The sequence below is a fragment of the Denticeps clupeoides genome, chromosome 1, assembly GCF_900700375.1.
Source record: "Denticeps clupeoides chromosome 1, fDenClu1.1, whole genome shotgun sequence".
Lineage (NCBI taxonomy): Eukaryota > Metazoa > Chordata > Actinopteri > Clupeiformes > Denticipitidae > Denticeps > Denticeps clupeoides.
In genome coordinates, this window is record NC_041707.1 from 40520 (window position 1) to 112608 (window position 72089).

Consider the following 72089-nt stretch of genomic DNA (forward strand, 5'->3'; position numbering starts at 1 on the left):
AAGCAGTGATTCCCGTCCAGTTTAATCAGCACCGACCTTGACGCCACGCTGGTCGTGTTCAGATCGACCCAACTCGAGTGCTGTAGGCTCGAACATGGACGCTGCTAATTAATCGACTAATAAGCCAATCACAAACGTCTATTTGCTTATTACGTATTATGAATAATAAAATATAAATGAATACGTGAATAGAATAGAACGTTAACAGAACACAACATTCTGTGGATTGTTCCGTCCTCACAGAACGTCAGAATCCAAACGAACATTCCAGTGGGAACGTTGTTAATCACAATCTAACTACACCCCACTGGCATCTAGTCAAAGATGAAAATCACAGCAGGAAATGTCCTTCAGACATCAGAGGAGGGGGAAACGTCAGATCAGATTTTTTTTCGTTTCCTAAATGGCCCCCATTCGAAACGGTTTTTAATAATGAATCCAAATCCATAATTCAGCGTCTGAAAACGCGGGCCTTCATGAAAAGTATCTTCTGAGCAGAAATAAAGAGGCAGGCCGTGTATTTGTGGATGCAGGAGTGAGAAGGCGTTCGCTAAGCAGCCCAGCATGGTGCCGGGGGAAATTAAGAGTGCATTAAATCCGTGAGTCAGAATGCCCAGACCGAATACGAGGGCGTGTAATATCTGTAATATCTGTGATGCGCGGCCGTATTTCCAGCCAAGGAGACGTCTGAATGTGGCTAATGGCGCCTTCAGACGTATTTTAATTAAACAAGCTTTATTATATTATAATGCTGTATTTAACATGCTTTTAGCCCCAAGTGCTGCAATAAATCTCCAGAAATTTTTGGGCAAAAAGATGCACACCACACATGGCCCTTGATCTGCAATCTTTAAATCCCACGGCCAAATAAAACTAAGTAGTGTTAAATAAAATAAAATCAGTTTAAAACCTCTCAATTGAGGCAATAAGAGCATGAGCGCACATTTACAAGATTCAAGTTCAATAAAAACATGTAAAATCTGGATTTATTGAAGTTACCAAAGTAACAGAATCAAACTATACAACAAAATATATTAAAATCGTATTTTCACAGCCTGTTAAAACTTTGAATGATGCATTTTTAGTTTGTTTCTGCAGCTGGAGAGCTCCCATGATGCACTGGGCTGCGCTTCACTGTAATGTATGCACTTGGGTTTGAGCTTTTCATTTTCTGTTTATTACGGGACACACCAGAGGCGCTCCAGACCTCTCAGGCTCTCATCTTCCACATTCTCTGACTATAAAAGGCAGTGAATGGTGGAGGCAGAAGACATTTAGAACATTTACAAACGGTCCAGTGAACTTCTTTTATTTCTCAAGCTCTATTCTAAGCTGCTGAATTGAATGGCTTTAACTGAGCTTTGCTATCTGATGCCTCTTTATAGAGTTCTGATGCCCAGCATGCAAACACAAGTCGTAACATCTCTCCTGACTGCACCACCTCAAAATGGAGCAAGTTCTCTGCCAGATTCTGCTTTCTGCTTGTTAGCTGCCAGTTTATACACTTTCCATTTTATCGAAGGTCAAGGTCAAGATTGGCTTGTGGAAATTCTTCCTTCCCCAACATCACCCTGTGCTGGAGGAACCCTCTGGGTAAGCAGCTTTGTGTAAAAGTGTCAGCCACATTTATTTCATCCCATCGGGTTCTGTCTCCAATAGCACCCCACGGGTCTCAACCAATGAAAACCAGAAGAATGTACTGTTTAAAAAAGCAACAGGCAACATTATAAATATGAATGTAAGAGAAATAAAGCTAAAAAGAGGAGAGAACAGGAGGCGCTGCAGGGCTTTAAAAGTCTTCCTGCATCCGACTTCAATTATCTGAAATGAGTTTACATTCAAGGGAAACCCTAAAGTCAGCAACGCAGTGTGAAGCCACGGGACTCTTGCTGGCTTCGCCACCATATTCACACCGCAGCCATCTGTTCTTAAAGGCGAGAAAAATGCTCCACAACATGGACATTAACGGGAAGGAAGGCAGAAAAATCTAGAGCCACTTGCATCGTTGGCAACAAACAGCAAGTATTGTCCTAAATACCAGATGCATCAAGTGGTGAACTAGACAGCAAATACAGCAGAGTTGCAAAATGGAGCGTTACTGTAACCAGATACTCTTATATTTGGGCCAATGTTCATAGTGATCATAGAGTTGAAAGTGACGTGATTGTCATTGTGAAACACTGCAGCACTGCACACGGTGAAACGTGTCCTCTGTATTTAACCGTCACCGTTGGTGAGCAGTGGGCACAATGACAGGCGCCCGGGGAGCAGTGTGTGGGGACGGTACCTTCATCAAGGGGACCTCAGTGGCACCTTGGTGGTTCGGGATTCGAACCCACAACCTTCTGATTTCGGGGCCACTTCCTTAACCGTTAGGCCACCACAGTTGTAAATAAACTAAACATTTAAACTAAATAATTACACATTTTGCAAAAGCACCAATCATGATTAATCCTGATTAATCAGACAAGTTTGCAAAAAAGTGTACTGGATTGACATCTCACCTTCATGATTGAATGAAGAAGATCTAAAAATGGGGTAATGGTGGCCCAGTGGGTAAGGAGGCAGACCCGTAATCAGAAGGTTTAAAAGCAGAGGACACGTTTCACTGTGTCACCGTGTGCTGTGCTGCTGTGTAATCCCATGTGCCACTGAAACATCACAGGTTAAAGTTTTAAAATTGTAAAATAAATTGTGTGTTTCTGGTGTGTTTAGGGTTCTGTTCTCACCTCAGCACCCTGAGTAAATGTAAATGCCTCGTTCTGGTTTACGGGTATATTTAGGTCGAAACGTAATCATTTCATGCTTTTGCTCTCAGTATTTTTCCCATTTTTAATTGTAAAATCTGGCACATGGAGTCTTGTCACACACTTCAGGCACGGCTTACCCTGTACAGAAACTAAGATGCTTGAAGTGGCAGATAAAATCTGGTGAGACGCGTGGTCACTGAGCCAGCGGACTTTCTTCTTTTATGAATGTTTCTTCCACATTACTATTCAAATATGTGTGCTCAGCAGAGGTACTGTCACTGATGTATGGACACACACGCACACACACACACACACACACACACACACACACACACAGCTCAGTAAGCCTGGTGATGTACCTCAGTAACGCAGATGTGAGCTGGCAGGCCAGTCCTGAGTAATCTAATTTAATAACAGAAATGAAAAATGTAGACGTTACAGTCTCGACAGTGTTGTTTGTGTGTGTGTGTGTGTTTGTGTGTTTGTGTGTGTGTGTATGCAGCCACCTCACATGTGTTTTGCCAAAAGAATTGTTAATGATAACTGTGTCATCATTTTATCTCTCTCTCTCTGACTGTCAGACTCTCCTTGACAGTGTCACTGTCACAGACAGACAGTCATTAGAATTGACTGATGTCGCCTAGCAACAATCTCATCAAACTCTTTTTTCCTCTGAAGGTATTTTTCACATGCAGATGAGCTGCTTCCACAAACAGAAAGTGACTGATACTGTGTGTGTGTTTGTGAGTGTCTGTGTATGTGCATGTGTGTGCATAGTCACTAGCAATCCCTCAATCAGGTTACATTTGCATATTTTTACATTATAATGATCCTTTATATGAAGAGTGTGAATATGCATATGGTTAACAAACATTATATTATATTATATTATATTATATTATATTATATTATATTATATTATATTATATTATATTATATATTGTGTGTGTGTATTGCAGCACAGCCCTTCCCCCAGCCTGGCCTGACACAAACAAGCAAAAATAAATGTCTAAATCAACAAATCTTGACTGTATGCTAATTTGATTGCATCAGAAATAATAACAAAATGTTGATCCAGTTCAACATACATAGAAATACCATAAATAAAATAATTAAATTTACATTTACAGCATTTATCAGACGCCCTTATCCGACTTACAATCAGTAGTAACAGGGACAGTCCCCCCCTGGAGACACTCAGGGTTAAGTGTCTTGCTCAGGGACACAATGTCTACTTTCTAACATGTATATAGCTGAAATGACAATAAAACTCAATTTACACACGCCCAACGAGGGGCACGAACCCACAACCCTGAGATTAAGAGTCTCATGCTCTACAGACTGAGCTAGCCAGACCCTGCATGACCCTGCATCTCCTCAGTGCTCCATTCCAGCATTATTACCTCTACCTGTCCTCCCTCAGGTCCTGGATAGAAGGACTTAGTTGAATTCATTAGAAGTTTTATAAAACCTTTGATTCCCGTGGAACATCTTGTCTTGCGAGAGAACCAGCTACCTGATGTACATGGAGACTCTGGACCAGCAGGATGCTGTTGGACTCCACAGCTTCTCCATGGAAACTCCAACTTCGGTGGATTGTACGTGGACAAAATGCCAGAAGCTGTTGTGTGTCGCAGTGCGTTGCGAATTTTAAAGACCCCCGGGAGACCGGAGTATTTAACCAATCGTTCTGATCCCCCGTGGGGAGTAAAATATGGAGAGAGAAAATCACAGATGATGATGATGGAGACTAAATAATACGTCAACACACACTGAAAGCTCATCTTCCTGCAGACAATTACATCTTCTTTACCCTCATTATAGCTGCGGCTGTGTGTGCGTATCACCACTCTCCTTGGCAGCGCTGCTAAAGCCGGACCCATCATTACGTTGATGAACTGCTTGTTTTGTAAAGTGCAGCCTGAATATCTTTCCTCCCCTCAACACACACACACACACACACACATCTCTTACAGACGGTGTGATGATGAGTGCTTGTGTGTGTGTGTGTATTGTGGGTTGTAACAGGCGCATGTTGGTGGGCTGTTCCGGGGTCAGTATGAACCTGGGGTGACGGAGACCCATGTGTCAGTCATCAGACCTTCGTGTCCCCTGCATCTGACTTTACTAATTATCCAATGTCACATTTTTTATAAGTTTATAATATCTGACATGCTTCTGCATGGCGGGTTCTCAACAACACTGAAACCTGTACAGTATTATAAGCAATATTTATTTTAATAATGAAATAAAGATCTCTACGATCAGAGGTGGGTAGAGCAGAGAAGAAACTTTTATTCAAGAATGAGTAGTGTTACTCCAAAATAATAATACTCAAGTACAAGTAAAAAGTGGTCATGCAAAAAATTACTCAAGTAAGAGTACAAAAGTATGACAAGTGACAAGACTACTCATGTACTGAGTCACTGTGTGGTTATTAATTACCTCATTAATTTATTCAGACATAAAAATTATAAATGTGCTAATTCTGGTTTTTCCTAATAATAATAATAATAATAATAATAACCTATTAAAGAAATGGACTAAATATGAATTCCTTCCTCTACAGAAAATATATAGAATTCTACTTGATTTATGGTGCCATTAAACACAATGTTTAAAACACTAAAAGCGTCAATATGAAAGACCGGGATTCTGGATTCTTTCTGTAGGTTTTAGCTCTGGTGACGGTCGCATCTGACGTTTTTAATTCCGTGTCTGTGTCGCTGTGCCGCCCCGGTTCTTGTGGTCATGTGACTGCATGGCTACGTCTGATTGGTGAAACGGTGTCATGTGATTATTGTATGAATACGTATGACTAGTGAAACGTGTTAGATCTACTGGTGGCATCAGTCTGGCAAAAGTAAAGCATATAAATGGTTTAAAAAAGTACCGAGTCGAGTGTTGCTGAACGTAGCGAAGTACCGAGAATATTATTTTAAAGGGCCAGTGGTGGCCTAACGGTTAAGGAAGCGGCCGGTTCGAATCCCGATCCACCAAGGTGCCACTGAGGTCCCCTTGATGAAGGTCCCGTCCCCACACACTGCTCCCCGGGTGCCCACTGCTCACCAAGGGTGATGGTTAAATACAGAGGATACGTTTCACCGTGTCACCGTGTGCTGTGGTGTTTCACAATCACTTTCACTTCATTTTGTAACAGTAGCCCACATTCAACTCTTTTTTTAATTAATTGACAGAACATGATATAAAATAATAATACGTGATTTTGGAAACTCGCCCCTCTAATACTAGCATGATATGGTGAAAGGCGCTGTCACCGTAATCCTCTCAGACAGCCACTGGTTACGGTGACCTTCAGTCATGTTTCATTTCTCCGAGCTGACGTGAGACTCGTCAGCCATGATTGGACCGTAATGAATGGCGGCAGAATCCACAACATGGACAAGAGAAGTGTACGAGGCGAGGAGCGCTCGAAAATATTCAAAAATGATTCCAACACTGAGCAGGAAGACGCTGTGATGAGGTTAAAAGCGTCTGGGACTGTCCCCGTCCCCTCCCCTCCCGAGCATTAGCAACACATTAAAGTTTTCATTAAGGCCTAAAGTGGGCCAGCGCGGCCATAATTTCTGAGAAGAATTTTATCCATAATGCATTGGTGAGATCTGGTAATGAATAAGGGCGCCTTGGTCATAATTGTGGATTTTTCTTGCTAAAGAGCTTCAATTTCTTTCGTTAGACCGACTCCCCAGTCACAATATATTCATTTCAAATTGGGGTGCGGGTAAAACCTTTAATAATGAGAGTCAGTTTCCGAGAACCCATGTATAGCAGGTGAGTTTTTTTTTGTACAGATTTGTAGGGTTTCTGTTCAGACGTGGGTGGTAGTAGCCTAGTGGGTAAGACACTCGCCTATGAACCAGAAGACCCGGGTTCAAATCCCACTTACTACCATTGTGTCCCTGAGCAAGACACTTAACCCTAAGTTGCTCCAGGGGGGAACTGTCCCTGTAACTACTGGTTGTAAGTTGCTCTGGATAAGGGCGTCTGGTAAATGCTGTAAATGTAAATGCAGACGTGCATTCGCTCCCTTGTTTCTGCTCCGATATATTACATCAACCTTGACCCTATTCATGTGTGTGTGTGTGTGTGTGTGTGTGTGAGAGAGAGAGAGAGAGAGAGAGAAAGGGGAATCAACCTTTCAGAAAACCCTGTTCAGACATCTTCAGGTGAGGAACCCCTGTTTCCATAGAAACCTCCCTTCCTTCATCTACCTCGCTGTCAATAATAAGAAGTTGCTCTCTGGTCAGCGGTCAGACGTCAGTAAAGCGTTTATTCAAATACACACAGACGTATATCTGACCAAGTTAATGTGTGTGTGAGTGTGTGTATGTATATATAAATATAAACAACATGTAAACAACAATGTAATATGTAATATTTATATATATTACAATCTATTTTGCACCCCACCCCCATCTCTGCTTTCATCATCACGACCCCTTCAGCTGCATCACCGTGGTAACCTGGATTATTAGGAAAAAGTCTCCGTGGCAACTGAAGAATCATTCTGTTTACCTTGATTATCCCACAAAGTCTTTGCCATCATACATCATCATGACGTGACATCCGTGTCCCTGGTTACCATCCGCCCTGTCATACTGGATATTTACACCAGTATCAATACAGTAAAATCAGATAAATACTGCTGATTAGTCATAAACAATTCATTTTTGCCTCTGGTCACCTACATAAGATGTATTAAACTGCATTGGATTCACATTCCGGTTGATCTTATCTTATCTAATCTTATATGAGAACAGAGATCATTCTGAGCAGAGAAGGATGGGTTCCTCACTGGTTCCTGTCCAGATGTTTTCCTGGCAACGCTCTCCTTCATCAGAATCAGAATCAGAATCGTATTTATTGGCCAAGTAAGTGCAAGCACATACAAGGAAATTGGTTCCGGTAGATGGTGTCTCTCAAGTACAATGTAGGAAAAAACAACAACAACAGCAACAACAACAATCAACAACGTCAACAACAAGGGTGTGGTGTTATTGTCCAAGTTGTGGATTGTTTGTGATTTATAAATAACTATATCTACTTTTTATGAATAAATAGGCAAAAAACAAACTAAATCTTATATACAAGTGAACATAAAGTGCAGTGTGCAATGATGGAGGTGATTTACAGTATCAGCTGTTTAGGAGGGAGATGGCGAGGGGGAAGAAGCTGGTCCTGGTCTGCAGGCTTCTATAACGTCTGCCAGAGGGCAGCAGGTCAAAGAGCCTGTGACCAGGGTTTGAGGGGTCTGAGAGGATTTTTCCTGCCCTTTTCCTGGATCTTGAGAGGTACAGGTCCTGGATGGAGGGCAGGGGGGCACCAGTGATCCTTTCTGCTGACCGTACAGTCCGCTGCAGTCTGATCCTGTCCTGTTTAGTGGCTGCTCCATACCAGGCGGTGATGGAGGAGCACAGGACAGACTCAATGACCGCAGTGTCAGAATGGTGCTTGTTTTATCCTCTGTTATTCAAGGCCCTGGTATCTACAGAATTATTTCATGATACTAAGCTGTATGTGAGTACACTTCTGGGGACCTGGTGGCAGTGACAGAGCCAGGCTCTCAGGCAGCCCTGGGTCGTCACCTGTCACTGTGCAGAGCGGAGCAGTGGCTCAATGTCACACCAATGCCACCGGCATGGGCTAAATTAATAACATATCGACAGCTGTAACCTGACTCCGAGCTGAGTGAGCGACCAGAGCTGATCTGGGTCCTGCTGTGGGGAGGGCATCTGACCGCATGTTCAACAAGTGATGCTGGAGAAAAGGAAGGCTGGACTGCAGATCCCCCTGGCAAGTGGGACACCTTGTGGTCACACGGGAGTAGTGCAGTTCTGAAAGAGTGCCCTCTGCTGCCATGCTGCGATGTGAAAACATCCTGATCTCATCCCACCTCAACATCTTAACCACCGTCATCACAAGGATGGACATCACGTGAGCCTGCTTTTGTGTTGCATAACAGCTGTCTGCAGGGGGAGGTGTGTCATTCCTGTGTGGATGGTTGTGCGTGAAGATTCGGCACCTCTGTTTTACATGCCTTTTGTCTGACGGCAACGTGTGAAGTGTCAGCCATCAGGACCGCCCACCCTCTTTGTCTTCCAAAAATGGGAGGCACCGGCGGCGTTACATCAGAAACAACAGGTTCTGATTGGTCAGTGACAACTTCCTGTAGGCCAGTGACAACTTCCTGTAGGCCAGGGGTATAAAGGTCTGCTCACATGTGGAAAAAGGGGCTCTGAGCTTTCTTGCTCAGGGGGTTTTCCATCGGAAGCTGGAAGGCTTCTGAGTCTTTCTCTCCCCCTCTTTTTCTCTTCTCCCTCTTTCTTTCTTCTCATTTTTATTTGATCTGTAACCTTGGTACCTTTTTACATTCAATATTCACATGTAACTACAATAATTATTTACCGGTGTTAATAAACTAGAAACTGTTCATTTTTAACCTCTATTGTGCCATGCCTCTTTCTGCCAGGTAACATCAAATTGGAGCGGTTGAATACAGTGCTTTGTGTGGAGGGAGAAAGAGTTTTTCTACACACTCTATTCTCTTCTCCCACACCACATGGTCTTTTTTACAAGTGAATGTCATTGTGAAACAGTGCAGCATAGCACAGGGTTACACGGTTAAACATGTCCTCTGTATTTAACCATCACCCTTGGTGAGTGGGCATGACAGGTGCCCGGGGAGCAGGGTATGAGGACGGTACCTTCATCAAGGGGACCTCAGTGGCACCACTGGCCTTTTGGGATTCAAACCGGTAACCTTCCCATTACGGGACCACTTCCTTACCTGCTTGGCCACCACTGGAGGACATTCTGGGGGAAATTCTACACAGTAACATTAAAAGATGCCGTGTTTATGGCAGTATTGCGATTCTTCAATGATAAAATGGAGTATGTGACCTCTAAACAAACACACGCCTTGAACAGCAGAGATTAGAATCAAATTCCAAGCGACAAGGGAGCCCTGGCCGGGCCCAACTAACACTTGCGTGTCACCAAGACTCCTGAATGACACTCCTATGCTGGAGACCAATGTCACAGCACAATGTACAGTTACAGTGTTTAGAACTCATACCTGCTGATTCCTCCCCACAACAGGACCTTAAAATCTACCTGGACAAAATATCCCAATCTCTCCCTCTGCCACCCTCTTACCAAAATGGATTGGGGTAACCATGGACAATTCTCTCTCCAACTCATCTTACATTTCCAATCTCTCTTGTTCATATTGATTCCTTCTCTACAACATTTGAGGATTCGTCCATTTCTACCAACTCTTCTCAGGTCCATGTTCAATCTCTGGTCATCTCCAAACTGGACTCACTCCTGGCTTGTCTTCCTCTTAGTGCTACTCTACCTCTCCAGCTGATCCAGTACACTGCAGCAAAACCTTCCCAAATTCTTCCACACCACCCACTGCTACGTTCCCTCCACTGACTTCCTGTAGCTGCCCTCGTATCAAATTCAAATTTACTGATGATGGCCTACAAAGCCAAGGAAGATACTTCATATCTCTCATCGGTCCTCGCTCCACACCTCCATCTCTCAGATCCTCCAGCACAGCTCCACTGGTACCACCATCTCTCAAGGTACGAATGTAAGCATGTAACTAGACTCTTCTCTATCTTGGAGATGAGGTGGTGGTATCAATTTCTATTAGAACAGCGGAGTCACTAAAGAACTTAAAACGTAAGATGGTGGCAGTAGCCTAGTGGGTAACACTCTCGCCTATGAACCAGAAGACCCAGGTTCAAATCCCAGGGGGGACTGTCCCTGTAACTACTGATTGTAAGTCACTCTGGAAAAGAATGCTCTAAATGTAAGATAAAAACCTTAATGTTTAGTCAATACTTAAAGGCATCTTACATAAATTTACTTAGAAAATTGGTACTGTGCTATTAAAAAAGTGTACCAGTGCATTTATTTAAATAAACAATATGAAATAGCATAATCAGAATTTATGTGAAGTGACTGTCACTTGTGATACACAGCAGTACAGCACACAGTGCACACAGTGAAATTTGTCCTCTACATTTAACCCATCACCCTGATTACGGGGCCGCATCCTTAGCCGCTGCGCCACCACTGCACCTGTGTAAATTATGTATTAATTGAAACAAATGAGATTTTTACTAAAGTTGCCACAACTTCAAGAGTTTTATATCTCAATGATCACAAAAGTTAACTACAAAATCCTAGAGTGACGGGTATATGTAAGTGTAACTGTATCTGTATTATAAGTACATGTAAATGTACCTGTATTATATGTACACGTAACTGTAACTATATCTGTATCATATGTACGTGTAACTGTATCTGTATTATATGTAAATGTAACTGTACCTGTATTATATGTACGTGTAACTGTATCTGTACCTGTATTATATGTACGTGTGAATGTGTGTGTGTGCATGTGTGTGTGTATATATACAAATAGCATCTGCCCAATGCTTTAAATATAAATATAAAATTTCACAACTTACACTCGCTGAGCTGTAGTATCAGGTTATAGGTCAGAGAACTGCTGGGTTTGGAAGCCTAGCCTGCCCCTCCGCCGCTGTTCACACAGCGAGCTCTGATGGATGCCAGCTGTGCTTCACCACGAGAACAAGGACAGACCTCGCCGGAGGCCGCGCCCAGCTGCCAATAAGGCCTGAGTCAGTAATGAACATCGGAGCCAAGCGAGGGCCTGCAGCAGCTCGGACGCGACCCCGGACATCTGTGTGAAGATAAACACTGTGCCAGCGTCTCAGCTTCATAAGGAAGCTGGGAGACATGGCTCAACTAGACAAGCTAACAAAACCATATTTATTGATAAAAGTTTTTAGATCAACATTTGGGACACAAAAATGAATATAAGTGCAAGAACAAGGTAAAGTGCAATGGTTTGCTTAAGTAGAACACGTGAAAGTCTTGTAGGGAGTGATGACTGGAGGTGGAATGTATAACTCCAGCAAACCCCAGGGGCTGGGAGAAGCGCTGGAGTATAAATTACTGAAGCCTGGCCCGAGTGTGACACCAAGTGAGGCCTGCAGGGGCGTCCATGGGATGAGGTGGATCGATGCTTTAACAATGGATGTTCACAACAGTCTCGGGTTTTAGAAAGGGTTTCCACACAGTGGCCTAGCAGGTAAGGAATCGGACTACAAATCCTGAATTGCCAACGGTCCCCACACACTTCTCCCAGAGCACCGTGTGTCACCATGTGTTGTGCTGCAGTGTATCACAATGACATCTTCTAAAATATGGACCCCATCCGAACAAACTGCTGGTTGAATAGAACAATTAGTCTAACCAACTATTTAGACTAATAGTTGGTTAGACTAATTTATTTATTGTATTTCTTAAATAGCTTTATATTTCTTGAATTTCCCTGAGGAATTTCCTGGAGGGATTAATTAAGTTCTACCGACCTACCTTAAAAGTGACCATGACATAAAATGATTAGGAATATATATCGCCAAAATAAATAGTTTTAACAATAAATCATTGGCCATAACTTAATAATAATAAAAATATATATACAGTATATTGGTGTGATATAAAGTGTGTAATGGTTATCTGCCCCCCCCTTGTGGTCTCTGGAAGTTCTTACATGAGGGATGAACAACATTGATCTGTCTTCATCTTTACTTCTCTGTAATGATTTAGTTTTTTTTAAACTGTATTATTGTTGCTTTATTGCAGTTTTTAAAATCATTCTTACAACTCAAAATGAACCAGTCTGACAGCACAGTTTTACTTGCTACAACATTCATACAAAATGTAAAAACAGGAAACAACAAAAATAGTAGTTTAGCTGTAGAAACATATGAACCTTTTAAAAAAGCCTAAACACATATTTTGCTAATGCATCAGTGTTCATAAAAACAAGCCATTAAAATGCAGTTTAAAAGAATAAAAATTTCATGTACCCATCGCGTTCAAGGTAAAGGGAATCAACTGTAAAACAGCAAACGTACATGCCGCTAGTAGCGCAAGTCAAGAAGTAAACCAAGCCAGAACCTGCCGCCGAAGCAAACTGTCCAGATACCACAGAACAAAAAAACCTTCATCCTACGCAGACGCTGCAGGGCCATCGAAATTAAAACGTCCTTTACACTCAAAAACATGCATCACACTGCTTACCAGATGCTCTATTCTTAACTCTGTACACTGCGGTGGGTGTGTGTGTGTGTGCCATGTGGGGACATCTTCTCACGCCACCACGACCCCCGCTGCCAGTAACATTCGCCGCTCGCCAGCTGCTGTGTGCCCGGGATGGTTGGTTAGAGGATGGTGCAGAAGAACTTCTTCTCCCTGAAGGGGTTCTCCGAGGCGGGTACTGGGGAGAGGAGGGGATCCTCCTTGGCATGGGCTTCGCAGTACAACATCAGGTCCGCTGCGGCTTTCGACACCTGGACATGACAGACGTGTTGGGCAAGAGTCACCCGTCATTACGTCTCAGAAGTGAAACCAACCAGAACACCAGCTTGGTGTTCACACACCTACAGGTATCTAATGAGACCGTCCTCTTGAGTCGGACGTATTTCATTTCTGACCAGGCTGATGCCAGGTTTAAATACTTACATTTACATTTAAGGCATTTATCAGACGGCCTAATCCAGAGCGACTTACAGTCAGTAGTTACAGGGACCGTCCCCCCCTGGAGACACTCAGGGTTAAGTGTCTTGCTCAGGGACACAATGGTAGTAAGTGGGGTTTGAACCTGGGTCTTCTGGTTCATAGGCGAGTGTGTTACCCATTATGCTACTACCACCCTACCACCATCCATGTAACTAACCATCTTTTGCTAATGTATCAGTGTTAATGAATTTTGAAAGAATAAAAATCTCTGTATCTGATGTACATTTTTATTTTACATCTCAAACCACCAATTTCTGACCAGCTTGGTGCCTCTTGCAACGTTTAACATCAAATGGTACAAAATGGTGTTGGTTTCGGCCTGATAACCTGCATTTGGAAGAAGTGTTCTCTTTGGCCAACGACATTCCAATCAGAACAACAAACCCCATGTACTACCATTGTGTCCCTGAGAGAGACAATGAGTCCCTGAGTAGGTCCCTCTGATGAGGGCGTCTGGTAAATACTGTCATTGTAAACAGTGTTGGAGAACCATCAACACTGTCTAACTGGAGGTGGTTGAGTGTGAAATGCTGCCATCATCATACTTGCTGCTTTTGCCTTTTTGCTACATGGCCTCACATGCGTTATTTCATATTCTTGAGTTTTGTTATTCATATAAAGAAACAGAGTGACCAGGCCTCACTTTTATCCTGTCGATGTTGGCCTCCATCTTCAGCTGCTCCACCAGCTTGCGGGCCTGGGCGATGCTGGCTGTGTTGTTGGTCGCCATGGAGCTTCACTGACTTCCCGCACAGTTCGTCAATGGAAGTTCTGTGGGGAAAAGGACAGGACGTTGCTTACATGGCCTCCCAGCATGCACCTGAAACGTGATGGCCCAACATCATGCCATTGGTCAAAATAAACTTACATTTACATTTGTCATTTATCAAAATCAGTAGTTACAGGGACAGTCCCCCTGGAGCGGAGGAAACAAAAGCACAAAGTCAAAAGGTTTTCACTTTCATTACACCACCCAAAAAAGAATGGAGAGCATGGAATGCAGAACCATGCTGGTTCCTTCATCTCTGGACGTCTTCTGATCTCAGATGTCAAATATCATGCTCTCTTATCATTACCAGAAAACACAACTGTCTGTCTCCGTCTCTTAGTGTGTTATAGATCAAGAGTACATATTAGGAGTGTATTCGTCATTAAAGTGTTTTATTCAGGAGAATTAATTGACTCCCGGCAACCATCAGGGAGCATCAGGTGGAATAGACACACACACAAACACACACGCTGCGCTGATGACTGATGTGTGTGTGACACCACAGCAGGAGTTCAGATCTCACACTGACACGCACCTGTCACTGTCGCGCTAACCCAACCGCTGTTTTATCCCAGCTGGACGGGGCGCAGCTACTGGAGGCGAGCAGTATACCAGGTGCAGTGCGAGGTGTAATAAGGGCTGTGAGGTAGGATGCTGCTACTCCATGTTTGGCGTTGTAGGCCAGCATCAGTATTTTAAATGCGGGAAGGAAGGGGGTTTAGATACTGGGAGCCAGTGGAGGGAACGTAGCAGTGTGGTGGTGTGGGAGAATTGGAGAAGGTGCTGTTGTAGAGGTCGGATGACCTTCTGACCAGCTAGAAGGGAGTTACAGTAATCCGGTGTAAAAAACCCGACCCGACCAACCTCAGTCCATCGTCTCGTGGCGCAGAAATGCAGTACCGGTGTTGAAATTCATTTTATTTTTACAGATGTAACATCAGACATGATGTGACCCTACTGATCGAGTAACGAGTGACGAGACCCTTGATAGAAATATGATATTCGTCTTTCAAATGTACTGAAATGAAAGTTAGAAGTTCCCCAAGAAAAATACTAGAACCCTGAAGTACCGTCCACCTCTGATCCCGAACCGCGGAATCCGCTGGTTTCTTTTCCGAATCTGAAGTTTCTCGATAATGAATACATTCGAACATGATGTTTTCTTCCTTGACCTTTTATGGAAGTGAAGAAAACGTCACCTCACTGCAGCGCTGCTAACACCACATGGTGATCAAGGCAAATATCAGCACTGTGTGCACACGTGTGAGCTTGTGTGTTTAACTTTGATCTCGTCTCCTGGAGAGGAAGCCATATGTCTGCCCTTTCCCCAAATCTGCCCCCTGTAGAGGAGCCCGGATGGCCAGCAGGACTCTATCAAGGGAGCATTTACCCGCCACAGCTACACCCCTCAAACCATACACACATTCTCACACACACTCCCTAAACACACATCTCCTCACAACCACACGGAAACTTTGCACTCACACATATGCACAGTGTACGGATCCTCTTCACACCTACTCCCACAAGGCCACCACACACACACACACACACACACACACACTCTGCTAACGGTTTGTTCCAGGGGTCATAAACCCAACGAGAGAGCATGAAGTACAGCTGCACAGAACACCCGAACACTTGATTTCTTAGTGTGTGTGTGTGTGTGTGTGTGTTGTAATAAAGTGCAGCAATAAATAACTGCAGCTCAGCTGGTTTGTTTTTCTGTTAAGGGTTAAGTGGTTGCCATAGCAACACAGACCAAATAAATGCCTTTGGTGATTCTTCTCATGTTTTGGAAGATGTACTCAGTTGCCATGGTGATGTGCGTTGCCTGCAAGAAGCCATTTCCACTTTTCTTTTTATTCTCTCTACAGGGAAAAAGGTTCGTCCCGCTTCTGAAGATTATTTTCCTTTGTTGTTTGAGAGAATTTGATTTGTAGAGTTATTCATTTCAGGAACACGTGCGTCCTCTGCTGGGCCCCTGCAGACTAGAGTTGGAAACCCCGGTTATTGTTACTGTGTTAAGAGATATTAAAATGACTTGAACTTGTGTGGTGGTGTCGGACGTTAGAGCAGATCCCAGAACAGTTTTTAATAGTAGTAGAATTAATGAAGTTCCATTACATGAAGTAGCTAAAATTTACACCAAAAGCCACCAGATAATGTCATATGCTAATTTGCATATCGAGTCTACTTCCTTACCTGTCAGGCCACCACTTTCACTACAAAAACAAAGTCGCTTAGTTGGCAACAGTGAGCCTGGGGGAAAAATACCATGAGAAACCATGTATAATAATTTGGAACATTTTCAAACATACAGCTGTACACACACATTGGCCTACACACCAACATGGCCGTCAACAGAAGATGCACACAACGCATGCACTGCATCCGCATGTCCTTCTATCAGGGTCCTTCTGCTCAAATGAATCTTCGACACACAAGTCCCATCTGGCCTTGCCAGCAGAGCTGAAATTCTGACCAGATACACATTCCGTCTGTCACACGGGAAAACACCCACGCAATTCAGATCTTCTATTTACAAGGACTCGTCATGAAATGTTCTCTCAGCTTTTCAGCTTTTTTTAAGCTCAGCTTCTTTCCCACTTCGATTCTATTGGTCATGTAAAAAACGTCATTTGCGCAACGGTCAAAGTTCAACAAATTTCTATTCTGTTCATGTCTGCATCACAATACATCAGTTATAAGATTATAAGAGAGAAAAACCTCTCAATTTAAATTGGCTCGCTACTGTTCTATTCCTGACAAGTTCGCCATTATCAGGGATCTATAGAAACTGAATGAGAATTGCTGGTGTCTTCCTCTTGTAAGTCGCTTTGGATAAAAGCATCTGCCAAGTAAAGTAAAGTAAAGTAAAGTAAAGTAAAGTAAAAGTAAAAGTAAAAGTAAAAGTAAAAGTAAAAGTAAAGTAAAAAATAAAGTCATTTCAGCACCCCTACCAGCCAGCCTATTTGTTGGTGTTAATATTCCTGATACTCAGAAAATGAACTTTAATTATGTTTTTTTATGTTTAAAAGGGAGGAGCCTGTGGGCATGATTGACAGCCCTCACATCCCTGCTTTCACATTCTGGAGGATTTAAACCCTCCTGTCATTATGTGACACACCCAGATGTAGCTCAGGGTCCATCTCCTCTATTTCCCTCTGTTCTCTACACTCCTAATACTCTTGTACACAGATGTGACCACGCCCACTACCAACACCAGCATGCAGGTTATCAGGTGCTTCAATTCTAGTCAACGTGACCACGCCCACTACCAATACCAACATGCAGGTTATCAGGCGCTTTAATTCTTAGTGAACATGACCACGCCCACTACCGACACCAACATGCAGGTTATCAGGTGCTTCAATTCCAGTCAACGTGACCACGCCCACTACCAACACCAACATGCAGGTTATCAGGCGCTTTAATTCCAGTCAACGTGACCACGCCCACTACCGACACCAACATGCAGGTTATCAGGCGCTTTAATTCTTAGTGAACATGACCACGCCCACTACCAACACCAACATGCAGGTTATCAGGTGCTTCAATTCCAGTCAACGTGACCACGCCCACTACCAACACCAACATGCAGGTTATCAGGCGCTTCAATTCTTAGTGAACATGACCACACCCACTACCAACACCAACATGCAGGTTATCAGGCGCTTTAATTCCAACATTCTGATGGGGAAACTGGTCAATATGACACTGGCCATAATGGAAACCAAAGCCACATGAGCTACTGATCAGCATAAACAGCAAATCAGTGTGGCGCAAAGTTAATACAAAACTGCGGTTGTAACTTCGCTGTTCTATCAGTTCCTCTGTGAAACAGAATCATTATCACCATCACACAAAACATTGTCTCTTTTCTTTTCTCCTTCCTTTCTGTAAACAGATCAAATGTGGCACAGTTTACTAAAGCAAACAAGTCAACCTTGATACCTTGATATGATCTATACCCTTAGTGACTGGACACCAGTTATACCACAAATGATAGATTAATGCTGACTGTCATCATCTAACGTAGCAATTAAATCCTCATCCGCTGGTCCACAGGGTTCTACAAGAACCCCTTTTCTGGTCATCTCATCTCATGTTCACATTTACTCATGTTGAGAGCTGTCAAAAGTTTCAAATTTAACCCCCAAGTTTCACATTTATGCACAAAATCCAAATTTGAAATGAGATTTAACATCATGCACGTGCCATGCAATGCTCTGCAGTGGCCAAGACCACCACCATCATCAGATCACAGAGAGAAAGACACACATTTAATAAATCACACAATGAACATCTTCTTATTTCACTCATACATGCACAGGAGTGAGGGAGCAGCCCAACACTGACCACACCTCTGGCTATAATTCCTGCTGTGAATTGATGCCAAATCCCAAAATCTGAAGTATTATAAACACCCCCGATGCCATCTTGAACACTGAGATGTCTGCCACTGCTCAGTGCAAACAGGAAGTGACGTTTTAGAAAGCAGTTCCACCACACTCTGATTTGGGTCCTTCGCCGGATGTTGCTGCACAGTTTACACTGAAAATTAAACGCATCTGCTTGCTGAAAGGAATCAGTCAGTCGATCCACTACACTGGACTAACCAAGCAACACAGGCAAGGCAGGCATCAAAAAGTGCAGAAAATATGGGACAACAGTGACCAAGACCTGGGAAAAGTAGTCGGGAAAAGTTGTTCCCATGGTCTGGTAGCTGGATCAGCATTTTTAGTTACTTTTCTTCAGATAAAAAAGGTCCTTATTCAAGGTGCGGAAATTATGAACAATTCCAAATACCCCAAACCTTCAGGCATCTGGAATTTCACCTTTAAACTCGACAATGACTGTCCATGTATGTGACACACAATGGATTTTCATTTTAAATTCCAAGAACAAAAACCACCTATTTTATTGGGTTCGTTTTTATTATACGATACGGAAATAAAAGAATGTGACATTATCCAATGACATTGTTGAAACCTGGAAGTTTGCAGTAAAATTGCCACCGATGAGTAGATGAGAACGGAAGAATGTTGGAACCAGAAGTGACAAGGTGTGTTGTGTTAAAAGACAAGGACATGGTCTCTGGACAAAATATGCAGGATTTTTCATTTAAATTTACATTTACAGCATTTATCAGACGCTTACAATCAGTAGTTACAGGGACAGTCCCCCCTGGAGACACTCAGGGTTAAGTGTCTTGCTCAGGGACACGATGGTAGTAAGTGGGGCTGAACCCGGGTCTTCTGGTTCATAGGCGAGTGTGTTACCCACTAGGCTACTGTCATTGTTCAAAAATGTATACATGTATAAAATTGTATAAAAATATTGATAATGACATTATTTTTTACAGCTAACTGCTCTATATGGACATGTTATAAGCATCAAATTGATTGGTTTCTATTTTAAAGAAACATCGATTGTATGAACGTTTCTTTTGAACACGTGAGCAGAGGCAGTACATTACAGATGAATCCAACTCTGCAGTAAAATTCCTGAAAAGGACCAATTTCCACACATCGTAGAAAATCATATAAATCAAATAATCAAAACACAAACAGATTTTTGCAATTTAAGATCCTGCCTCCAAATAAAAAAGGACGGCTTCACCAGAAACCGATTTTTTGTTTTTTTTTTTTAGGATGGAAGGATGGAAATGTGTGTCTCTTCCACACATTATTTCATATTGGAGCATCGTAAGAAAATGGTTCCACAGGTGACTTCCAGAGCTGAGACAGAGTAATGTACACCAGTAAGATGGACGTTTACCCATCATCGTGCCCGATAAGGATTTACGTTTGCGCTCTTATCCAGAACACCTTTCAATCAATAGGTACAGGGACAGTCCCCCTGGAGACACTCAAGCTTCAGGGTTAAGTGTCTTGCTCAAAGACACAGTGGTAGTGAGTGGGGTTTGAACCTGGGACTTATACACTTCCACCCCGTAATGAAACTACAAATGCTGTCTTTGCATTAATTCTGTGTTTCCTCCGCTTATCCGGGTCCGGGGGCAGCATCCCAAGTAGGGAACCCCAGACAGCCCTCTCCCCAGCTCCTCCAGCAGGACCCCAAGACTGGAGATATAATTTCACCAGCGTGTCCTGTCGGCAGGACATGCCTGAAACATGTCCCCAGGGAGGCGTCCAGGAGACATCCTGACCAGATGCTCGAACCACCTCAACTGGCTCCTCTTGATGTGGAGGAGCAGCGGTTCTACTCTGAATCCGTCCCAAATGTCCGAGCTCGAAGGCTGCGATCCGCCGCCAGAGGACACATTTTGTTGTGTGCACTGTGTGCCGTGCTGTGTATCACAATGACAATCACTTCACTTTCACCCTACGGAGGAAAGTCATTTCGATCTTGTTCTTTCGGTCATTACTCATGACCGTAGGTGAGGATCTCCTGCTCCCTTCTTCCCTCACTCGTGAACCCCGAGATACTTCAGCTCGTCCACTTGAGGCAGGACGTCCCTCCCGACCCGGACTTGGCAGGACACCCTGTGTGTGTAATGTTCCCGTCTTAAACTTTTCCTCTTACTGCTGCTCTCTCTTGTGGAAAAAGTGGAAATTGGAGGCAGATTTCAATGAAGGTCTGTTTCAGAGCACAGCTGTGCATGCAAACACACACACGCACACACACACACACACACACACGCACACACACACACACACACACACACACACACACACACACACACACATGCATAAACATGCATGTAAATAAGTGTTTCTATATTTCTGTTGGTGTGTGTTTGTGGTGCGTTCTGCTTGCTAGCTAACAAGCTAGACAGTTGCATTTTAAAAAGGCCAACACACACACACACACACACACACACACAGCATCCGATCTCAACAGATGAAAAATATTCAAGGGAATCCTGTTCTTCACTTCTCTCTCTCTCCTCAGCATCCATCCCTCCACCCCCCACCACAGACACACACACAAACACACACACTCTCACACACACACAGACTGAGCGATAGTGGAATGTTTACCGAAATTTATAGAAACTCTCTCTCTTACACACACAAACTGGCTCGCTGTGATGTCTGCATTTTTCCAGCTTCCATCCACCAGTAATTCATTGTGACGTGCAGGCAGCATCTGTGCACGAGACACAGACACACACACACACACACACACACAGCGACAACCGCGTCGCGTTTATGGTGTGGCGAGGGAAATAAACACACTTGATTTATGCAGTTGCTGATCACTTGTGTGTGTGTGTGTGTGTGTGTGTGTGTGAACTCACCCTTCTGACAGATGAAATTCTGTTTTTCTGGAGCTTCACTCTTCAAGGGAAACACGTCGCCACGAGGTGAAGATCACAAGTGTGTGTGTGTGTGTTTCGCCAGTGAGGCCAAAGCTGTCCAGTCAAGTAGAACACAGTACATACGACCTCTCGCAAAAAACACACACGCTCGTCCACACACACACACACACACGCACGCACACACACACACGCACACAGACGCGCCCTGACTGCCTGTTCTGCCTTCTGCTCACAGCGTCCTGACAGCTCCCCCCCCCCACACACACACTCACACACTCACACACACTCACAGTGACTCCTCCCTCTCGTACGTCATAGCAAGGCTACAGGAAGCCAGTTCAAAGCCACATCCTCCATCAGCACACACACACACACACACACACACACACACACTCAAATTCTGCCAGAGTGCAGAAGTGCTATGTTAAAAATTCAAATTGACAACCGCACCTGTTACACACACACACACACACACACACACACACACACACACACAGACACACAGAATAATGCCCCCCCCAGATTCCAATAAATCTCCACCCCGCCCTCCTACCATCCAAGTGTTCCCCCCTTACACACACACACACACACACACACACACACAAATCTGAGCTGCTGTAATCAAAAGCTTTAATCTTCTGAGCAACTCGTATATTACAGGCACAGAAGATTAAAAAAAAGAAATTCCACCAGGAATCCCTTAGCAACACACACACACACACACACACACAATACACAACACACATACAAATGTTCAAACACTAGAAGAAATCACAGAAACACACACATGGAGGACTTGAGCCTGCAGTCCCAGGTTGAGGTTTTGGCTTTTAGGCTTTTTTCTTTTCTTCTTTCTCCATTTTTTCCTCTTTATGGCCATTTATGGTGAATTATTCAGCTCTCATTCACAAAAAGGATGAAGAAAGACGAAGAAAGTAAAAGAAAATGGGTGGAAGGGCGGGGGAGGGGCCGGTGTCAGACGTGGGGGAGGGGTGGAGTCACATAGCAGCTGGTGACACCAATCACATAGCAGCTGGAGAACCCTGCGAAGAACCCTGCAATGACCTGGAGAACCCTGCAATGATGGTGAGAACCTGTAGAACCCAGCAACAATGATGAGAACCTGGAGAACCCTGCAAAGATGATGAGAACCTGGAAAACCCTGCAAAGATGACAGAAAAACCTGGTGAATCCTGCGAAGAACCTGGAGAACCCTGCTAAGATAAAGAAACCCCCCCCAAAAAAACTGTAAAGATGATGAGAACCTGGAGAACCCAGCAACAATGATGAGAACCTGGAGAACCCTGCAAAGATGATGAGAACCTGGAAAACCCTGCAAAGATGACAGAAAAACCTGGTGAATCCTGCGAAGAACCTGGAGAACCCTGCTAAGATAAAGAAACCCCCCCCCAAAAAACTGTAAAGATGATGAGAACCTGGAAAACCCAGCAACAATGATGAGAACCTGGAGAACCCTGCAAAGATGATGAGAACCTGGAAAACCCTGCAAAGATGACAGAAAAACCTGGTGAATCCTGCGAAGAACCTGGAGAACCCTGCTAAGATAAAGAAAACCCCCCCAAAAAAACTGTAAAGATGATGAGAACCTGGAGAACCCAGCAACAATGATGAGAACCTGGAGAACCCTGCAAAGATGACATAAATCAGATTACGGATGACTTAAAAAGACAATGAGAACTTGCGAATCTTGTAAAGACGACAAGAACCCAGAGAGAGATATAGGAGAGATAGAGAGACAGGAGCCTGTGGACAGTCTGCTGCAGGTGAGAAGAAGAAAACTGTTGAGGTGCATTGTGGGTCACTTGCATGGCCACTTTCATGTGGGCGGGGCTCACCAGGGTGGGGAAGGAGGAACAGGTCCATTTATGGAGCTCTGTAATCATCAGCCTAATCCATTCATTATGCTTCCACCCACAATAAAGCAGCTCTTTGTGACGCATTATGATGCATTATGAATGAGTTATTATCACCGCGGGAACCCAGATAAAAGAATTAGTATCATTTATAAAGAGATTAAAGGGGCTAAAATCAGACGTGTGTGTTTGTGTGTGTTTATGCAAAGGGATATTGTGACTCGAGGACATCTGGCGTGACAAGCAGCTGCTGGCTGCTCCAATGCCCCATGGGATTACAGAGAGGTCACTTCTTCACACACACACTCGACTTAAGAAACCAAAAGAAAAATGGCTGCTAAATAACTAAATAAATGAAATAAATGAAGTCAGGCAACATTACCTCCATTATCCAAACTTTTTACAGAGTTTTTATTCTACTGAATAATGATTAATTGCTTTGAGCTTTGTGTGTGCGTGTATGATATGGAAAGGTAGCGGAGTAAGGGGTGAGTGGGTGTGTGTGTGTGTGTGTGTGTGTGTGTGTGTATGATATGGTAAGGTACCGGAGGTGTGTGTGTGTGTGTGTGTGTGTGTGTGATATGGTAAGGTACCGGAGTAAGGGGTGGTGTGGTGTGTGTGTGTGTGTGTGTGTGTGTGTGTGTGTGTGTGTGTGGGGGTGTGTGTGTGTGTGTGTGTGTGTGTGTGTGGGTGTGTATGATATGGTAAGGTACCGGAGTAAGGGGTGGGTGTGTGTGTGTGTGTGTGTGTGTATGATATGGTAAGGTACCAGAGTAATGTGTGTGTGTGTGTGTGTGTGTGTGTGTGTATGATATGGTAAGGTACCGGAGTAAGGTGTGTGTATGATATGGTAAGGTACCGGAGTAAGGGGTGAGTGGGTGTGTGGGTGTGTGTGTGTGTGTGTTAGAGTAGGGCGGTGGAGCGATGAAGAAACTGATGAAATGGAGTTCCCTTCCTCGTTGCCATGGTGACAGCAGCAGCAGTATATAAATTGTTTCCTGTGCAGCTGCAATGGAGGCGCGTGTTTGTATCAGCAGTGCAGGGCAGAGTTTAAAACCAAGACTCCACCCCCTAGATGTTGACATGCGTGCTGCCTCTGCCTAAATTACTTTTCTTAGTGATTTGTGGGGGGAAAAAAAGTTATACATAAACAAATACTAAAAATTAAATAAAAGTGCAACTGAAAAACACAAACATCTTATTGACGTGGCTTATTTCCAGCTGCATGGGTTAAATAAGTAATGAAGAGAAAAATATGATGTTCATACATGATTGATACTGGCTGGAAATAATAATTCCACCGGTTTACATTGTGAACAATCACACTGTCATGCTTGGCTGCATCACGTCAATTGAGGCATTTGGCAGACGCCCTCATCCAGAGCGACTTACAACGTGCTTTTATTTTACCATCGGTTAAGTAATCAGTTCTGGTTCACTAGGACCTCCAACTATGAACACAATCATTTTATTCAGCTTTTCTTACACAAGTCAGACTGTAAGAAAGTTACAAGTTAGTGTAAATATTCTCTGAAGAGGAAGGTGTTAAGCTGCTGACTGTGCTGTTCTGACCTCAAGGGGAACTTCATTCCACTTCCAGTGCGAGGTGTAATAAGGGCTGTGAGGTAGGATGGTGCTACTCCATGTCTGTCTTTGTAGGCCAGCATCAGTATTTTGAACCTGATGCGTGCAGCTACTGGGAGCCAGTGGAGGGAACGTAGCAGAGGGGCGGTGTGGGAGAACTTGGGAAGGTTGAAGGTCAGTCGTGCTGCTGCATTTTGTATGAGTTGTAGACATTGGATGGAACATAGTGGTAGACCATCTAGAAGGTAGTTGCAGTAATCCAGTCGTGAGATTACTAAGGATTTGGTGACCTGTGTTGACAGATAAGGATGGATTTGTCTGATATTGTAGAAAAGGAATCTACACGAGCGGGAAAGGTTGCTGATGTGAGTCGAGAAGGAGAGTTGGTTGACTATTATTACTCCAAGGGTGTGGGCTGTTGTAGAAGGAGAGAGCTGCGAGTTGTCCAGGTAAATATCCTGATGTGGTGAAGAATCAACTGGAATGAATATTACAGTTAGACATGCAGAGATTTTGGAAGTGGCAAGTAGACCTGAGGGAGGAAAAGAGAAGATGAGTTGTGTCTCATCGGCACAGCAGTGTTAGGATAATCCATGTGAGGAAATTACCTCACCAAGTAATCTCATGTAGAGGGAGAAAAGGAGAGGACAGAGTACTCAGCCCTGAGGGATACCAGAGGAGACTCTGCATGAAGCAGACGTGGACCCTTTCCAAGTCAATTGTTAAGACAATTCTTTAAGGTAACAGGGGCAGTGGTGGCCTAGCGGTTAATGAATCAGCCCTGTAATCAGAAGGTTGCTGGTTCGAATCCCGATCCGCCAAGGTACCACTGAGGTGCCACTGAGCAAAGCACCGTCCCCACACACTGCTCCCCGGGCGCTGGTCATGGCTGCCCACTGCTCACTCAGGGTGATGGGTTAAATGCAGAGGACAAATTTCACTGTGTGCACCGTGTGCTGTGCTGCTGTGTATCACATGTGACAATCACTTCACTTTATTATTATTATTATAAACCACTGCCATGCTGAGTCCCAAATTCCATGTCTCTTCAGGGCAGACAAGAGTGTCATTAACTGTATCAAATTCTACAGTGAGGTCATGGAGAATAAAAAAGAAGAGCTCTGTTAATCTGGCCGCATGTAGATTTTCAGAAACAGACAAAAGAGCTCTCTCAGAAGAACCAGCTCTGAAACAAGACTGGTTTGGATCCGGGAGGTTGTTCAGAGACAGATGAAATGACAACTGATTGTAGACACAGCACTCAAGGACATTAGAAAGAAATGAGAGAAGAGTAGCTTATGTCTGCAGGATCAGCGATGTGAATTGTTAGGTTTGGAAGAACTCTGGCAGTTTTAAAGACAGATGGTACATGGCCAGATGTAAGTGAACCATTTATGATAAGGTCATGAGAGACTGTTTGGAGTTGTGGAGGGAATTGGATCTGGTGGAAAGGTGGTTTGATTGTCTGTAGATATGATATGGATAATTTAATCTTATGTAAGATTTGAAAATTGTTCTAGAGCAGTTGACAGTCTTCAGAGGGAAGAATTGAGGTTGTTGTGGCAGAGAATGTCATGAAGAATTGCTTGACCTTCCCTGTGAAAAAGTTGGTGAAATCTTCAGCAGTTGAGGAACATGGGGCAGGGGGAGTCGGAGGGTTGAGTAGAGATGTGGACAGTTGTGGTTGTGGACAGAGTTTTGCTCTGAAGAAAGCCATTTCAGCAGAGGTGAGGTTAGTGGGGAACTTGCATAGAAGATTGTGATAATACAAAAGGTTTGGGTCAAACTATGATCCACAGAAAGAGAAGTGAGGAGATGAGAGTGTTAGTGGCGGTTTCCAGTGCTAAGGAGAAGGATGAATCAGAGGTTAGAAGATTGGTGGTCCCTCTTGGATCCAGTAGGTGGAATGAGGGTGAAGGACAGAAAGTGGTGGTTAAAGATGAAAAGGTGAAAGAAAGGTTGGTAGTTCGGGATGGACGATCAAAGACCTGGTCCAGGACATTCCCTCTTTTGTGGGTAGAAGAGCTGCTGCTGTTGGCCAAGGAGAAATAGTGGAGTAAAGGAAGAAGGTAAGAAGATTGGAGTTTGTCTCCAGAGTTAAAGGTGTGTCTATGGAAAATTACTAAGCACAGTGTTCAGATAACCAATGAAGGTCCCAAGTGAACCCAGAGGGTGATGTACGACAATGAGAAGGATGTTCACCAGAGAAGAAACTGAGACTGCATGGAAGTCAGAGGAAGAAATTTAAAGATGCGTGAGATGACCAATGACCAATTCGGTCCTAGGAAGAGGCCAGTAGCCCCACCTCTGTTGGTTTTCCTAGGAGAGTGGGCAGTGGTTACAGTTCAGCGGTGGCCCCTAACTAGAAGGTTGCCGGTTCGAATCCCGAACCACCACGTACTGTTTATTTGTTAGTCCTACACAATTCTACAACTGAGCTTCTAAACACAGTAAGCAAAGTCAGATGCAGCCGCATGACTGGATGAAACCATCTTTCTTTCAGTCTATTGATCTTTAAACTACGTGAGACGTAGGCCGTGCTGATAGGTTGAACTCATCTGTGCTGACCGCCAGGGGGCAGCAGCTGCACGCCGAACACAGAACCTGGCAAATCCTTAAAAAGAAACCCATTACATCATCATCATCATCATCATCATCAGGCTGAGGCGTCCCGTGGCAAAACAGTCTTTTATTGAATATAGGTTTGGCTTGAGGACATTAGGACCCAGAAGGCACACATAAGACTTTGTGGACTTCATTATTATTTTAAAAACAGGAAGTTAAATGACCGAAAGGTTAAACAAAAATGCAAGACAAAAAAAAAAAAAAAAAAAAGTCCTGCAGGAAGTCCTTTCACAGAAAGGATGAGACGCTCACACACGTTCCCAGGCCTAATGCCAGCGCATGTACACACCGCTGAGTCTATGGCCGTCCCTTTTAAATTCTTCTTTCTTATATTAGAAAAAAGTTCTTTAGTTGAAATGAATAATCTTTTTTTTTTTTTCCCCCAGAGCTGCTGGGTGGAGCTTTACCATCTCGCCACCGCACAGTCCTGAGATGAAGGAGGACCGGTGACAACACATCCACCCGGCTGTGATGTCATCAGTGGTTCCAACACAAGATGTACTGAAGCACAGACCATAATACTGACTCAGTTACAGGCTTAATACTGATCACCACACATACTCACAATATAATAATCATCACACTCAGCATATAACTGATATTTTACCAAAAAAAAGCTCCATACAAAAATACTACAGGATCAATTAACAATAATAATAATTATTATTATAAACTTGGTAATGGTATTTTCCAGTTTGTAATTTACAAAAGTGATTATAGGTAAATAAAGACGCGGCTGAAAACTGCAGTGTGGTGAAGGCGTTGCAGGGTGAGGAGGAAGAAAACAGGAGGCGGAGCTTGAAGTGAAGAGGGCACGATGTCATCATCCGGCCTCACGGCTGTTTTAATTTGACTCGATTTAGCGAGAACCAGAGCATGTACCAACCCATTCTGCCCCTGGGTTCACACACACACACACACACACACACACACACACACAGAACCGGCTGGATTTCAGTCATGCGTGTGTGTGTGTTAGGGATTGTCAAGGCAAGTCAATGGTCACATGACCTGCATAGTTTTCGTGAAGGCACTGGTGGTGTAGACATGGCGGTCTGTTCCACACAGAAGATGGGAGCGTTGGCACAACACATTTCTCTGTAAATGTGGGCGGAGCCAAGAAGGGTGGGGCATAGGACTCAGTCCTAGTTTTAACCCCAAAAACCAGCAAATTACAACAAGCCATCCTTCACTGTAGGCTCCAATTGGCTGTACCATTTCTTTCAAGAGGACCTCGGAGAAGCCAGTCTTTGGTTCAAATCTCATTTCTAATAGATTTTGCGATGGGGAAATTATTATATATATATTTAATATAATAGTAAAGTGTTTCCCTTTAAAATGAAGGCTGACTGATCAGCTTGGGGGGGCTGAGGTTCCAATTTTGTGGCTTTTCCACACTGTCTGTGGAAGTGACCCCGCCTACTTCACACCACGAACTCGGGCACCTCGTCCGTGGTCAGGTCCAGGGAGAAGTACTTGTTTGTCCTCTTGATGGGGAAGGAGGGGTGGTCACCAAGGATGTTGGTGCATTGCTCTGCAAGCCCCTGGTAGCCGCCGCTGCTGGCGTTGCTCAGGTCCTCAGCACAGCCAAAAGTGTAGCTGTGGGCGGTGTCCTGACAGAGCTCCACCCACTCGGAACAGTTCCGCTGGTAGAGCCGGACATCGTCCAGGGATTGGCTGTGGCGGTCGGTGCAGCCCTGAGTCTTCTTGCAGACTGACGACTATGAAAAAAGAAAGTTAATTAACTTTTTCCTGCTTTATTACTTACATGTGTGTGTGTGTGTGTGTGTGTTACCTGTGGCAGAGACTCAATGCTCTGTCCTCTCATCTTTACCACAGTCTCAGACGAGCTGGAGGTGGACGAGCTCACGTCCTTCACCACAAGACCTTTGGAGAGTTCAATTAAAGCTTAGTCAACCACAACACAGGATCTGACCACACCCAAACTCAATAATAAAGCACGACTTCTGCCGCCTAGAAGCCATGAGCCCACAGTGCAGGGCGTGGTGAGGTGAAAGTGTGGGTACCGGAGTAGCCGTTGGTCTGTCTGGAGCTCAGCATGTCCTCGGTGATGTGGATGCACAGGTCATGGTTGAGCTCCAGAGCCAGTTCATGCAGCTCCTCGTAGTCCTTTGGGTCGTCAACCAGCATCTCGATCTCTGAAGAGCACAAATTCACCGGATTAACCCACAGAGCGCCATCTACATTGCCAACGTGCCCTCTGTATTTAACCATCACCCTTGGTGAGCAGTGGGCAGCCATGACAGGCGCCCGGGGAGCAGTGTGTGGGGACGGGCGGTTGGAGGTGCCACTGATTACGGGTCCACTTCCTAACCCGTATATCCGAGACTACTTGGCAGTAGGCGTAGTAGATGTAGTACAGGGGGACCACAATGTGTCTCCGAGTGTCTCCAGGGGGGGGGGACTGTCCCTGTAACTTCTGATTGTAAGGCGCTCTGGATAAGGACGTCTGGTAAATGCTGTAAATGTACTACTACTGTGGCGTGATTGAAACCCCAGCAGCGGCGTGAGATAATCCTTTCTCTGCACGCTTCGCAAGAGTTTCCTCCACTACACACCGACTGTTACAGCCTGACGCCACAAACGGCAGAAAAACAGCTGGTTCAGATGTCCATGGTGGACCGAACAGAGAAAATCTAAAACACGGCACGCGCCGGGCGGCTCGGCGCAGCCGAATACATGTGGATTTCTAAACTCCCAGTAAAACAATGTTGTGCTGTAGATCGCTGGACACGCCTCCACTCGCCTGCTTTGATTCTATTGGTCACACAAACAACATACACATAGAACCATGAGCAAATTATATTCAACAATTCTACTTCATTTGTAGTAAAAGGTGTAAGTCAGGATCAGGCTCCATTTGGCTCGGACACAAACTTCTGGTCTGTAGTACCCATCCTTCTCGTATGATTAAAGTGTTAATTTTTGTATAAAACAGCTTTTTAACCATCGTTAGGTGATGCGTTTTAATGAACTTTGTAGTCTCCCCTCGAGCCCTCACCGTAGTCGTCCTCCAGCGTCCGCTCCTTCCCACTGCTCTCGATGCCAGAGGTGTGCGTGCTGGCGTGGCTGTTTGTGGACGAGCTGCCGATGCGCAGGGGTCTCGGCGGGCCGTGTCCGGGGGTGCGGAAGCTGTCGGCCTCGATGCCGGAGGTGTGCGAGCTGCCGTTGCTGGTGGTGGAGTGGCGGGACAGACGCTTGTGGCGCGACACGCTTCCCACGCTGCTGCCGCTGGCACGTGACCGCTGGTCCAGGTGGTCCATGTCCAGCTCCAGAGCATCACTGATGTACGACTCACGGTACTGCTTTTTTTCTGAGGAACACCGCACACACACAAACACACTGTGAGGACCTGCAGCCATAGGTTTCTAACCCGAACCAATCTTAGTCCGTTCAGAACTTGAGCATACCTTCATTCTCCTCAAGACGCCGGACCTGTTTGAGAACAGGCTGCAGGTTCATATAGAGGCGGTGGCTGTTGCTAAGTAACTGCAGCAGGTGTCTGGAGCGCATGGGGCAGCCGGTGTAGTAGATGAGTTTCCTGGCAGATGGCAGACCATCCGGTAGAATCTCAAACTTCTTCCCCTGAGAAAAATAACCACCAAAAAAATCCATGTAGGTGTAGGGTTAGGCAATTATGGCTAATAATTTAATAGATTTTTATCACATTTTTGTGATATTACCAGACTGAAACCAAAGTCAACAGAGATAATAAACTGTTTATATAAAACCATGACTATTGCTGCCCCCCTCAGCTGTTTTCAGCCAGTTGCTCTTTGCTCACAGTTCATGACCTGGTAAGTCACGTGGTGCCACACGTGTTGCTTCCATAATCAAGCCTAGCGGTTAAGGAAGCGGCCGGTTCGAATCCAGACCCACTGCACACGGTGCACACAGTGAAATTTGTCCTCTGTATTTAACCATCACCCTGAGAGAGCCCGGGCAGCAGTGTGTGGGGACGGTGCTTTGCTCAGTGGCACCTCAATGGCAATGTAATAATAATTTAACCTTATGTTTGACTAAAAGAAAAATGTTTTTGTCTGTTCTATACAGTATTTGTACTATATTGACTTGGTTAAATAGAATTGCATTATTTAAAAAATAAATAAATAAGAGACTAAAATTAAATGATAATTGACTAAAACTGAACTAATATTTCATGGATAATTCTGACTAAAATCGATAATTCTGACCAAAACTTGATGATTAAAATGAGTCTGGATGTGACAACTGCTAATAACGACTAAAATAATGCAACGACTCGACAAGCAGACAGACACATTAGTCAAATTTTCGCCATTGCAATCGTGATAAATCCAGATGGATTTTATCATGGTCCTTGATCAAGACCATATTATCGCCCATCCCGATGTAGTGAAAGAAAAACAACTGAGGTCCCCTTGATGAAGGTACCGTCCCCACACACTGCTCCCCGGGGGCCTGTCATGGTGCCCACTGCTCACCAAGGGTGATGGTTAAATACAGAGGACATGTTTCACAGTGTCACCGTTTTTCACAATGACAATCATTTCACTTTCAGTTAAATAAATGGGAAAACTTACCACGAACACCAGTTTCCCCACATTAGTCCAGGGGAAGTCATACAGGAGCTGTCTGACCAGGCCTACATTCTACAGACACACAGAATACATTCAATCATTTTGCATGTACAGTGAATGAAAAGCGCGCACACACACTTGTTCCGCTCCTACCTGGAAGATCTGGATGCCCCGCAGGGTGAGTCCCAGTGTGAGGGACGCGTCGACCTCCTTTTTATCCTGAGATGAAACACTGACTCAGTAATGGACTGGTTTCTTACAGAACAATAACTAGATTAAAAGGTTCAAAAGTGAATTTCAAATGACAAACATGCATAATGCATCACACACACCTTGTAAAGTCTGTAGTAATGCACGGTGACGTCGTCCAGCTGGGCCGACTCCTTGATGTATTTGAGGTGAGCCTCGGAGGCGGTGAGGGCGAACTGGTCTTTGTGCATGTTGGGGATGTGGCGCAGGATGTAGTCGCGGCCACGCTTCTCGATCACCTACACATACACACAGCTCAGTGTGCAGGACAGCAGATGTGTGTGTGTGTGTGTGTGTGTGTGTGTGTGTGTGTGTTAACAGGGGTATGTAGACTAGCTACTAGTGATCAGCTAACAACTTCAAGCTGTGTGTGTGTTGAAGTGCGCTTCATTACTGCAGGGAAAGAGGGGGACTCGGGCGGGTGGTGGAATAATCTGGAATGAGGGCAACAGGAATGAATGGTCAACCCCCACACACACACACACACACACACACACACACACACACACACACACACGGCGTACCACTTTCAGAGATAAAAATAAAACTGCTGTCCCAGTTCTCCATGCCTTACAGAGCAGGGAGTATCTCCATAGAGTAAGAACATTAGTTTAGCGATTGTGCATAAACCTGGAATGAGGTCACACCCTCAGGTGAAGTGTTTTATGTTGCTTTAAGAGACCATTAGAGAACCATGCAAGTCCTGTAGCAGAATTACTGTGTGTGGTGTGTGTGTGTGAGTGTGTGTGTGTTCCTCACCCATGGTGGAAAGTAGGCCTCAGGCTCGAAGTATTTGCCAAAGTGCTTGTTGCGTTTGAAGTTGCCGAGGTCGGCCTGCAGGGCAAAGGCGGCCAGCAGGAAGTAGGCTTCCTCCCGCTGGATACACTGGGACTGCAGCGTCTGCTTCCTCAGATGCCAGTAATAGTAATACCGCGCCGAGCGGTCGCTGTAGACACGATACACCCATTCAGCATCGGAGAACACGCCCACGAGGAGCGACAAAGAACAACGTGGTTCCGTGGGGACCCACCTGATGAGCCGGCCATTCTCCACATAGTACTGCGCTCTGAAGTGGACGATCATCGGGGGTCCAAACTGGTCAATGCCCTGAACATGACAGACACACAATCGCAGTGATTTATTCATTGGGGCAGAGATGGCCTAGCAGTTAAGGAAGTGGCCCCATAATCAGAAGGTTGCCGTTTCAAATCCCGATCCGCCAAGGTACCACTGAGGTGCCACTGAGCAAAGCACCGTCCCCACACACTGCTCCCCGGGCGCCGGTCATGGCTGCCCACTGCTCACTCAGGGTGATGGTTAAATGCAGAGGACAAATTTCACTGTGTGCACCAGTGTGCTGTGCATCACATGTGACAATCACTTCACTTTATTTATTGAAAGTAAAGAAAGAAAGTTGAAAGTGAAGTGATACACAGCAGCACAGCACACAGTGAAATTTGTCCTCTGTATTTAACCATCACCCTGAGTGAGCAGTGGGCACCATGACAGTGGCACCTCAGTGGCACCTTGGCGGATCGGGATTCGAACCGGCAACCTTCTGATTACGGGGCCACTTCCTTAACCGCTAGGCCACCACCGCCCAGTTAACGAAACATCAGAAGTTGACTGGACAACTAGAACCGTCGAACAGGGAATAAATAGAGTAGAGTAAATAAGTAAAGTAAAAAGTTAAAAAGAAAAGAGGATGAAAGGATAAAGGGAAAACGATTTTGTGAAACTGGGTGAAAATTTAAATAGTTTAGCCTACACATTTTTTTGCATGCTAATGCTAACATCTACATCTCCCTCTTGTAAGTCGCTTTGGATAAAAGCATCTGCTAAATAAAGTAAAGTAAATTAAAGTAAAGTACAATGCCAACGGTGTGGACGCAAGGCCAGATCAGCTCGAAATTTTGGCTGAGTTGGCCTCAGAACCTTCCAGACTGTGTGTATGTATGGCTGGCCTTACCCTGCTGGCCTCCTTCCTCCACTCTTTGGGACAGTACTTGGACAGTTTCTGGTCCAGCTCCATATAGATGTGCTCATTATCTGAGGACAGAATTAGGCAAAAATTGATCAATGTAAAAACACAGGACGCACACATTAGAGATGAAATCGAACCATGAAAGTTCAGCCTGGCAAGTCCATTTTGATAAACGCCTTTTTAACCCATTTACAGCGCGACTTTATTCAAATGTTGTTCATTTACCATGCAAGTCCCAGCTCGAGCCTGCATGAAATGATAGAAATTAAACGTGGGGTTCAGGCAAAGATCTTAAGCTCGAACACACATCAAGAGAAGCACGAGAATTCATTTAACACACACAGCTGGGCGCTTCGTCTGTCATATTACTATGTGTGTGTGTATATATACACACACACATGAGCTTATTTAATCGTCTGGTTTCATGTGACCAGATGACCAAAGCAGCAAGCTGACGGCCAATCACAGGGCCAGTGGGAGAGGAATTCCAGATCACTCTCTCTCTCTCTCATATACACACACACACACACACACACACACACACACACACACACACACACAGCTATGTGTTAAGCAAACACTTTAACTCTCTCTGAACAAACTCAGTCTAATATGTAAACACACACAACTTGTGCATATCCAGAAGTGTGCCCGTGTGTGTGTGTGTGTGTCTGTGTGTGTGTGTGTCGTGTGACAGCCTGTTTCACTGTGGAAACAGTGGAGAGTGTGTGTGTGTGTGTGTGTGTCTTACTCTGAATGACGCTGAGGCCAAACAGGTGACGGTCCTTAAGTCTCAGGAGGTCACACACCTGAACCAGCAGCTCCTGACACAAAGTCTTTACCTGAGAACAGTCAGCAGTCTGTCAGTCAATCTGTGCATCGTAGTATCAATACTGCTGATCAGTTGAATATTTAACGGCTGTACTCACACTAACAATGATGTTGAGTGTCTCGTCGTTGGGGAGGAACACACACACACACCGCCGGTCTTGCATGGTTTTGTTGTTGTGGAAACTCAGTTTGTTCATCTTTGTCCGGCTAGAATGGGTGTGGCCTCTGGTGGACTCCTCCCCCAACACGCCCACCCAATGCCCGCTCTCACGGGGGCACAGGGCACGGTGACAGCAACGGGTCAATAAGGGTGCTGAAACATCCTCAACCAGGCCTGTATGGGGGTGGGCGACCACCTACAAAACACACACAGACACACAAGTTACATCTCCACTCAGTCTCCAGCAGCTTGTATTGATCTGAAGGCTGCAGTAAATCTGACTGGGAGAAGTGGGAAACTGGAAGTCTTTAACATCACACACACAGCTCATGGAATCAATCAATCAATCAATATTTATATGCTGCTTTTTACATTGTACATTGTCACGAAGCACCTTACAAATAGAACCGTACTCAAAGCCCCAGGTGAGCAACCCAGAGGCAACAGTGGCAGGAAAATAAGTCAAGAAAACATTGATAGGAGCCTGGACTCAGCAGGAGAACCTCCTCTGGTCAGATGGGATGACTCTCTATGTGATGCACTGGACACTAGTTCCTTTATCCCCATAACTAGTGGTCAGAACTATGAGCGAGTGTGACGTGTATGTACTACTTGTGCTTTACTACTGGCTACTACAATATAAACAGGTTGAAAACGTAGAATACTAGTCTCACTTGTTAAAACCAACTTCCACAATAAAACTCTACAAGCGTTCAGACAAAACTATTGCACCAAATATTTCAGTGTATAATGGAAGTCAAAACTGTTCAACACTTCAATAAAATAATGTTTATGCATATATAATGTAAATGACCAAGATGGTGCAACGTCACTGGTCTAAAATTTTAACATATGGTCAATGTTGTGCACTGTATGAATATTTTAATTAAGCCTGATTCACTATTCAATATATATATTTATAACTAAACTGTCTGGGTTATGATAATTTGCGAAATCTTAAGTTTTTTTTTTTCTTCTTAAATACATTGAAATGAAATTCCACATTATCAGAGAACCCATCTTAAATACTAGGACAAGTAGAAAAGTGAAGTGAAAGTGAAGTGATTGTCACATGTGATACACAGAAGCACATCACACGGTGCACACAGTGAAATCTGTCCTCTGTATTTAACCATCACCCTTGGTGAGCAGTGGGCACCATGACAGGTGCCCGGGGAGCAGTGTGTGGGGACGGTGCTTTGCTCAGTGGCACCTCAGCAGATCGGGATTCGAACCAGCAACCTTCTGACTACGGGGCCGCTTCCGTAACCGCTAGGCCACCGAAGAAAAAGTTTGAAGATACAGATAATTGTTTTAGTATTTAGGTTTCATCGCCCAGCGGGATGTGAAGCTTATTGAGTCCACTTGTGTATTATAAAGATGTCATATACGCATTACTCTGAGGGTTATTTTTAAACGTACGTACATGCTTCTATATTGCAGATGTATGCGTTCATTTACATTTAAGGTATTTGGCAGACGTCCTTATCCAGAGCGCCTTACAACGTGCTTCCATGTCACCATGGATGAAGTGATCAGTTCTGGTTCACTAGTTATTCTGGTTATTATAAATAAAAGGTCTTGAGACAAACAGAGACGAAGTCATCTATAGCAGAGGAGAACATTATTAATTACAGAGAAACACTGAATATATCATTATTTCAGTGAATACAGACAAAGATTAGAAAGTGTTACACACACACACACACTACTGCAAACACTTGACAACGTGGCAGTGCTGGCCCCGAGATGGAGAGAGCGATGGAAAGGAGGGAGGAGGGGGAGCAGTGGATGGATGGACGAGGGCGGGGCGGGGCAGGGCGGGGCGCGTGTGCCTTCGTCCCAGAGGAACCCCGTCACCGGACACAGACCAACAGAGAAAGACGGGACTCCGGAAAAAAAGTGCTGCAGTCAGGAGAATTCCGCTACAACATCTGCTTCCCATTCCAACAATGAGGGCCTTTGATTCAGGACTGACACACACGCGCACACACACACGCGCACACACACACACACACACACACACACACACACACACACACACACACTGAGAACGGTGGCAGGAATTCCAGGCGTTAGAAAGAGACTGTAGAGATACATATTTCAGGAAGAAGTGTGTGTGTTACGTGTCTTCATGTGTCGCCCTCGGCCTACTGAAGCATCGTCCGCGGTTAAAGTGGGCGTGGTTGAGGTGTTATGACCGCCATTTCTGTGTTTTTTATGTTCCCAGTGGGACCGCGCCCACTGCGTGCGGGGAGTAAGGTCGTAATATATGATATTTCCATGATATCGGCAGCACAACGAACCCCTGCTGCCTTGTCCCGCCCCTGACCTGGACCAATGGGTGAACTGCAAAACAGACCTTCCCCCTCCTGCTCTCTGAGGTCACAGGTCAAAGATCGAAGGTCATTTTGATCCTTGTGACCGCACTTGCCTGCTTGTGCACTTCATGCCCGTCACCCGACCATGAGGGTCCCCGGCTGGACGCCCCACATCTGTGGCAGCTGAACACTGACCAGGACTCGGTGGTATTATTAGGTGGCCTGGCGGGTTCCACACTCGCCTGAGAACCAGAAGACCCAGGTTCAAAACCCACTTACTACCATCGTGTCCCTGAGCAGGACACTTTACCCTGAGTTTCTCCAGGGGGGGACTGTCCCTGTAACTACTGACTGTAAGTCGCTCTGGATAAGAGAGTCTGGTAAATGCTGGAAATGTAAATATAATTACAAAAATACAGATATTTAAAGGACATAATCTAGAAGAAAAAATCCAAAAGTATACCAGGACATACCGGCTCAAACCTGCCACAAACACCAACTCCAACGGAGGACATCTCCGAGGGACACAATCTGGCTCAGTCAAACTAATTACAGGCTAATTATGTAATGAGGTTATTACCGTTTTACATCATTATACATTTATACTGATTCTGAAGCTGGCTGCGCGCACCGGGAATTCTGGCTTGGAATGTTGGGAAACCTGTTGGCCAGATTGTGGAAAGCTCCTTCCTGTTGAAACGAATCGTATAATCGGTGAACCGCGCCGCGTACGATTCTGCATGGATGCAGTGCAGAACATCATGGATTACATCGTACCGGCGTTGCTCGGCGGTTTTCTAGATAAAGGTAGTGCCGGTAGGGCCTGATCTGAGAACAGATCGGCGAGTCTTAACGGCATTCCACTGGCGTTTAACACTCGTGGCGATTTTGGCAGAAACGAACGCCGTCCGTTCACCTGAACATCCGGGTGAACGAGACCAAGACTCATGAAACCGTAACACCAGTGAAGGTTCACGCCACCGAAACGTGAGCACACCGGTCTGACTGCAGCGCGGCTCCAGTGGGCGAGGAAGGCCGTGGTAACCGTGGACGCGACCGCCGCGGGGGCGCTCGATCGGAAGGTACGAAGAAGCTGCTACAAGGAGTAAATAGCCGCAGAGTGCTGCCGGGCCCATAACCCAGAGGTCGGTGGATCGAAACCATCCTCGGCAGTGGGGGCCTAGCGGTTAAGGAAGCGGCCCCGTAATCAGAAGGTTGCCGGATCGAATGCCGAGTCGCCAAGGTGCCACTGAGCAAAGCACCGTCCCCACACACTGCTCCCCGGCGCCGGTCATGGTGCCCACTGCTCACTCAGGGTGATGGTTAAATGCAGAGGACACATTTCACGCTGGACATCTGGACAACATGTAGGGCACAAAGTCAGAGGGACAAAAACACGGCCTGGCATGTTGGAACAGAGCTGCGGTTCTGCGCACACGTGTGCGCGCACACACACACACACACACACACACACACACACACACACACACACACACCGAGAGAAACCTGCCGAAAACCGGCCTAATCTGTTTCATCCAGCTAATCCAACTGAAAACTCCTCTACTTACTCGACTTGGGAGGATTTAGACGAGGTCAACTGCTGCTTAGCCAGGAAAACCGAGCGAACGCCCCAAACCCGGCGTAACACGGCGGTTTAGCCGACCTTTCTTTATCAAGCACCGTAACCGCTGCACGAATTTCATACTAAATCTGCCCATTTCGCACGTTCCGTTTTTTCTAATATTTTCCTGGTTGTATTTGTATATTTAAAATCACTATATATATATATCTCCCTTGTTAACACACACACTGTGTGTGAGGAAAGCAGCTGGGATATTCCACAAAAAGCAGATACACAGACCACGTTATTCCCTGTCCCCGCGTCCCACGTGAGAGGGACAGAGAGATAGAATCTTACATATACTCAGAGCTGCTTGGATATTTAAGTGAAAAATGACAGATGACCGGAGGGAAAAAAAAAAAAAATCACCAAAAAACAGATCTTCACCCAACATCAGCCACAGAGTTCTGAATCCCGGTATGAAACGTCCCTCCTTCCTTCAGGCAGGAAATGACTGCCGTATGAGGAATTTCAGGATACTGGCCAGAAAATATGAATCTCCCCTCCTGATGCAACAAGTCAAACCCGCACATGCGGCCTCGAACCTGCGACCGGGCCTGGTCTGGTATTAAAGCCTCGAACCCGCACACGCGGCCTTGAACCTGCGACCGGGCCTGGTATCCTCGAACCCGCGGCCTCGAACCTGCGACCGGGCCTGGTCTGGTATTAAAGCCTCGAACCCGCACACGCGGCCTCGAACCCGCGACCGGGCCTGGTCTGGTATCCTCGAACCCGCGGCCTCGAACCTGCGACCGGGCCTGGTCTGGTATCCTCGAACCCGCGGCCTCGAACCCGCAACCGGGCCTGGTCTGGTATCCTCGAACCTGCGACCGGGCCTGGTCTGGTTTTAAAGCCAAGAAAGCAGGAAAAGGCCAGCATTCCGGGATCCCGAGACGTCCGTCCGGATGCAGGAGGACTGATGACAGGTCGCTCCCACACTTTCTAGAGGAAACCCAGCGGTCAATAATACCTAATATGAAAAATTATTTATTAATAACACGCAGCAGTTGCCTTTCTGGAGGTCCTGATTTTAAATATATATATTTATCAAAACTACTGGGAAAAATATTAAAGAAACTATTCCACAAATATTTAATCATTTTGCATGAAGTGGCCAAATGAGATGTAACCAGTAAGCTCGACACAGTTGAAATGTATTATTCCACTGCGCCATGTGGGAAATGAAGCGGCTGCTGGAACACCGTTTTCCGGCTAAAAACGACACGATTATCGGGCACCTGAAGCCGCTTCTGCACCCGTCCTGACTTTTCCCGACTTTCCGGACGCTGGTTTGAATATTCCCGGCGGAGAATCGTCTGTATTCTGCGGTTCTGGTAAAAGTCTCCTGTGCGGCCCGGATCTTTTTAAAAAAGTTGCTCCGTCTGGTCCTCAGGAGAAAAAAACTCACCTCCGGCAGCCCGCAGTGCGGCGTAATCCGTGCGAAGCGCTTTTCTCGCCGATATTCCGCTAGTTTTAAAAACTCGCAGCGTGGCGCAGGGGCAGCGCGGCGCCTCGACTGAACTGGACGCGGCGCTGCGTGTGGAGCTGGCCGCCGGGTCCGACCATTCTGCCCGGAGAGAGGGGTGGCTCCGCGTCCAGACCAGTAAACGTTCACCGCTCCGCTTAATACGAACACACTCGCACGTTATTATTACAGTTTACTTCACATGCCGAGCAGTTATAAACAGTCGGTCCGCGTCGTCTCGGCGCTTCCGATCGAGCCCCCCCGCGGCGTCCGCGGTGGTCGCGTCCACGCCTGCCTGTCATGCCTTCCTCGCCCGCTGGAGCCGCGCCGCAGTCATTTTGGGAAGCGGCCTGGAAGAGGCGAGTGCGGTTTTAAATGCAGCGTTTATTTATGATTTGTTCCCAGGAAAGGTGACGAAAGACGTCGTTATTAATAGTGTGGACATTTCAGGAGACGATGATGTGCTGACTCCCTGATTCTTTCATTTTAGTAACAGATTAACTGTCTCGACAACTTTTTTAGTGTTCCTAAAATATTCAGTAAATGTCGAAATACAGTAGGCTGCATTGTAAATATGAGGAGCTGAGAAACATCAGTGTAGACTAATCCACAGAAACATGGAGGCACGGAGCGGAAAGTCCTATAAACGCACATAAACGCTCCCATATTGAGGCTTATTGTGGTTCATCTGGTCTGAGAACCTCGTCCCCCCACGTACGTGAGATGGCAGATGAAGGTGGGACGAGGAGTCTCTGTTGACCACACTGGGCCTGGTGCAGGGAGGCTTTCTTTTGAAAGATAACCCCGTGGTTATCTTTTCTAAAAGGTTCCAAGATAGACAGAACAGGAACACACATCTGTGGCTCCTTCAGACGCCATACGCAACCAATAAATCTCACTAATTGCTCCTGAAGATGTTTGCCGCGTGCAGCCAGGAAGGACACAGCAGCCTTTTGGGATTTTTAAAAACGTGGAACGGCCATCTTTTGTCCCGGCAAGCGGCATGTGTCGCGATCCGGTTTCAGCGTGTGTGTGCGGCGCTCTGGTTACACATCTCTTGGGAAACGTGATCTGCTGCAGGAACTCCTCCAGCGTGTTCCCATGTTCTGAGCAGAGAACAGAAACAGAGAACTTTTCTTCGTGGCCCCCACAGGATCCATGTAAACTAGGAAAACCGGCCGCAGAGGCATGCGCACGAACCCCAATATTCCAGTCTGTGAACAGCAGGACCGAGTGGAAGCAGTTCGTCAGAAGGACCGTGGGGAATGGCAGGAATTTTAAAGGACTGCGTTCTGCTCCAAATCACCTTTGACCCCATTGTTGTCGTTCTGATATGTGACAAACTGGAAGGATCTTGTAAAAATGCGGTGTCCCCTAAAGCAGCAATTTGTAAATGGGGAATGGACGTTAGCGAAAGTTAATCTGGATTAGACAGAGACGGGGCTCAGAAGATCTTTCTCTGCTTACATCCCTCCCTCTAATTCTCACCCCGTCCAGCATTCGTTACAGAGCCAAACATGAAGTCGCAGGTTCAAACCCCGCTAACTACCAACGTGTCCCTGAGCAGTGTCTCCTGGGGGACTGTCCCAGTAACTACTGGATAAGGGCGTCCAGTAAATGCTGTAAATCTGCATATTTAGCATGTTTTACACCCACCTCTGCGCCCATTAACACATCAATATATTGAGATTGTCGCCGTTAACGGGTTCATTAAAATGGTTATTTGTAGAATTAACGCGTCCGGGTTCCTGGTACCACTCCTGCAACCCTGCTGCAGTTCTGGGTTCCGTTCTTTGTCTGCGTCCCATCCCCCCTTGCCACATACTGTCAGCCTGTTCCTCCTGACCTTTTGTCACAACCTCTGTTTGATTGTCCCCAACCTGTTTGTTCTCCACTGTGTCCCCCTCCTTGTCTGCAGTTGACCAGTCCGCTGGTCTTTATTGTTAATGGACTCAACAGATTCGACAGATCCTGTCCACCATCTATCAGGCTGGTGTGACATTCTCCGTCCACAGTAATGTCCCATGTGAGGACAGGAAAGAGTTCTGGGTTTCAGGAAGGATATGGACACAAATGCTGGTAACTACAGAGAACCTTCGTTATACGGCGCTCAACTCTCGTCTGACCAGGTTTACTGGTCTTACTTTAACAAGTTAATTCATTTTCTGTTCAATTATAATATTTACGACTGTTCAGACATACAGGATACGTTCTTTCCAGATGTTCCTTGCCAGTATCACTGCTTCATGGCTTTCTGCAGACTTGGATGAGGGTCTTCAGAGACAGAAGGCAAGTTCTGTAAAAAGGGTTGCATTAAAATGCAATTCCTCGACTATGGCTCACCATGAGGCTTCGTAATTCCTCTTCCCTTTTTCTGGATCATGGGGTGACCCTCTGGATCCGCTCCTTACCGTCATCCACCGAGAGAGGTATGGGAGGTCATCAACATTCCCACAACCGGAATTATAATGCAGACTGTCTACATGAAACTTCCAAACTCCACCAGGATTTCTTTTTTTATGATCTTGTAATCTAAAAAGATAAAAAAGAAACTCAGCCTTTAATAAATGTGTTTACTGATTTTAAGAGTATAAGATGAGCAGTGGAGACCTTCAGAGTCAGTGATTAGACACACTGGACTTATCCACTTACCACAGCAACACATTTATTTCATTACTTGTGTGTGTGTGTGTGTGTGTGTGTGTGTGAGAGAGAGAGAGGAAGCACTTTGTCCGGGTGGGACGAGTCTAATTGAAATGAGCCTCCTCCATCTCCCCAGAGAGGCGGTGGATCGAAGCTGAAGACCCCAACCCACCCACATCTCACTCCATCAATACACGTGCATCATTTATTACAACCAGAGAGAGACATACAGAGGTAAAAAAGAGAGAGGGGAGTGAAAGAATGGATGTTGGGGTCAGAGGTTAAAATCACGCCACTGCTGTTCCATCATGTTCTAGAAGCAGAAAAAAAACATATAGTTGGCTGATGGTGGTGAAGAAGAGATGTTCTCTTGATCAGACATACTGTTGCCCGCCACCCATGCAACACGGTTCAAATAAAACCTCTGAATATTCGATTGAAAAGTTTGAGATGTGAAAATGAAATTGTGAAATGTGAAATGTGATTGTTTAATATTAAGTGAGACAGGGACCAGATGAAAGTCCAACCAATGTTACTGTTGTGGTGCTGCTTTTACACAAGACTGTTCCTGATCCGTATCGCCCCTCGCTTTGAAATGGGATCCGTGGAGTCTGGGGGAGTCAGATGGTGGAATAATTACAGCTTGCTCATCCTCCATCTACCTTCCCGCGTCTCTGAATCTGAAGAAGAACCGTGAGAAAGCCAGACAGCGGTGCGAGGGCAGAGGTCACACGCTTTTACACTCTGTTCCCGTTCATGGTGGTCCTTCAAACGCAGATACCGGCCAGATGAACCCAACACAGACCTGTATATTATCTCATCACATCATGACTGCTCCTCTTCTATCTGCAAGCGTTCGGTTATTGTGCTGCACCGTCATAAAAAGGAGGAAAAAGGAGTCGTACCTCTGAAAGCCCGTCTGCCGAGATGATGTGGCAGGCGCCACCAGCCTCGGAGGAGGATGATGGATACCAAGCAGTGAGCCCAATGCACCATGGAGGATCTGAGGAGGCCTGAGATGTCTCTGTTCTGAAGGAGGAGTATTGGAACTTTTTGTTTGTGGGATACACTGTCATTTGGGGACAGATTTTTATTTTGAGGGCTTTCAGGATTTCCACAAATCATCTACACCTAATCGAAGAAATGTTCAAATGTAATGTTCCACAAAATAATTCAGTTTACACCCCTACCTTCTTTACATGTTTGTGTGTTGTTGTTGTTTTGAAAAGGACCACGCAGGACTGGAGGGCGGGGCTGCGTCTCCATGGCAACCCGTCTCTGCCCCATCGACCAGCTGTCACGCCTGGCACAGGTACCCGGTGTCCATCTCAGGCCTCTCCCAGCATGCACTGGGACGTGCCAGGCGCTTGGTGGGTCATGTGACCGGCTGGCGCTGCTGGCTTGTGTTTGGCCACCCAGCGATTGTTGTGGCTGCGACTCGGGGTCCCCAAATTACAACCGCTCCGAAAGACATGTACATTTACAGCATTTACCAGACACCCTTATCCAGAGTGACTTACAGTCAGTAATTACAGGGACAGTCCCCCCCTGGAGACACTCAGGGTTACGTGATCTGCTCAGGGACACGATGGCAGTAAGTGGGATTTGAACCTGGGTCTCCTGGTTCAGAGGCGAGTGTGTTACCCGCTAGGCTACTACCCCCCTAGGACATGTGGTGGCCTAGCGGGGGGCAGTGGTGGCCTAGCGGTTAAGGAAGCGGCCCCGTAATCAGAAGGTTGCCGGGTCGAATCCCGATCCGCCAAGGTGCCACTGAGGTGCCACTGAGCAAAGCACCGTCCCCACACACTGCTCCCCGGGCGCCGGTCATGGTGCCCACTGCTCACTCAGGGTGATGGGTTAAATGCAGAGGACAAATTTCACTGTGTGCACCGTGTGCTGTGCAGCTGTGTATCACATGTGACAATCACTTCACTTTAAACATGTTACTGACTCAGTTTTTAAACTGATGAATCAATGAAACGAAGAAAGATTGCACAGTTACACCAAAAATGATGGCATTTATGGTAAAGGAGTTTGCTTGTATGACTGGATTCATGTTCTGCTGATGTGGAAGTTGTGTTTCTCTGGGAGCTGGAAGGAGGACATTGTGCCACCAGTCATTTCTGCCGTCCTGCAAAAATCCTGCCAGCAGCCGCTGGCGAGACGCCCCGGTGTGAGACATGCAGGCTGCACGCACACACACACACACACACACACAAACACACGCATGTCTAAGCAGGGCGTGTGCTGCAAAATTCACATTAGAGTCCCGCCCGCAGCCGCAGTCCGGGCCCGGATCATCGCGGCGTCCGCCGCATCCTCAGGCTCCTCCCACACCGACCTGCTTCAGGAAAAATATGAACCTGCGCCCATGCTGTGGGTGGGGCGGCTGCATTCATCCCCCTGTGAAAACGGAAACTCCCTTCTGGCACCACAGGGGTTTTCTGGGGGGAGGGAAGTGTGTGTTTGGTTAACCACAGTGTGTGTGTGTGAGTGTGTGTGTGTGTGTATACAAGAGAGAAGTCCAGAGAGAGTGTGTGTTTGTGGGTTTGAGGGTATTTTAAGATCTTCAGACAAGTCAATGTACACAGGACCCAGGGAGGGGTCACATACACACACTCACACACTCACACTGAATAGTAGTGTGCAGAAATGTCAGTGTCCAGGCAGTGTGTGTATGTTGTGTGTGTGCGTGTACGTTCAGGGGAAATGCTGTATGTCAGTGGTCATTGTGAAGACTAATCTTTCCCTGCCATGCAGGCCACACACACATACACACACACACAGACTCACACTCACACTCACACCCCGGACAGGAATGTGTGTGTTTGTTTTCTTTGCTCCTCATTGTCAGAGCCTGAGGAAACACACACACGACGGGACACACAATTCAGCACAAACACACATATGCATGTATCCTGAGAGAGAGCAACATTAACCCTTCATACGCCATTCAAAGCAAATGTTTTTTTAAATGTAGAGGACATTATTTATTGATTAAAACATAACATTTTGTAAGCATTTAGACTTAAAATATATTGTCCATGGTAACAATGTAGGATGTGTGTATTTCCATTCAGATCAATAACTCAGATGGCAATCTGATTATTTATTACTAATCTACATAAAATCATATAAATCAATAAATCTTTACATTTACAGCATTTACCAGGCGTCCTTATCCAAAGCGACCTACAGTCAGTAGTTACAGGGACAGTCCCCCCAGGAGACACTCAGGCTTAAGTGTCTTGCTCAGGGACACGATGGTAGTAAGTGGGGTTTGAACCCAAGTCTTCTGGTTCATAGGCGAGTGTGTTACCCCACTAGGCTACTACCACCCAACTATTACATTACATTATGTATGTTAGAGCTAATTATTTCAATTAATTTTATATTATTTAATGCGTTATTAAAAATGCATCTTGTGTTCAACACTCACACATACACGTCTTATCAGCAGCAGACTTATTGGCCAACACTTTCAGGAAAGTTGCATGAATTGATTTGATTGGCCGACACGTTCAGCCGCAAGCAATGCAAAGCTATGCAGCCACAATTCCGTTCAGAATTCTATTCAAAGTTCCAGAACAGCCTGAGCCTCTTTCTGGAATCCTGTTCAATAATATAATCAGCTTCAGTCTTAAGAATTAATTGTGATTCACTCTTTGCTAAATACTAGTTGGGTTTAAATACATGAAACCCAGTAAAAAACGGAATGTCATCATCAATTTGATAGCTGCCTTCACACACACATACAATCCTCTAGTGTCAGAAGAACTGAGAGAGACAGATGAGGCAGGTGCCTGCTGGTGAACGTCTTTATGTTCGGTGAAGGTGACAGGCCAAAGGACCTCAGCAGGTGATAACTGGCAGCTACACTTCCTCCAGCGTAGCATGGGATTAGAAGCAGCAGTAATACACATTCTCTCTCTCACACACACACACGAACAACCTCACACCCTTGACCCTCACGGGGTGTTGTGGTGAGGGACAAATGAACACTCCAGGATATTTTCCTTCTGAACCGACAGTCTGGCCTTCAGAGATTACAGTGTCCTCCAAAACTCACTCTACGCTGCTTTAAATGGGCTTTTAGAAAAAAAAGTGATAAATGAACATGTGACTCAGCGGACACTAAACTGGGAGAGTCAACCTTCACTAACTAACTCCAGGAACCTGGCAGCATGTCCAGATACCCAGGTGCTGCTTGAAAAATTGCCTAATGTCACAATTACATGCTGGAATTAAAGCGCCTGATAACCTGCATGTCGGTGTTGGTAGTGGGCGTGGTCACGTTGTCTGGAATTAAAGTGCCTGATAACCTGCGTGTTGATGAAAGTGAAGTGACTGTCATTTTGAAACACTGCAGCACAGCACACGGTGACACGTGTCCTCTGCATGAACGCAGTCCCACACTTCCAGAAATTATGCAGTTGAGATTCCCACATTTGGGGAATTCGCAGGGCTCAGGTAGTGGGCCATTTTGGTACAACTTTTGGAAGTGGGCGAGGTCACTTTTGTGTACAAGGATATTAGGAGTGAAGAAAACGGAGTTGGATGCTGTGCTACACCTGGGCATGTCACATATTGACAGGAGGGGTTAAATCCTCCAGAATGAGGAAGCACCATTAAACACCATTAAAGTTCATATTCTGGAAATAATTACACACCAACAAAAAAGTTCTCTAAACACATGGCCTGTTTCTATCTGTTTATTTCTACAGATGGAGAAGACAGCAGCAGACCTCCATGTGGCTGGACTGAGAAGGTCCTCTTCCTACATGACGTTCAGCGGTATGTGAGCGGCTGGAACTCTTGACGACTTTTTCACCTTTACGTGGGTTATATTTAGGAGAGGAAGAGAGAGGAGCTGCAGAGGGACTTTGGGTAAATATTTGACTTTGCAGCGTCAGTGTTTGGGTTTCGGTATTCGTTCCAGAGTCCAGGGAGCAAACGGGGGACATTGAAGTTCTACGTCACGCAATATCTTCAATGTTCTCAAAAAAGCCAACATTTTAATTTACTAGTTAACTCGTTGTAAGCTGGGTTTGCAGCAGTAATACAATTTTTTACAAATGTACTACATGCTTTCCAGTCGCTAAAATTTACAATGAAAGTAATTATTAATGTAAAATTTTTATAATACAAAAGCAACAAGACAGAAAAGGCTCAACAGTATACGTAAAAAAGAACATGCTTCTCCAGAGCATTAACGCAATAACATCTCAAAACTTGCACCTCTATATTCCGATCTAAACATACCGCCCCAAATTGCAATAAGATCATATACTTTAATATCTTTCTCTATATCTTCAGCCATATGGTGAGAAATTAGTGCATGACAGTTGAAAAAAGATGGGATAAAAAGTTTTATCACTGTCACAGTGAAATGTGTCCTCTGTATTTAACCATCACCCTTGGTGAACAGGGGACCTCAGTGGCACCTTGGTGGTTCGGGATTCAAACCCACAACCTTCTGATTACAGGTCCGCTTCCCTACCTGCTAGGCCACCACTGGCTAAAGCATTGAACTCATGGAGGTGAGATGTTGAATTCCCTGCACAATCTTCAATGGGAGTAAATTATATCTGGCATTTACTGAACTACATGTTTTGTATCTAAACCATCCAGACACGATCCGTAATCTCCATCCCTAATTCATCCCTGTGCCTGTTAGAATGAATCTGCGGGAAATTGTATAGTTGTGGCCAAAAATATTGAGAAAGACACAAATCCTGGTTTTCACAAAGTTTGCTGCTTCCGTTTCTATTTGGCAAGTTGGATTTAGTCCAGAATGTACTGAAGAGCGATCAGATGATTGTAAAGTTCCTATTTTCCCATTTCCCCCTTCATTCCAGCCCTGCCATAAAAGGACCTGCTGAGATCGTTTCAGTGCTCCTCTTCTTAACACAGGTGAGAGTGTTGAGGAACACAAGTCTGGAGATCATTCTGTCCTGCTGACTGAGTTAGAATAGCAGACTGGATGCTTTAACTACTAATATTATGCAATTTCCCACTTGTGGGACTAATAAAAGGTTTTCTTATCTCTTATCCTATCTTTCCATAAACTTGATGTATTTGAAATAATTATACTTTAATACATCACAGAAGCAACTGACAAAAAGATCTAAAAACACTGAAGCAGCAAACTGCTTGCAGGACGGCAGAAAACCTGGATTTGTGTCGTCCTCAAAATGTTTGGCCACGACGGTAAATGAGTGAAACACTGACTGTGTCATATGGATTTATCGAAATCAGTCTGTCCATAGTCACATATTTAGGCTTCAACTCACATTGGTGAGTTTTCAACTTCAAAAAGCAAAAGGAAAGCTAAATGTAAAAACGTAAACCCTAACGAACCAACGACTGGTGAACAGTGAGATGTGTAACGCGCCCTCAGCCACGCGGCGTCGGGAGCGGCCTGTCGGGACAGGAGTGAGCAGATCAGGATCGGGCCCCCTCCTCTGAGTGTGTGAGACACCGTACGCAGCTGCTTTCCCAGGAGTCCACACCGCTGCCTGCTGCCGTGTCCCGTGTACGGAGTCCAACCTTGACAGATAGGAGTCCAGACTAAACAAAAAACATCCAGCAGCACTGATCTTAATTCTCAGATGACCTGAAAACAAGGTTCCACCAGCACACACACACACGAAACATGGAGGTCCTCATGAGGCTTACCCCCGGCAAGACCTCTGTTATCTCCTGACCCGGTGTGGTGCCTGAGAACAAGATGTCAGCAGCAGATCCTTTAAGTCTTGTAAATTGTGTGGTGGTGCAAGTCAACAAGCTGAAGCTTTTATCGTTTTTATGCGGTGCGGTAGGGAGGATTGTCCAATGAAGGCATGTAGGTGGTATGAGAACAAAATCTATCTGTTTTACGGCAAACGAGAACATTTTCTGTTTTTTTTTTCACTGAAAGAAGACAGACCTTAGAAGATGGACATGAAGATGGGCGTCTTATAACCTTCATATGTCAGTGCTGAGCTGAACTGTCTTTCATATGTTGTTCAGTTATTGATAAGATTATTGATCAGATTATTGATTCAGTTACTGATGCTTATAGTAGATCCAGAAGATCGACACCAGATATACGTTTTACGGCCTGAGCAGATTGTCGATGAGATGCAGCTCCGTGGTGGAAATCTTGTAATTGTACACGAGCGTTTCTCAGCCCAGACGTCTGGAATCACTGCAGCACCGTCTGGGGGTGGTAGTAGCCTAGTGGTTAAGACGCTCGCCTGAGAACCAGAAGACCCAGGTTCAAATCCCGCTTACTACCATTGTGTCCCTGAGCAAGACACTTAACCCTAAGTTGCTCCAGGGGGACTGTCCCTGTCACTACTGATTGTAAGCCGCTCTGGATAAGGGCGTCTGATAAATGCTGTAAATGTAAATGATGTTCGACCTCGGCAGAGGGATTTGTCAAATACAAAAATAAGGATAATCTTCTTAATGCTGAAGACACACACACTCGCTTCTCTTGAGTTTATCTGCTGTTTAAATGTAAATGCCTGAGAGGCACAAAGCAGCAGAGAAAGAAGAACAAACGTTTATTAAAACCTGGAATCACATGGAAGAAGCAGGAATGAGTTAAAAACGAGGTCCCCAAAGTGAAGTGAAGTGAAGTGAAACACAGAAGCACAGCACACGGTGACACAGTGAAATGTGTCCTCTTTATTTAACCATCACCCTTGGTGAGCAATGGGCACCATGTCAGATGCCCGGGGGATCGGGATTCGAACTTCTGATTACGGGGCTGCTTCCTTAACTGCTAGGCCCCCACTGACCCATATCTACATGCATATATGACTCATGAAAAGGTCTCCATGCGGTGCTCATGGTGCGGGGAACGTTGCTTCATTTAAACCCCGTGGAGATGTTCCAGAAGATTCTTCCTCCCTCCGCGCCTCGCTGGCTGTTCCTCGCTGGCTGTCTGCGGTCCCGCACCGTAAACAACGCTCTCTGTATAATGACAGTGCAGATATGAATAATGCAGGGGGGTGCATGGGACGGGCTGATGCTGACTGGCACGGATCGCCGCATATCTTGTGGTTCTTTGTTGACACAATGATGCATTGTGGGGGATACTGGCAGCAGAAGGAGACACGGGAGCGGGAAAAAAAGAGTTTTTATGGCAGGCAGCGAGTCTTCCAGCCCCTTTGTTTCTTTGTTGGTTCAGGCAGGGTGAACAGAACGGCATTTGTCTGTATGTGTGTGTGTTCTCTTGGTACATTTTAATGTAAGAACAGCCACCTCAGTATTCTGCTCTACTGATGTCATGGTGTGTGTGTGTGTGTGTGTGTGTGTGTGTGTGTGTGTGTTAAATGGTTCAACATTGCATGGTTCAATCTGTGTATGTTTGTGCATTAATTACCTGTGCGTTCAGATACAAATCTTTCACCATCACAATTAGTTTACTTGATGCCACTTATACAGCACATACCTAACAAAGCAAATCAATTCTGAAATATCATATTTCACCAGGACGATTAAATTAATTTAACAAGATTCATCAGTACATGACTACACCTTACTCTGCTCAGCTCATTTCAAGTAGGACCACAAGCAGTCATATCAACCAGGACTTTTCCAGTTCTTGGACAGAAGACCTCCCAGGTCTGTGTTGTGTGAAATTTGCTTGCTCTATACTTTGGAAACTTAAGCAACACAAAGCAATGGACCCACAATTCACCATCCCACACTTGTCTCTGTCACAATTAATTAGTAAAAATAATGATTAATTAGTATCTATCTATCTGAAAGAAAGTGAAATTTGGCCTCTGTATTTAACCATCACCCTGACTGAGCAGTGGGCACCATGACAGGCGCCCGGGGAGCAGTGTGTGGGGACGGTGCTTTGCTCAGAGGCTCTATCTATCTATCTATCTATCTATCTATCTATCTATCTATCTATCTATCTATCTATCTATCTATCTATCTATCTGTCTATCCGTCCGTCCGTCCGTCCGTCCGTCCGTCCGTCCGTCCGTCCGTCCGTCCACACTACTAATCAATGTTTGAACTAATTATTTTTTTTTTGTTTTGTTTACAGGAAATGACGTGAAAGAAGATGTGAAAAATATCACACAAAGCAAAAAGTTTCTGTCTCTCCAGATCAGGGAGTTTTTTCTGTGATGCAGGATTTCACATTCTCGTCTTCTCTCCACCACGAGGACGGTTTCCAACAGTCATGAAGGTTTCTGCTGAACACTTTTTTATCATTTACTCATGTTAAAGACACTGCAGCACAGCACACAGTGACACAGTGAAATGTGTCCTCTGTATTTATCCATCACCCTTGGTGAGCAGTGGGCACCATGACAGGCATGAAATGGATTCCCTCTGCTTTACTTTATTTGTGTTTCTGTAGGATGAAAAATACACTCAGCTATCAAGTAAGTAATGTAGAAACGTGCTGCTGCTTCCACTGAAAGAATCGTCCCTCGTCCAGGGCGTCGATAGTCCAGCCCTCCCACAGCGCACTGCAGCAGCTGCTCTAATCGAAAAGCAGTCATTTAAACAAATGGGCTGTGAGAACATCCACACACACACACATTTCACCAGAAACACGGCCATGGGAGGTTTTCAGAAGGCTGCTCGCAGCTGTTTCTAGAACAGCCCAACTCAGAAAAGAAGACTTTTTTTTTACCCGTAAGAGAATTCTGTACAGATTTGCTCCTCATAAAACAAAAAAAATATCATAACCTGAAAGAAAATCAAATATCGAAGAACCCTGGTTCCGTAAACCTGAAGGAAAGCAGTTTTAGAACAGGTCTACACAGCCTGGAGACATCTGGGTCAGCGAAATTTAAACAGGAAGTGATGTCATGTGTACAACCTGCAGCCTGCAGCACATCAGTGGTGTCTGGAAAGAGAAAGAGCCGACATTTTTCCTCTGTCGCCTTTTTTCTCCGTGGACCTTTGTCCTGTACCATTTCTGTATGTGTGCAGGAAAAATACATTCAGTTTTATGTTACAGCACGATCCATATAGACAATAAAACAAACACAATTATTCCTTATAAAGCCCATAATCACATACAGTCTGTCTCAATGGGCCCTACAGTTGAGACCCAACACACTTGACCCTTATGCACACAAGGAAAACCTCCACTAAAAACTTTCGAAGAGAGAAAAAAAGGGGGGAATAAACGTTGGGAAGGAGTGATAGAGAGAGGGACGCCCTTCCAGGGTAGAGTGAGCAAGTGGTATCAGTGCAGGGTTGGTGATGATTTGTCCAAGAAGAGAAAAAGTCCTACAGTTATAGAGGTGGACAAGTCCAAAGTGTAGTATAGAACCTTAAAAAAATGCATGTCCACATTAACTGAAAGTAAAGTGAAGTAATTGCGAGACGCTGCAGCACAGCACACGGTGAAACGTGTCCTCTGTATTTAGTGGTGTCCTAGTGGTTAAGGAAGCTGCCCCACATGGTGGTGCTTTGCTCAGTGGCACCTTGGTGGTTCGGGATTCGAACCGGCAACCTTCTGGTGACAAATCCGCTTCCTTAACTGCTGTTTTTGACGCCTTCTCTTTTCTGGTGTGTCCGTGGAGGAGGGTTCTGGTTTCCTGTGTAACATGTTCGGTGGTCACCTGATCTTCTTGGCCTGAGGTGTCTCCGTCTCTCATATCAGCTCAGGTAACGTAACGCCACATGTGATGCATGTGAAGAGACACAACACTCATTGTCTTTTAGCAAATATCACGTGGAAAAAAAATACAAAACCTTGAAAATGAGCCGCATGATTTGGAACAAGCCAGACGTCATGGCGAAACTGAAGACCGCTGGAATTGTGAAGAACATGGTGGCTTCCTCGCTGATGGGTGCGTGATTGTGTGTTCTGGTGTTTCTTAACCTTTTGGGATTTAACGTGTTTAGCCGACAGTGGAGAGAACAGGATTAATGAATCGCCGGTGACCTCCTAAAGTCCTTCAGTCCAGCACCGTTCGCTGTCTTGTTTCCTGAATTAAGGCTTTTTTGGGGGGGAAATGATTGGTTTTATTTTGTTGTGCTCTTCTGTTTTTCAGGCATCCAATCTCAGCTCTGCATCCCACTGGTAAAACGACGCAATAGCAGAATATGTGCAAAACAATGACATAAATCCAAATGCAGCCAGACATCTGAGACAAAAAGAACAAAACCAAGGAAAAAACATCATCAGCAAAACCCAAACTGTAACAGTTATACAGGAAATGAAACTTTTCAGGCCATTCATTGGTTGATTGACCTCTGACCTCTGGCACAAACACACACACACTGAACCTTTTCAGCAGAGATAATAGTAGCGCAATAATGCAGCAAATACTAATTATTACAGTGGAGTAATAAATGTATTATCGCCATGTTTGTTCCACATGTTGGATCATTTCACGAAATTCTCTTTTTCACATTCCCATGATGAAGGGCTCGAACCTCCACGTGACAAGCAGCCTCATCCTGGTGAGATGGTTGATGAGAGTTGGGGGAGATTCATGGTAAACGTACATAAATGTCTGTATCACTTACAATTCACACACGAATCTTTCATATTTCTCATATGAACTTGAACTGCGACCATTCAGCTCGTTCATGTCTTCATATGTGATCTTTTCCCACTTTCTTCCATTTCGTCCTTCTTCACCTCCCTGTACGGAGGAGTTCTGCGGTCTTTGGAACAATGTGAGATCCGATCACTGGTCCCTAAACAGAAGCAGATGTTCTACCCTGACTGAACCCAAGGACCGGAGAGATCTGCCTTCTCGCTCTGCTCTGGATGGACGTGTGCAAATGTTGTCCAAGTGACAAACAAGCCGCTGAAGGAAAAGGAAGGATGGAAGAAAGAGGATTCTGCTCCCTGCGCGCCGTGAAGTCTGTTCTCACACTGCTCTAGCCACCCTAGAACCATCATCATTCTCTTTAACCACCACCGATGGACACTACAGGTCCCGGAGACTCCTTCAGGACGTGGGTATTCCAGACACACCCTTCCCATGATGCTCTGCTGGAACACAGTGGTGGTTCTTACAGTCTGTTCCCACTCATTATTCTCCATACAAATGAAGAACACATTTCAACACAATGCCGCTTGTTCGATAACTGAATGAAGCATCCTGACAGCCAGACACCAGCAGACATTCGACCATAAACTGCTTCATCTTTTATTGGTTTTCCTGCTTTGGCTGCTGGCAGGGTGAGTTTGGGTCAAGTTCTAGAACCAGATCTGGTACGTCTCTCTCTCTCTCTCTCTCTCTCTCTCTCTCACTGTTACATAAGCTGATTCCTACATGACAGTCTTGAGTTACTCTAACCCAGCCCGCCACTGGGGATGCCCGGGTACATGGGGAGAGGCGTCCATCTGATGTGACAGCCCATCATAATCCCATCAAACAGCCCATCAAACATTTTTGTGGTATTTTTGTAGGCTTCACATTAATTAAATGATTTTCTGCTCTTAGCTGTGTTCTGGAAGTCAGAGGTCAGAAAGTCAGGGTGCTAGTAGCCTAGTGGGTAACACACTTGCCTATAGCAAGACACTTAACCCTGAGTGTCTCCAGGGGGGGACTGTCCCTGTAACTACTGACTGTAAGTTGCTCTGGATAAGGGCGTCTGGTAAATGCTGTAAATGTAAATGTAGAAGAAGATGGAGACCACGGAACCCAGCTTGAACATGGAGCTCAGATGAAATGCTCTCCTCTTAATTATTCATTAAAACATTTTACTGATGCAGGGATAAGTTGGACTTCTTCCTAACGTTCTTCCTAACTGCGCTCGTCTTGCGAAACCTGCCAATAATGTGTGGGTGTGGCCTGTTACTGGTGTCCAGGGCCACCTGCCACCATGTCTCCAGACATGGAGGGCGTAGCTCCATAATGGCCCAGCCACAAGTGGACAGGCCATAATGCCCTGGCATCTCCGTGGTGACGGCGCCAGCGTGGATGTTATAAACTGAGAGCTGCTTCCAGAGAGGAAACAACAAATTACAGCCGGAGTTTTTTATTTATAACTCTGTGCAGATTCTGAGAAACAGTGTGTGTGTATATTTGCATGAGTTGTGTGTGTAGAGGGTGTGTGTGTGTGTGTGTGTGTGTGTGTAGAGTCCCATTGAGACATACTGTATGTGATTTTGGGCTATAAATGGGAAATAAATGTTGTTGTTGTTGTAAAGAGTGTGTGTGTGTGTGTCGAGTGTGCGTGTTTGTGTGTAGAGTGTGTGTGTTTTGTGTGTGTCGAGTGTGTGTGTGTGTGTGTAGAGTGTGCGTGTTTGTGTGTGTGTAGAGAGTGTGTGTGTGTGTGTGTGTAGAGTGTGCGTGTTTGTGTGTGTGTAGTGTGTGTGTTTGTGTGTGTGTAGAGAGTGTGCGTGTTTGTGTGTGTGTGTAGAGAGTGTGCGTGTTTGTGTGTAGAGTGTGCGTGTTTGTGTGTGTAGAGAGTGTGTGTGTGTAGAGTGTGCGTGTTTGTGTGTGTGTGTAGAGAGTGTGCGTGTTTGTGTGTGTGTGTAGAGTGTGCGTGTTTGTGTGTGTGGTGTGTGTGTTTGTGTGTGTGTGTGTAGAGAGTGCGTGTTTGTGTGTGTGTAGAGAGTGTGTGTGTGTAGAGTGTGCGTGTTTGTGTGTGTGTGTAGAGAGTGTGCGTGTTTGTGTGTGTGTGTAGAGTGTGCGTGTTTGTGTGTGTGTGTGTGTGTAGAGAGTGTGCGTGTTTGTGTGTGTGTGTAGAGAGTGTGCGTGTTTGTGTGTGTGTGTAGAGTGTGCGTGTTTGTGTGTGTGTAGAGTGTGTTTGTGTGTGTGTGTGTGTGTAGAGTGTGCGTGTTTGTGTGTGTGTGTAGAGAGTGTGCGTGTTTGTGTGTGTGTGTAGAGTGTGCGTGTTTGTGTGTGTGTAGAGTGTGTTTGTGTGTGTGTGTGTGTAGAGTGTGCGTGTTTGTGTGTGTGTAGAGTGTGTGTGTTGGTGTGTGTGTAGAGAGTGTGTGTGTGTGTGTAGAGTGTGCGTGTTTGTGTGTGTAGAGAGAGCGTGCGTGTGTGTGTGTGTAAACAGGAAGTTGAGTGGGTGGGTGTGGTTAAATGTGGTTCTCCGAGGGAGGAAGTGAGCGACTGAATGAATCTGAATCTTTGGTCAGGAGAATCACCGTCACCGTATTCCTGTCCCATCACGTCACGCCGGTGCAGAGGCTCACGCCACAACATATAAACATATAAACATAGAAATTGTTGCTGAAAATATGTCCAGAAATGTGTTTTGTTTATTTGTAAAAAATAAATGTATAAAAAAAACTGCCGTGGAAAATGTAGCCTGAACTGAATACAAGTTGTTGACTTTTATATTCTCCAAACCGTGAATTTGAATATGAATAAATACTCCTGACTGGGCCTGTAATTAATTCATCTGGTCGTTGTGTTTTTTATGTTCAGTGTGTGTTACTGTTACTGAAAACCCCATTTTCTATTGTGTCCTTTTTCAATGGAATGAACATTGCTAATTTTTAAATAATATTTCTTGTGCAGACAATTTAGTATAATTTGAAGCCCATAAACTCTCTCCACTCCCTGTTACCATCTTTGTTTAGGCAGGAGGAACAAGTGAGTCTTTATTTATTCCTCTGTAATATCAAATAAAACTCCAATAAAATGTATCAATAATTCATCTTCTGGTGGCCTGTAGAGTCTGAAATAACAGTAATTAGGCCGTAATGACGACACACACATCAGGGCGTGTCTCGTCTGGCCAGTTATACACACACACACAAACGCACACACACACCCACACACGCCAAAGTTCTCCATCTTTAACCGAGAGCGTTTTAACGCAGTAACCGGACGTAAACCGGTCTTCAGTCGGTCACAAGCCTCCCAACAGCCACCATCCTGTCTGGCGACACACACGGACGAGTCCTCACACGCTGCAGCAAGTAATGAAATAACACCCTTCATCATGCTGACACACTCACCGATGCCCTATTGTTCGTGTGTGTGTGTGTGTGTCAACTGGTGTGCTTGGTCTGCACGTCCCGGCATGTTGGGATGTTCCTTTAAGTGTGCTGGCTCATCTCTCTCTCTCTCTCTCTCTCTCTCTCTCTCTCTCTCTCACACACACACACACACACACACACACCATGCTCTTATTGGATTGAAATGAAGCCTGCGAGGGTGAATAATTCGGTAGAGCGTCAGACATTTAATCTGAGGGTCCAGGGTTCAAGTCCCTGTTTAGGCAAAGAAGTGTTGCGTTAACACTGAGAACAGAAAGAATTGTTGGCAATACTTAAGGTAGGCAAACTTTTGGGGGTGCAGTGGCCTAGTGGGGTATTTTTTATTTATATTTATATATTTATATTTTTATTTTTACTCTCAGCCACACTTTTTTCCACTTTTTTTATTTGTATGTTGAACGTTGATCTTATCTTATATGTTGCTGCATAAATCAGGAGCAGGGAGTCAAAACACAAACTCGGACCCACTCCTTCCTCTCACACAGCAGGTCCCTCCTCATCCTCTCACAGCATCAAGTTCTCGTCTCAAACCTCCTCTCATCAGCAAGACCTGCATCCAGAGTCTTTTCATCAATGGTGGAACCGACTTCCTGTTACGGCCGAGTCCCTTCCCATTAAATACAGGTTCTCCATTACAAAAAAACGAATAAATGGTTAATTATTTTTTTGCCTTAATCAGTTTTGTGATGGTATGTAACTCAGCGATTCAACAGCAGTTAAAGATCAGGTATGAAGATCAGATATGGACACAAAGCTCTGATGTAAGCCACTCAGCGTCTACATCAAATGTAAAATCTTAAAAGCAGATTTGAAGAAATTCCCTGAAATTTCCTTGAGTTTTCAGCATCAGTTCATTTGTAAAAGTTCCCTTCAGAAAAGTACATTTGAAAGAACGGGAAAGAAAAATGGACCAAAAACACTGGAGTCTATGTAGCATCTCCAGAAAATACTGGGACCTGAGCTGGAGTTTCAGAAAGGTCACCAACAGGTCAGGCAAAGGTCATGGGAGAGGTCAGGGTCACAGTTTCGAGAGAATCTGAGGATATGGATCAAAAGGAAATGCTGGTGAACACATGGCCCTTACAGACAGGTTCTCATAACCACACACACACACACACACACACACACACACAAGCTACTGATATGTTACAACGTGGTGTGTGTAAGTGTAGTGTTTGTTATATCAGAGCATGTTGTAATTACACACATTTCTCTCCCTTCAGCAACTGACGGCCTCTGGGCGGAGCCTCCATTCAACGCAGAGACGTTGCCATTCATCGATGGTAACTTGACTGCAAGTTGTAAGTCGCTCTGGATAAGGGCGTCTGCCAAATGTCGTAAATGTAAATGTAAATGTAAATATAAGACCTGCCGCATTGTGTGTGATTGTTATGGCTTGACTGTCCGTGGCCTAATATCTGCTGACGGAGCGCAGTGCTGCGAGGAACTGGCCCGGACGTTCAGCTGCTATAAACTGGCAGCAGGCGAGATCATGCAGGATGACAGGCACAACAAATGTGAACCGTATATTCAAGCACACTTTGGATAAAAGCGTCTGCTAAATAAAGTACGTGCACAATCGGGGCGGCGGTGGCCTAACGGATAACAGACTCATAATCAGAAGTTTTCCGGTTCGAATCCAAGGGGCCACTGAGGTCCCCTTGATGAAGGTACAGTCCCCACTGCTCCCTGGGAGCCTGGGACTGTAACAGGAAGCACGGGGACTGAGACAGGAAGTGCGGGGTCTGAGACAGGAAGTGCAGGGACTGAGACAGGAAGCTTGGGGACTGAGACAGGAAATGCAGGGATCGAGACAGGAAGTGCAGGGACTGAGACAGGAAGTGCAGGGATCGAGACAGGAAGTGCAGGGACCGAGACAGGAAGCGCATGGACTGAGGCAGGAAGTGCAGGGACAGAGACAGGAAGTGCAGGGACTGAGACAGGAAGTGCAGGGACTGAGACAGGAAATGCAGGGATCGAGACAGGAAGTGCAGGGACTGAGACAGGAAGTGCAGGGATCGAGACAGGAAGTGCAGGGACCGAGACAGGAAGCGCATGGACTGAGGCAGGAAGTGCAGGGATCGAGACACTTCCTGCCTCTGTCCCTGCATCTACTCAGCAGAGAGTGGAGCAGGGTAGATAATTACAGGACCATCACCGCACCGCCACAGCTCTGTCTGCCCTAATTGCAGTGGCGATTAGCCGCGTGTATTTTGGGGCTTTGGCTGGGACGTAATGCCTGGTTACAGCACGGCTCCGTATGAAAGACGTATTTAACTCTGTGTGTGTGTCTGTGTGAGTCTTGTTTTGTGACCTGGTTATAGTTCCTGCTGTACAGCATCATGTTTATCTTCTCTTTTCCTCCGAGGTTCTGACACCCGTTCAACTCGGGTCACAGGGTGGTGCAACACACACACACACACACATACACACACACACACAAACTCTCTGCCAATTTATTATATAACACCATTATTACCGCTCCTGGTAATAATGGTGTAGAGATGTGCTAGAACGATCTCCTACAGATGGAGAAGAAGAAATCGTTCTCGGCTCCCGGGTTTCATGCATGACTTTAACTGGGAGGGTTAAAGGTTAAAATGCAGGAGGAGAAGCCCCCCCCCCACCCCAGTAAACACACACACACACACACACACACACACACACCTTCATGGACCCGTGACCAGGCAGCGTTCTGAGTGTTAACGGATCAACCTAAAAATGTGAGTAGTCTTTACTTTACTTAACTTTTTACTTTACTTTACTTGGCAGGCGCTTTTCTCCAAAGTGACTTACAAGAGGAAAAAAAGAACATGCTGGGAATTGTTAAGTGCTTGACGAAAAATAATATATATTTTTTTGTTAATTTAGTGCAGTTTGTGTCGAATGGAGCAGAGCAAGTTGTTCCACCAGCCAGGGACAGTTCAAAATGAACCAGCCCAGGACAGGGACAACAAAGGAGAACAGAGTCGATTGGATTGGAGACCCCTCTAATCACACACACACACACAACACACACACACACCACAAACAAGACACACCACAAACACACCACACACCACGGACCCGTGACCAGGCAGTGTTCTGAGTGTAAATGGAGCAACTTAAAAATGTGAGTAGACCCCTCTAATCACACACACCACACTCCAACACTAACAACACACACCAACAACAGACACACACAACAACACACACACTCCAAAACATGTACACACTTACGCATCTTCACGGACCCGTGACCAGGCAGCGTTCTGAGTGTAAATGGGCCAACCTGAAAATGTGAGTAGGCCCCTCTAATCACACACACACACACACACACACACACACACACACACACACACACACACACACACACACAGAGAGAGAGAGAGACTAAAATAAGTGTGTGGTGCCCATACTGAATAGCACACGATCTCAGCTGCATGAATGAGTGGACGTTGGTAATAAACACGGCACGCTGCGTAAAAAGCAGCAGAGGCAATTTTAGCCCACAAACCAGATGTTGCTACGCCGTGGTTTTGTTGTGTATTATGTTCATACATTATTCATATAACACACAGATCTGTTATTGATATTCACTCCAAGGCTGCATGTGGGTCAAATAGAGCATAATTAGCAATATATCTCATGGTAAATTATTATGTTTAAAGTTGGTGTCCTCTCCAGTGTCATGGAGAACGGATAGAGGTTAATTCGAGGAAATAATAATAATAATTTTTATTAATATTCTCTGAAACGATAAGAGCCGATGAAGTGGCCGGGTCACACAGAACAGGTTTTCATTTCTTTATTGGGGTCGTTCTTCACCAGTCCTTTTAGATGAAGACACGGCGCCCCCTGCTGGTCAGGAGGGTGGAGAACGTGTGTGACCTGGTGCAGAAAGGTGAAGCCAAGCAACCACGTGACTTCCCCTCAAAAGCAGTTTAGAAACAGAAAGAAAGAAAACAGAACATAATGAAATTATTTAAAATAAAATAATACAAGTTGCAGATTATAGAATTGAAAGGCAACTACAAAAAAAAAACAAAAAATGACCAAGCCCGGGGCGGGGCAGGGCACCTGCTCAAAATAAACGACATCCACATGCCAAAGAACGCAAATGGTGACACAAGACCCTGTTCCATCCCGCCGGTCAAAAATTCACCAAATACACAAACTGATCCAAGCATCCGCTCTTCTGCTTTATTTCACCGCAATACACACGTCCAGAACACTTATTACTGAAAAGAGAACCAAATCTGGCCCAATCTTGACCAAAATTATAATTCATTCAAATTTGAAAAACGACTTCAAGACGTTTTGATGAGATTTGATTTTCCAGCCGGACAGAAGTAAACATCTGGATAAAAAGCCAAGCTGGACGATGGCAGATGAGGTCAGATGGGGTTCAGAGGTCACGTCAGCTGGACACAAACGGCCCTTCAACAGGCAGCAAACTCCTATAATATTATATTATTCATTATTATTATGGAGGAGAAAGGTCAGGTCAACAACCAATCCGAACATCGTTCATGTAACAGATTCCACTCCAGACGTATAAAACCAGTGCAGCTCTCTCACACTCTCACACACACACACACACACACACACACACACACACACACACACACACACACACACGATGCATTTAAAAAACAAAGCCGGTATTAGTTAACATATGTGGGGCAGACACATGAATATTATGTAAAGATAAAATATTAACAAACGCTCGACATCATTCCACATGGACCCTGCAGGGAAATCTGTGGGTCACACTGAAGTCAGAGATTCCGGCACATTCCGGCCGTGGCTGACGTAGACAGGGAATACTGAAAAAGTCCAGCGTTGCCATGGTATCATCAGCTGGTTGCCAGGGGTGATACCAGCTTGTTGTTTCAGGGCTAAGCTCCGCCTCTTCAGTCCCATGCTGCCGACTGGCGTTGCCGTGGTGACGAGGCATGTCCGACCCGCCTCTAGGTGTCCTCCTCTTCCTCTTGCCGGGCGGCCAGGACCCTCTTCCTCAGAGCTTCATCAGCAAAGCCCTCAGGCCGTCCTTCTCTACCCCACAAGCCATCCCTCACACCACACTCATCCTCGTCTTCATCATCGTCCTCCTCGCCGTCCGCCTCCTGCTCATCGTCCAGCTGCTGGATCGAACGCGCCTGGTCAGGTGAAGGTCTCCCTGAAACAGATGCAGCACAGTAGTCACTAAATCCTGCAGACTAGATTCATTCGGAATAAGCACAACAAGACGGCCAGCCAATCCGGATCAAGCATCAACTAGGCCACAGATTTCACCTGAATACATGATCTTTTATTCAAACTAACACACTAGAAGATGATGAGAAGCCTCTTACTCTGGTGGTAGCTGCTCTGGAAGCGTCGGGAGGGGAAGACGAAGTCTGCGACAAACACTAGGACCTAAAAAAAGATCCCATGAGCGGCTTGCACAAGTTAAATAACACACTTGGTGTCAGGGTTTTTTTGGGGGGCTCACCAGACCCAGGGCCAGTCCAGAGGACAGTGTGGCCAGAGCGAAAATCACGTACGAGCCCCAAACAGGGATCCCCAACTGCTCCGTCATGTAGTTGTGGCAATGCTGCAGAGGGCCCCGAAACACAGAACAGGGATTAATGTTGATCTTCTACACCGGGGTCACCACTGTGGAACCACCTACCCGAATAAACATGGAGAGCTTGAAGAGGGCAGACATGGTGTTCATCCTGCCAAAAAAATCAGCACAGATTCATACTCTCAACTTCCATTTCACACCAATACATCTGACCAGTCATCATTTTCATTTATTAATATTAATTTCTTTCAAACATTTAAATGGCTTGCGGTGTTCAAACCGTACTCACACACGCTCACTTACATGAAGGAGGACGGGCCGAACCAGGAGGACACCGGCTCGATGTTCTGCCACTTCTTCTCATCAATGAAACTCAAGAAGTCGTCCTTATTGCGTGGACCCTGGTACCTCCGGAACACTCCGTCTTTACAGCTGGAACACACAGGAAGTCTCTTAGACAGAGACAGTCATACATGGACTTTCAGTTCCACATCTCAGGATCTACTCACTGGTAGATGGTCGGTAGGGCCGTTATAATAAACCTGCCGCTTAACCCTACAGGAGAGAAAGAGAACAGGAAGCAGGACGACTTGCATTCTGAATATGAATAAATAAGTTGGACCAAAGGAGCGATACCTGGCTGCTCGGTGACGTCCACCTTGGCGATGTTCACACCCATGTCGTCCCCCCACTCGGCAAACTCGCTCCACACAGGCTGCAGCTGCCGGCACGCCGGGCACCAGGGAGCGAAGCTGGAAAAAACGGCGAATAATTAACGATGCGGCCTGACACGACACGACTAATACAATTTATTATTATTATTATTATTAACGATGCGGCCTGACACGACACGACTAATACAATTTATTATTATTATTAACGATGCGGCCTGACACGACTAATACAATTTATTATTAACGATGCGGCCTGACACGACACGACTAATACAATTTATTATTATTATTATTATTAACGATGCAGCCTGACACGACACGACCAATACAATTTATTATTATTATTAACGATGCGGCCTGACACGACACGACTAATACAATTTATTATTAACGATGCGGCCTGACACGACACGACCAATACAATTTATTATTATTGTTATTTACGATGCGGCCTGACACGACACGACTAATACAATTTATTATTATTATTAACGATGCGGCCTGACACGACACGACCAATACAATTTATTATTATTATTATTATTATTAACGATGCGGCCTGACACGACCAATACAATTTATTATTATTATTAACAATGCGGCCTGACACGACACGACCAATACAATTTATTATTATTATTATTAACGATGCGGCCTGACACGACACGACCAATACAATTTATTATTATTATTATTATTAACGATGCGGCCTGACACGACACGACTAATACAATTTATTATTATTATTAACGATGCGGCCTGACACGACACGACCAATACAATTTATTATTAACGATGCGGCCTGACACGACACGACTAATACAATTTATTATTAACGATGCGGCCTGACACGACAAATACAATTTATTATTATTATTATTAATGATGCAGCCTGACACGACACAACTAATACAATTTAATATTATTATTATTAACGATGCAGCCTGACACGACACAACTAATACAATTTAATATTATTATTATTAACGATGCGGCCTGACACGACACAACTAATACAATTTAATATTATTATTATTAACGATGCGGCCTGACACGACTAATACAATTCAATATTATTATTAACGATGCACCCGGTCACGACACGACTAATACAATTTATTATTATTATAATTAACGATGCACCCTGTCACGACATGACTAATACAATTTAATATTATTATTATTATTAACGATGCGGCCTGACATGACTAATACAATTTAATATTATTATTAACGATGCACCCTGTCACGACACGACTAATACAATTTAATATTATTATTATTATTAATGATGCGCCCTGTCATGACACGACCAATACAATTTATTATTATTATTATTAACGATGCGGCCTGACACGACACGACTAATACAATTTATTATTATTATTAACGATGCGGCCTGACACGACACAACTAATACAATTTATTATTATTATTAACGATGCGGCCTGACACGACACAACTAATACAATTTAATATTATTATTATTAACGATGCGCCCTGTCATGACACGACCAATACAATTTATTATTATTGTTAACGATGCGCCCTGTCACGACACGACCAATACAATTTATTATTGTTGTTAACGATGCGGCCTGACACGACACGACCAATACAATTTATTATTATTAACGATGTGATTGTCAGTAAAACACTGCAGCACAGCACACGGTGACACAGTGAAACGTGTCCTCTGTATTTAACCATCACCCTTGGAGGGCAGTGTGTGGGGACACCTCAGTGACACCTGAAGATTCGGAATAATAATAATAATAATAATAATTCGCCGTTAGTCGTGTCGCGACAGCCCGAATCATTATTATTAACAATGATAATAATAATTCACCGTTAGCCGTGTCGGTCAGCCCGCATCGTTAACAATAATAATAATAATAATAATAATATTAAATTGGGATTAATGATAATAATTCACTGTTAGCCGTGCCGCGACAGCCCGAATCATTATTATTAACAATGATAATAATAATTCGCCCTTAGCCGTTAGCATGTGGAACTCACAACTCGATCATCCACTCCCCGCTCAGGATCTCCTCCCAGTTGCTGTCGGTGATCTCCTTCAGCTTCTCCTTCGTGGCCGCCGGCAGCGCAGCCAGGCAGGCGAGCTGAACCGCCGCCCAGAGCCGCAGACACGATCTCCAGGGCGCCATGATCCGGTCACAAGCGGCCGCTCGGTGCGACCATGTTCCGCGTCGGCAAGACTTCTTCTTCCCCGAAAACAGCCGCCGCGCCGGCGCTGCTGACTAGCGGCACCTGGTGGACGGGAGTGAGACCCGCTCACCGCACCAGAGACGCCAGGGCTATTTACAGGCCGCCATAAGAGAAGGAACCTGCTTCACTAGAACCCCAACCTTTCTCTCCAGGAAAGTAACCGCGTTTAATCCGGAACTGTGGGAATGGGCGTGGCCGTGGGGGTATGACGTATGAGGGCGGGGTCAGGAAGTAGGCTGGGAAGATGCTGAGGGACGATTCTAATAACACAAGTTCCTTTATCCCCATAACTAGTGGTCAGAACTATGAGCGAGTGTGACGTGTATGTACTACTTGTGCTTTACTACTGGCTACTACAATATAAACAGGTTGAAAACGTAGAAAACTAGTCTCACTTGTTAAAACCAACTTCCACAATAAAACTAAAAAAAGCGTTCAGACAAAACTATTGCACCAAATATTTCAGTGTATAATGGAAGTAAAAACTGTGCAATACTTCAATAAAATAATGTTTATGTAAAACTAAAATGACCAAGATGGTGTGACGTCACTGGTCTAAAATAAAAAAATAAATAAAATAAAAAGTGAAGTGATTGTCACATGTGATACACAGCAGCACAGCACACGATGCACACAGTTAAATTTGTCCTCTGCATTTAACCCATCACCCTGAGTGAGCAGTGGGCAGCCATGACAAGCACCCGGGGAGCAGTGTGTGGGGACGGTGCTTTGCTCAGTGGCACCTCAGTGGTACCTTGGCGGATCGGGATTCAAACCGGCAACCTTCTGATTACGGGGCCGCTTCTTTAACCACTAGGCACAACCTGCACACACTCTCCCAGGCCTCGTCTTGCCACCCTGAGTACTCGTTCGGGCTGTGGAACTGTCAGTCGGCGGTCAACAAAGCTGACTTCATTCCCGCTTTTGCAACAGAACGAAACCTCCAAGTGCTCACACTGACTGAGACCTGGATCTGCCCCCCACGACTACACCTGCAGCCCATTCTACAGACTTCTACTTCTCTCATACCCCCCGCCCCACTGGTAGGGGAGGGGGCACAGGCTTGCTCATTTCCAAGGACTGGAAATTCACTCCTGTTTCTGCTACTCAAACAACCAGTTTTGAATTCCATGCAGTAATTATTACACACCCAGTAAAAATGTCCATATTTGCTGTATATCGTCCTCCAGGTCCGCTGGGGAACTTTGTAGAGGAACTAGACACCACTCTCTCCACCATTATAGATGAGGAACTGCCCCTGGTGCTACTAGGAGACTTCAACCTCGATCTCCTTGAGCCACAAACAGCAGACTTCCAAAATTTAATCTCTTCTTCCAACTTCACACTTCTCAGCACGCTAGCAACCCACAGAGCTGGAAAACAACTAGATCTAGAAACATCGTTCATTTCTCTACATCTATCCGATCACTCTTTTATTCACTTCAGACTTTCCCCCCTGGCACGCACCACACCCACCTCACACTTAACACAATTTCGCCGCACCCTCTCCCCTACTCTACTGTCTTCTGTTTTTCCTCTGAGCTTTCCCCCCTAGTCATCCTCTCTATTCAGGACCCTAACTGTGCCACAGACATCCTCTGCTCCACACTAACCTCTTGCCTTGACAGACTACCATTGTGTCCCTGAGCAAGACACTTAACCCTAAGTTGCTCCAGGGGGACTGTCCCTGTAACTAATGATTGTAAGTCGCTCTGGATAAGGGCGTTTGATAAATGCTGTAAATGTAAACGTATAATAAGGGCTCGGAGGTCGGATGGTGGAACCCCATGTTTGGCTTTGTAGGCCACCATCAGTTTTTTATATCTCAATTATCTTAAAAATGTTTTGTATAATAATACATACTGCAGTGGTGCAGTGGTGGCCCCATAATTGCCGGTTCGAATTCTGACCCACCAAGCACCGTGTTCTGTTCACTTCAGTTCACTGTTTCTGATGGGAGAACTGGTGAACGTGACAACCGGCAGTCGTACATCTACCACAGTTTATCACTACGACGTATATACAGGCGTCTGAGTGAACTGGCAAGACACGCTGCACCAGGCAGGGACATCAGGTTATTAAAAAAGACACGCAGCGTGGAACCAGGAGTCAGAACCGGGAAAAGGCAGGTTTAACCAGTCCTGCTATCTGAAGGAACAGGACGGCATGAAAACGTTTTACAACTTTGTGGATCTGCCTGGTAATTTTTCTTGGTACATTGTAAGTTCTCAATATACACTCGCTCACTTGGTCACATCATCCAATCACATGGCTTCTCCTATCACTCTTATGCTGATGACACCCAGCTCTATCTGTCATTCCCACCAGAAGATGCTACTATAGCAACAAAAATTTCTGCCTGCCTCTCAGACATATCGGCATGGATGTCTGAGTGACACCTCCAACTCAACCAATCCAAAACCGAGATTCTGATCTTTCCGGGCAACAATTCCCCTCAACAAAACCTTTCAATTCAAATTGGCTCGCTACTGTTAACACCCACGGCATCTGCAAAAAGCCTTGGAGTTTGGATAGATGACAAACTGAGTTTGAACCATCACATTGCTGCGATCTCCAGATCCTGCAGGTTCACTCTCTACAAAATTCGCAAGATTCGGCCTTTTCTCTCACAACAGGCTACGCAGCTCCTCGTCCAGGCAATGGTCATCTCCAAACTCGACTACTGTAACTCTCTCCTGGCTGGAGCCTCTGCAGTCACCATAAAACCACTCCAGATGATCCAAAATATGGCAGCCCGTCTCAACTTCAACCAGCCAAAATACACCCATGTTACACCTCTTCTTACCTCCCTCCACTGGCTCCCGGTAGCTGCTCGCATTGAGTTCAAATCCTTGATGCTGCCTACAGGGCTGTAAATGAAACTGCGCTCTCCTACATCAACACACTACTACCTAGCTACACCCCTGCACGCTCTCTCAGATCTGCAAACGAAAGGAGACTAAAAATTCCTTCTTCACGGGGTCTCCGATTCCAATCATCTCTGTTCTCCGTTGTTGTCCCTGGCTGGTGGAACAACCTGCCCTCCTCCACACGACTAGCCGAGACTATCACCACTTTTAAGAAGCAGGTGAAAACCCTCTTGTTCAAAAAATATTACAGACAAATCTAACACTTACACATGCACATGCGTACACATTGCACAAACAATACAAAAATATATAAATACATTATAATTTTTCTTCGTCTAGCACCTAACAATCTCTGAGCATGCTCTTCACTGACAAGTTTGAGCCTTATCAGGGCTCTTAGTTTGTAAACTCAATATTCTATAGAAATGGAACGAGAATCGCTGGTGTCTTCCTCTTGTAAGTCGCTTTGGATAAAAGCGTCTGCTAAATAAAGAAAAGTAAAGTAAAGTAAGTTGCAGAGGAGGCACCAGATGCACCCATGAAGGCTTTTTGGATGTTGACTCCTTATTAAATGCTGCATATGATGAGTAATAAATTCTTTTACAGGTTTATTGTAATCTCACCAGAACTGTTCTAATGAGACGCTGGCATTTTCTTAATTGCTGTATGTGGGCGTAAAAACACTCCAGACACTCACCTTCATTAATATACATGTAGTACATTCAATAATCCACAGTTATTAATATTATACCTGCATACACACACTGGATTATTCTTAAAAATAACCATATAAATCATATATATATTTATTAATGCTATCAATTTTAGTATTTTAGTATTTTTAGTTTTTAGTTTACTAAAGTTTACTTTAGTATTTAGTTTACTGTCTGTTTGTAAGCTTAGATGTAGTACTGTGTAGAACTATCAGTTGTGTGGTGTGTATGGGGCAGTGGTGGCCTAGCGGTTAAGGAAGCGGCCCCGTAATCAGAAGGTTGCCGGTTCGAATCCCGATCCGCCAAGGTACCACTGAGGTGCCACTGAGCAAAGCACCGTCCCCACACACTGCTCCCCGGGCGCCGGTCATGGCTGCCCACTGCTCACTCAGGGTGATGGGTTAAATGCAGAGGACAAATTTCACTGTGTGCACCGTGTGCTGTGCTGCTGTGTATCACATGTGACAATCACTTCACTTTAATTAATTAATTTTTTTATTGAAAGATAGATTGTGTTTAAGCAGCACAAAGTGTTGCCATCATTATCTTACTCAGCTGGTCAATCACTGATAGTTTCAGGTTCCCTGAGGTGTAAATTAGGGGGCAGGACTTAGGGATTTATAGTGAAGGTCACTCACACGGTAAAGCAACAGCTGTCAATCCAAACCTGGCATCTTTCCTTAATCCTCCTTTTCCATTTAGCCTTTTACTTCACAGTAACAATGTGTCTGAAACATATTCCAGGGCCAAGAGAACATACTCATGCTGCAGAGGCTCTGTTACAAACAACCTCATCTACCCCAGCCTGTCATCTACTTCTCAAACAAGAGTGGTAGGTGGGCTCTGGAACTGTCAATCTGCTGTTAAAAAAGCTGGCTTCATGTCTGGCCTCACTACTCTCCACTACCTAGACTTCCTGGTGCTAACAGAGACCTGGATGTCCCCTCAGAACACGGCTACACCTGCTGCCCTCTCTCCTGCCTACATGTTCTCCCACACTCCTAGAAAAACTGGGAGAGGAGGGAGTACTGCCTTTTAATATCAAGAAATTGGTCCTTCACACCAATGCCTCTCCAACATCTTAAAATCTCTTCTTTCTCAGTCTCAGTTTCTTCTCCAGTGAACATCCTTGTCATTGTCATATATTTAACCATCACCACTTGGGACCTTTATTGATGAATTGGATACTCAGATACTTTTATCCTTAGGCACACCCCTAACTATCCATGGTGACTTCAGCCTTCCACCAGTCAAACTCCAATCATCTTGCCTTCTTCCCCTTCTCCACTCTTTTTCCTTGACCAACAGCAACATCTGTCCTGGACCTGGTCTTCAGTCGTCCTTCTCCTTCTTCTGACCTTTCTTCCACTCACCTTCACATCTCTGACCACCACTTCCTGACCTTCACACTCACTCTACCTACAGGATCCACAACTGTCCCCCATCCATCCTTCATTCGACACAACCTTCACACTGTCTCACCTTCATCTGTATCTTCCTGAATTCTTTCACATCTCCCAACCTCTGATTCATTCTTCTCCTTACCACTAGAGACAGCTACTAACTCTTTCCTCAACTCACTTTCCCTTTCCATGGATCACCTCTCACCTCTATCAACAAAACCCAAAAGGACTTCTCCCCCTGCACCCTGGCTCTCCGATACATAGCGCAGCAATCGAAGAGTACTTCGAGCAGCAGAGAGAAA

General features: G+C 45.2%; 3 protein-coding genes and 1 long non-coding RNA gene across 7 annotated transcripts in view; 1 reads left to right on the forward strand and 3 right to left on the reverse strand.

Moving 5' to 3' along the window:
• Positions 1–12490: 12490 nt before the first annotated feature.
• LOC114788191 (guanine nucleotide-binding protein G(I)/G(S)/G(O) subunit gamma-2) lies at positions 12491–21723 on the reverse strand. 2 transcript variants are annotated; one of them, XM_028976503.1, is made up of 4 exons: positions 21437–21723; positions 14266–14313; positions 14041–14168; positions 12491–13168 (listed from the first exon to the last, which is right to left on the reverse strand). In XM_028976503.1, exons 3-4 carry the CDS (start codon positions 14125–14127, stop codon positions 13040–13042), a joined length of 216 nt encoding a protein of 71 aa, XP_028832336.1. In that variant the 5' UTR covers positions 14128–14168; positions 14266–14313; positions 21437–21723; the 3' UTR covers positions 12491–13039. The 2 variants fall into 2 exon arrangements, with proteins under 2 accessions (XP_028832336.1, XP_028832327.1); XM_028976494.1 differs by lacking the exon at positions 14266–14313 and having other exon boundaries at positions 21437–21720.
• A 5866-nt stretch (positions 21724–27589) lies between these two features.
• LOC114788833 (FERM domain-containing protein 6-like) lies at positions 27590–40790 on the reverse strand. 2 transcript variants are annotated; one of them, XM_028977758.1, is made up of 14 exons: positions 40695–40790; positions 35283–35540; positions 35105–35195; positions 34339–34418; positions 33400–33476; positions 33129–33315; positions 32453–32608; positions 32274–32339; positions 32124–32192; positions 30972–31146; positions 30563–30874; positions 29568–29699; positions 29336–29427; positions 27590–29261 (listed from the first exon to the last, which is right to left on the reverse strand). In XM_028977758.1, exons 2-14 carry the CDS (start codon positions 35379–35381, stop codon positions 28965–28967), a joined length of 1833 nt encoding a protein of 610 aa, XP_028833591.1. In that variant the 5' UTR covers positions 35382–35540; positions 40695–40790; the 3' UTR covers positions 27590–28964. The 2 variants fall into 2 exon arrangements, with proteins under 2 accessions (XP_028833591.1, XP_028833598.1); XM_028977765.1 differs by lacking the exon at positions 40695–40790 and adding an exon at positions 40525–40676.
• Positions 40791–61006: 20216 nt separating this feature from the next.
• LOC114791305 (uncharacterized) overlaps positions 61007–72089 on the forward strand; it is a 19701-nt gene continuing 8618 nt past the window's right edge. The window contains exons 1-2 of the long non-coding RNA XR_003749970.1: positions 61007–61067; positions 61216–61456. This is a non-coding gene — a long non-coding RNA (uncharacterized LOC114791305). The remainder of the gene's footprint in view (positions 61068–61215; positions 61457–72089) is intronic.
• LOC114791301 (thioredoxin-related transmembrane protein 1-like) lies at positions 62502–66949 on the reverse strand. Of its 2 annotated transcripts, XM_028982036.1 has the most exons (8): positions 66592–66942; positions 64532–64647; positions 64405–64450; positions 64199–64327; positions 64001–64046; positions 63821–63922; positions 63681–63744; positions 62502–63505 (listed from the first exon to the last, which is right to left on the reverse strand). In XM_028982036.1, the coding sequence occupies exons 1-8, from the start codon at positions 66738–66740 to the stop codon at positions 63297–63299; spliced, it is 861 nt and encodes a 286-aa protein (XP_028837869.1). In that variant the 5' UTR covers positions 66741–66942; the 3' UTR covers positions 62502–63296. The 2 variants fall into 2 exon arrangements, with proteins under 2 accessions (XP_028837869.1, XP_028837858.1); XM_028982025.1 differs by having other exon boundaries at positions 64405–64647; positions 66592–66949.

Excerpts from the sequence above, each read along its gene's own strand:
- LOC114788191 (XM_028976503.1), bottom strand. The coding sequence starts at position 14,127 with ATGGCGACCAACAACACAGCCAGCATCGCCCAGGCCCGCAAGCTGGTG. Across the intron at positions 13,169-14,040 it reads CCAACATCGACAGGATAAAA|GTGTCGAAAGCCGCAGCGGA; the intron begins GTGAGGCCTGGT and ends TGTCATGTCCAG.
- LOC114788833 (XM_028977758.1), bottom strand. The coding sequence starts at position 35,381 with ATGAACAAACTGAGTTTCCACAACAACAAAACCATGCAAGACCGGCGG. Across the intron at positions 29,428-29,567 it reads ACAGACCAACGGCTACTCCG|GTCTTGTGGTGAAGGACGTG; the intron begins GTACCCACACTT and ends AACTCTCCAAAG. Across the intron at positions 29,262-29,335 it reads GCATTGAGTCTCTGCCACAG|TCGTCAGTCTGCAAGAAGAC; the intron begins GTAACACACACA and ends CTTTTTTCATAG.
- LOC114791301 (XM_028982025.1), bottom strand. The coding sequence starts at position 66,740 with ATGGCGCCCTGGAGATCGTGTCTGCGGCTCTGGGCGGCGGTTCAGCTC. Across the intron at positions 64,648-66,591 it reads GGGGAGTGGATGATCGAGTT|CTTCGCTCCCTGGTGCCCGG; the intron begins GTGAGTTCCACA and ends CGTTTTTTCCAG. Across the intron at positions 64,328-64,404 it reads GCCCTACCGACCATCTACCA|CTGTAAAGACGGAGTGTTCC; the intron begins GTGAGTAGATCC and ends TGTGTGTTCCAG.